Genomic DNA, 70,938 nt, shown 5'->3' with positions numbered 1-70,938 from the left:
GTTTCGTCCATTACCCGGGGATCGGCCTCGAACGAATAGCGGCAGATAAACTAGCAACCGATAAGCTTGTGCGGGCGCGCTTTTCCATGCCGATGAAATCAGATCGGAAATCTTTTCGACCGGCCGGCCGATTCACCGTAAAACGACCCCCAGGACAATTTTCACGGCACTAAAGCGACCGGGTGCGCTTCCTTTAGCCGGCTGGCGGTTCAAATGAGCAGCTAAAGAGGAACTTTCGGTTGGAGTTGCTTCACCGGCTGACCGACTGCTGACCGGGGTGGAAGATGAGTAAGAGTGAGTAAGGTAAACTTTCGCCACGAAACGATGACCCACGCACTGGAGCACGGCCTTTTTTGGTTGATGAAAAGTAAAACCGTGAAGGAACGGGGAGAAGGATCTCGGCAGTGGAATGGGAATTAAATTTAGGCCGTGTTGTCGTCCTTCGGCATCTTGAATGCTGTTGTCGATGATGATGCTGTCGAGCGAACATCAAGAAGTAGATTTGTCAAGCATATCGCTTCCACTCCGGAAGCCACTTTGGGCGAGCGTTTTTGAAAGCGTCCGAGGGAGGGAAAACTTTTCCACGCGCACCACCACTGACCGGGTGGTTCTCGAGGTCGTGGCCACGATGAAGGAGTTTCTCGTTCGATTGAGCGATTGCCAACATTTCGACCACTCGACGCGGTGGTAGCTCGTTTTCCCGCAAACTAACGGGCAACAAAAAAAGGGAATGAGCAAATTTCCTCCCGAATTGACGGAGGCGGTCGGGTTTCCCGGGCCATTCGCGCGTCGATCGTGGCCAACCGAAGCAACCCCGGGTCGTTAGCCGTTTTAATTGACTCGTTATGAAACTTTTCGCCCGAAGGACGCAGGCTGGGAAATTTCTTCTCCAGCGTGCGCTCGTTTCGGCTTTCTATTCTCGAATGGAAGCGACCCCCTCGGGTGAAGGAATCGCACATAATATCGTTCGATTCCTGCCGCTCCCGTTTCGAGTGTTTTAATGGGACTCATAAATGGGATTTTATGCCTCCGAGCCCCAACCGCGGGGCGGCAGGATTTTTCAACTCTTCTTCCGGGAAATCGAACCAGTGGCAAAAGAAAAACAGCCCCACAGGGACACTGGCATGCGGCCGTACTCGATGGGTGGTCAGACGGGAAAGTGAGAAATGGAATAAGTAGAAGCAAAAAAAAGTAACAGACTCCGACATTTTAAAAAGCCTTCAAGCAGCCCGCTCGCTTTCCCGGCAATTACAACCGATCGTCCGCGATCGGTGTGAAAATGTTGCCTCCCATTCTCGGTTCTTGCGTTGGGATTTTCCCCCATTCTCCCGGAAATCCCCGAGCCCCTGACACGCCATTCGACGGCGCCCCGAAACCAGTGGGGGCATTATTCGTGCCATAAATACACAAATTACTTCAATGATGAGAGTGTTGGCTTTCTTTCGCCATCTTTCGTACGCCGGGCGACAGGCGATGGGAAAATTTCCCCGTGAGAGCTACTTACTGCCTTGCGGGACGATGAGATGGCGCAGCTGGGAGGCACGCGTCCTTCGCCAAGAAAAGCGAGACCCAAAAAAAACGCTCCCTCACCGACCGAACACCATCGTAATGCGAATAAGGCTTCGCGTCAAGCGTAGTGAAAGGGATTAGTGTATTTTTTTTGCTTTTCTCTTTTTCGATGAAGACGATAGGAACATTTTCGACATGCCTTCGATGAGTTTCCATGGCTTTTTGTTCGACGGCGCACGCCGCGGTCGAATTTAATGATGAGAATTAAATTCTTCCACGCGCCCGCTGCCAGTGAGCAAATTATTGCAAAACTGCCTCACGCGTATGTACGCCTCATTGGTTTTCATTATGGAGTGGCGGGTGGAAGAGCTTTTTTTATGCTCCAGGGAAGGATTCGATGTTTTGTGCTGCTTTCTACCCTCGTGGGCCATGTTGGGTGCGTGAGTGTTTTAGTTTTATTTCCCCACTCTCAGCTTAGCATATCGAGGGAAAAGCTTGGGTATTTTGTGAACGATTTATATTGACTTTTTTTTTTAATTTCAATCCCCCAATCGCTCCACGAATGGTTCATTTGAATGGCCGAACTCCGAACCGACCAGATTGTGCGCTTGTGGTGATTTTCCCCGGATCCGTAAAGCATCCGTTCGATTCCGGGTGATTGTGTTACTGTTATCGTGCCAACCAATCATAAAAAGGGGCTGCACAATTACTGCAATGGGTTCGGAAACCTCCCATCTCGTTTTAGGGGAGGGTAATTTCCAGCGCTATAAACTGTTGTGTGCTTCTTTTGAAAATGCCATTATCGTGCCGTTTTATTTGCTTCCCGGGAAAACGGGCAGCTGTTTCGTGGAATAAATCAGTTAAAATGTGATTGCAAAACGACACAATTATTATCCTGGCGATCGACGATCGGCAATGCGATTTAAATTCCCCGGCTCGAATTCCACCGTTCGTTCGGGTGGAAAATGTTAGAATTCACTTTTAACCGATGCGGTTTTCCCGCTTGCCCGGCGCAGTTCTATCAATTAACATTACTATCTGTCCCATGTGGCCACGAGCTGCGGGTTGGCCGAGGTAAAATTAGATTGCAATCAACCCGAAGATGCGGCTGATAAATTGCATCCCATTACCAGACAGGCTCCCGAGGCGCGGTCGGTAATGTCCAACTTTGAATCCAATTAACACCCGTCCCCGGACCCGTAATGTTGCCTTCAGAATGCCAGAAGAGCGTTTCTTCGAAGGGAATTTTCCAACTCCGCGTACTTAAGGGACCGCATCGGTCTAGCTGCATCCGTTCAGGCACACTCATTAGCATAAGAATCTATTATTTACATTATTCTTCAGGCTGCAGGATGGCGGGTTGATGAAGCTGTCGCGACCTCACGCCGACGCTCGGGTTCACCGTTTCCGTTTCGCGCTTGATGAAACGGCTTTCGCCCGTTCGCTTTTACGGTCGTTTTAATGAGCCGGACCCAGCTGGCCGTCAGGAGGGGCTACACGTTCGCGTACACTCGAGAACATTCGCTTACGCACACCGCTCAAACTCAGGCAACTTCTTGGAACACGCTTTGCCTATGGCCCTTTTTTCCCGTCTCACGAAGTAGGCGCACTTTCCATGGTAACGGAGGCAAAATTTTTGTGACACACACACGCGCTCGTACACACATACACACACACTCGCACACGAAAGAAGAAGAACACGCCCGTTCCACACAACTCACTGCGTCAATGCGGCAACCGAGGTCACAGGAGGTACGCCGTACTTCGGAAAATCTTACAATTACAACGGCACGCGCGGCCCCACGGGTGCTTCGCTTCCGTCCGCCGGAACGTGCGCTGGGATGAATTTAAATTTTGGGGCTCCGGTTCCGCCTCGACGGGTACGCGCTTTTCCCAGACCCCGAACCACTCGGTTCCCTTTTTTTTGAGCGGCAAGCTTTTCCGGAGCCGCTGACAGCCGGGCCGGAAGCCTGAAGTGGGCCTCCGGTGGATGGCACCTTCCAAAAGGCAGCTTCTTTCCGGGGAAAAGCGGCAAAAAATCACTTTCGCTCAAAAACCTCCGCACTGGAGCACTCTCGCACACGCACGCACCACACGCTCTGGGGCGTCCTGTCAGAAGGGACCGTTTTCCCTCACGATACACGTTTTTTGACGTTGCTTCACTGCCGCACCGTTTCAAGGCCTGCTTTGAGAGGCGAAGGATCGAAATTTGACCCTCCACGAGCCGTAACCGGTGTACATGAATCAGCTGTTAATCCTAGCAGGGGTTGTGGCACACACTATCGTATCACCCGTGCCGTTAATCGTACCGATTAGGATTTCCATCCAACGCTCCAAGCGCTCGTCGGTGAAACGGTTTATCGCGCGATTGTCGATTGAAGCGAATCGCCCAGCGAAAAGCGGTGGTGAAAAATCACGACGCACCCGGGCGGTTACTTTCTCACGAACACGCGCACACGCACGCAACGCCGGTTCCGTCGATCCGGTTCCGTTGCCCAGCGAGATGAAACTGACCTCCCGTCGGTTGCCGGAGTCTGCAGAGACGACGGATACTTAGGATGGTTATCATCGTCCTGGTTTTCCCACCCTGGGCTAGTGGCCACGAGCTCTGGTGGGTGGGGATGCGTCAGGCCGAACGCACGAAAGCGCCGGATGAATGGCTTTTGTTTCTTGGTTCCGCGGTGATGCTGGCCGAAGCTCAGCCGGGTTCATTCCGGCGAAAGTCGTGCGTTCACGCGGGTGAACAACTTCTCTTATCAGTTGGGGGACGTGTTTCGACTCGGAGCTCGGCTGTAAGAACAACAGTAACGATTGGATCTATGGGTGATGGGTGTTTTCGGGGGTGTTGCAACAAATTAAATACAACTTCAATAAATATAATAAAGTAAATGAACAACATTTGATGATAGGCTAATGATACAAGTAATTTTTATTGAAAAGGATGTACATGAAACGTCACAACTTATAACTTATCAATATAGCTTTTAAATGGTTTAACTAATATCTAAATTTACGTAAAATTAGAAAAATTGTCATCATTTTTTCTTTTATTTATAAAAGCATCCCAGCATGCTTTTAAATCTCTTACATGTAGCTCTGTTCATATAGTACATTTGGGCTATTTTTATTTCGTTTGGGCGATTCTCCTACATACCTATATTTTTGCTCTATTACTACTTCTCGAAAAGTATTCCTAACGAAGCGTCTCATCGAGCTGCTGGTGCCCCCAACAAACCCCCAGCAATCTGTTCCTTGGTGCTTTTCCAAACGCATTTCCCATTTCCCATGTCGACCGTCAGCACCAGCACCCATTTTCCCATTTGCAGCTGGTGCTTTCCGTCGAGGGTGTTGGATGAAATCGCTCCATACACGCCGAAGTCCACCCGATCGGTGCTAGCTGGCGCGTTCGTACTCCCGACGGCTGCGTACTGCGTGCGCGACAGTGGCCCGATGGCCCAGTAAACTAGTAAACCGAAGTCGACCATTCGGTCTCTGGAATGAACGCCCTCACTAGGACAAACGGTAACCCGCGGGCTTTCCGGATGAACGTACCGGGCAAAAAGGATGCCCGCTTGGTGGCTTCGGTTCCGGTGAGAAGCCCTCTTCGATCCCGCACCCAGGAACATCCCCTCAACAGCGCATTCCTTTGCGCCATGTGGTGCACCTGACCCCGGACACGGCGTTTCCGGTTGGCACCGAAAAGCGGATGCTCGTTCGCCCGTGAATTGTTGGCCTTGAGCGCATCGCGACAGGTCGGCCGTTTCTCCTGGCCGCAGGAAAAGCAGGAGGAAAAGTATGGGAAGCACAGGAACGATGCAGTGGTAACGCGAGTGCATCACCGGCTGACCGTGACACGGGGCCGGTTTCGTCCGGTGGCTTGCTATGGTTATATTTTGTTGCGCATTTGAAATCCATACCGTGGTTGGTGGCGTTTGGAATTTAATTCAAAACGGTCGTTGATGGAAATTTAATTACCGCGTTGGTTTAAATAATCGTTACTGTCTGTTGCAATTGGCAAGTGTTTAGATGCGTTGGAACGCATTAGATTGACAAATTTGGAGCCAATTTTACCCCTGGGATGCATTACAAAAGAGATTAATCATTGGGGAACCACCTTAGTCCTCTTATGGACCTATGGAAAGTAGCACAAACCAACAACAATGTTTAGTTCGTTGTAAAACGATGATAAGAAAACACCATTCCTTCATAAACCATTCAAGATTGACAGCGTCTGGGATGCTTGGTTTACAGGAGAGAAAAAAAATGCATCCACCATTTGTAACACACCCACACGTCTCGCAAGAGAAGCATAGCGCGAGCGCCAGACAGTCGGGACTTCATCGTAAAATACTTTACCACCGACCGGGAGCAAGAAACGCCATAATGAACTGCCTTATCCCACGAGAGCCACTCGCCCGAAGGCGCTCCCTTGATGCACCTGATGCATGACACGTCAGCCAAATTTAATCTTCACTCCCACCACCGGAGGATAACGAAAGTGAAATATAGTTTGAGCGCGAAAGAAAAAAAAGCCCCAGCACAAGTGATAACGGAATCACTTTGCGCGCTCGGGAAACGGGTGTGGAAAAGTTTTGCCACTTTTTTTTGCGGCCCCTTTTTCCCATACACAGCTTGTCAGTTCGGAGGCCTTTTTGTTGTCCTTTTTCTTTCGCGCACATAATGACATGCAATTGCATTAGGGTTGGGGTCTCGCGGAAAAAAAAAACGTCTCCACACATAGTTCCCGGGAATCGTGACTAACATGGTAATGCATCATTACGGGTGCTAATCTGATTCCGGTTCGGGGGCCGCCAGTGAGCGACGAGATTATTTTTGCGGTTAACGACGGCACACCAGCGGTACGTGGTGCTCCTCGAGTTCCCGAGGGGGCAGTTGTTGAAGAGGTAATTAAAAATTCAACGACAACCCGCACCGAACACTGCTGCTGCTGCCCTCCAGCTCATGTCTACGGATGTTGTCGACGGATTGCCGACGTTGAACGGACGTGCCCCGAAGACACGACAGGTGAATCTGTACACCCCCCATTACTGAGGTGGCCCGAATGAGGGGGAATTAAAACAGATCCCAAAAAAACACACAATTACCAGCGAAAGGATCTACGGCAGGATTCGAAACCGCCTCCCATCCACGGTGTGCTGTAGTTAATTCTTCAATTTAATTATCCTCCCACGGTTGGGCGCGACGTGGCAGACACTGGGTCGTTTTATCGCGGTGATATACGCCAATACGTGCGTGAAAAATCCATCATCAAAAACCGTCGTATCGCGTCAAGCGAGCAATGAGTGCACGCGTAAGATCCAATTTTATTGTTAATTCCCTGCATCGAGAATATCACGTTTTCCGCGAAAACGCTGATGGAAAATCGCTCCCACCTTCCATGATTCTTTTGCCTTTGCCGAGAACCGCCGGCCGGGACCGGCAATCGAAAGCATAAAACACGCAACTGATTAACGATCCGTTACGGATGGCTTACGGGGAAAATGAATTCGAACCGTCCGATTTGGGGGCCATTTGTGGGCGAGCAGTGGGAGTGCATTAAAAATTAATATCCCATCCCGACGTTTCGTCCGGCGGTTCGTCCTGATCCTTGGGGTATTCGTCGAAGTTGGACAGGTCGCTGTCGGACTCGATCGGGCGCACGAGTGGGGCTGGCATCGTGCGTTCTTTCAGCCGCTGCCACTCGAAGTTTCCGAACCAGCTGTAGTTAAGATACAACCAAGAAACGCTATTAGCTACTAACCCTCATTGTACGCCTTCTCGTTCACAGACTTACGGATGATTTTTAATGTCAGCTATGCCGTTCTTGCCGTAACCGAGCCGCTCAGCTGCTGTCTGACGGCAAAGACGTTTGATCAGTACTTGTGCCTTTTTGGGGACGCGTGATGGCAACTCGATGATGTCGATTCCTCGCAGGATAGCATTGTACGTCTTCATGTGGTTCTTTCCGCGGAATGGAGGTTTCCCAACCAGCAGTTCGTGGATCAGCACACCAAGAGCCCAGTAATCGACGGCCCGATCGTGGCCCTTGTTGAGGATGATCTCCGGGGACACGTACTCGGGCGTACCGGCAAATGTCCACGTCTTCTGGTTTGGTCCAATGCGCTTGGCAAACCCGAAATCGACCTGCGAAAGAGGCAGAAGAACCGGTATGAAAACTTCCCGTAAACGTTAGTCTCAGATTCACGATACTTACCAGCTTGATGTAACCGTTCTCGTCCAACATCAAGTTCTCAGGTTTTAGATCCCGGTAAATCATGTTCCGAGTGTGTAGATACGCGAACGCCTCGACGACACACCCTGTGATGAAGCGAGCCGTACGTTCATCGAAAAACTTGCTCTTCTGCAACACTGTCCAGACGTCTCCACCTAGACAAGCCTCCATCAGGAAGTACAGATACTTTTTATCTCGGTACGTCTTGTACAGCCTGCAATGATGGAAGACAGAGGATGCAACATAATGAACAGTAAGTAAGGAATCAAACAAAAGAAATATGTACTCTAGAATAGAATTTTCTTGCTACATTCCAGGGTGCCTGTCAGAACTGTATCACGTTGCAAACACATCTTTATCAAGGAAAAGTAAAATACAACCTCCCGATTTCGCCATGCTAATAACCTAGCTGACAAAGTTGACCAGCATGACCAGGCCAAATCGATGTCCCAGCACGTGACATCAAACGGTTAGGCTCCCATCGGCGAACCATCGAAAGTGATCTGGGGAAAATAACGAATAGGCGCAACAACTGCAAAAAAAGTGCTGCACATTCCCACGACCGACATCGGAGTATCGGTTTCAATCAGCATCAGACTCTTCCCTCCAGAGACCGAACGAGGGATTCGATCGCTTTTCACACACCGCCCGTAATTCAATCCGAACCGTTAACGCGGTCGTTTCCCCCCAAAACCCACTGTGGGGACTCCGTGATCAAAGCAACCAACGAATTCACCTCCTTCTGCCTGAGGTGGGATTGCTATCCGCGAGGGAGATATTCCGGTCCGGCATTCAATTCAAATCGGACACCGACACGCCAAACCAACGGCAACAATCATCGCCCCATCCGATGCCGAAACCGATACAAATGGATTCGGGGTTTTTTTTTCGTTGCGTTTTGTTCGGTTGTTCCGCTCCCATTTTCCTGTGACCGTGGGAACCTAAGCCCGGAAATGCGCCCACCCTAACGACGTCCTTACCGTACGATGAACGGGCTGTTGCAGCTCAGCATGATGTCCTTCTCGCTGTAGGCGTGCTCCTGCTGCTGCTGGCGCACCATTTCGATCTTTTTCAGATACTTCAGTGCGAACGTTTGCTGGCTTTTGTACTGCACCAGTTCCACCCGGCCAAACCCACCGATACCGAGCGTCCCGATGTAGGTCAGATCGTGCAACTGGATATGGTCGTACTCTGTGGATAACAAGCACAGTAGAGAGAGAGAGAGAGAGAGAGAGAGAGAGAGAGTGAGAAAAAGCACGCGTGTAAATCGAGATGTGGATGAGCAGGTGATTGGAAGCGGGTCATCGTGTCGAGTGAAGCGCAACGAGACGTGTTGACGCGTCCCTGCCCTTGGACATGTGCGTTGGCAATCACCTGAGACAATATTTGTCATCGTCGAGCTGCGTGGTATCGTGTCGGAGAGCTGCACCTCGCGTAGGGTTTCCAAGCCCCCAAGGAACTCGTTGAATGCACTGCAAACAGATACGTATAGGTTAGCCAAAGATGCGGGAGAGCTAAACAGGGAAGCAACCCCTATCATGAATCTGCCTCAAAGTTGACGTACATTCGATTTAGAGTGAGACACTCAGTTCCGGGTGGGTTTGCGATGATGCTTGCTAACCGGCGGTCCTCGTGGAGAAGGGCCTGTTCGCCAAAATACGCCCCACGCTGCAACGTCCCGACAAGGCGATCGTTGCCCTTCTTGTCGGTTTTGATCACGTTCACGCTGCCTCCGCGAATGATGTAGAACTTGTCACCTGGATCACCCTGCTGGATGATGGTTGACCCGGTGGCGTAGAATTCCTATCCAGACACAACAAAAGGATCAGCTACGAAACGTCCGAATTGATGGAAAACCCGATCTTACCCGCTTCAACAGATCAGAGATCTTGTGCAGCTTCTCAATCTCGAGGTCCTTCAGCACGGACACGGTACTAAGGAACCGGACGTTCTCCTCGCGCTCCTTCCGGCCACTTTTCATCATAATCTTCTGGAAAACCTTCCGCTCGAGCAACCACACACGTGCCCCACTCGTGACACGGATCGAAGCGAACCGTTTGGCCTTGTAAAGGATGGCCAGCTCACCAAACACCACACCTCGGCCGAACGATTTGATCACCTTGTTGTCGACCACCACCTCGTAGGTGCCCTCTTCCGACACGAAGAAGTGCGCCCCAATGTCACCCTCCTTGATGATGTAGCTGTTGGGTGGGAAGGACATCGAGCTCATGGCCGCCGTTACCGCCTGCAACCGCTCCTCGTCCATCATGTTGTTGAGGAAATCGTTCGCCCCGATCGCCGTCTTGATCAGTCGCTCCGTGTCAGCGCTTTTCGGGTGCGTCGGGATGACGATGTCCTTCGACTCCTTCAGGTCGGTTTTGTCCGACACGACACCCTGTTTGCGTGTCTTTTTCTGCGTCACCGTCCGGCTGTCCAGCTCCTCGATGATCGACCGCTGGGAGGAGATCTTACGCAGGAGCATCTCCTTGTTGAGGGGTTGAGGTGGCATCAACTCTGGGACATCATCCGCGGGTGGATCTTGCTCTTCGGGCGCAGGAACCGGTGGAGGTTCCCTGGCTGGTGGTGGTGCTGTTGGCAGTGGAATTTCCTATAAACAAGAATTTGGTAAGGTACCCTTCCGATAATAAACACAGTCAGCGCACGTCAGCTAACCTTTTCTTCTTCCCGCAGGTTAGCCGTCTGGCGGAGCATCGATTCCTGAAGTGACCGGTTTAAGATCTCGTCCACGAGGCTCTGCTCCAGCTGGCTTCTAGGTGGGGGCAACTTCGGTGGCGTTGGTTCCTCATCCTGCGACGTGTCATCGGTATCATGCTGTCTACTCACGCGAGGTGGCAGATCCGGTGGCAACACCGATGACCGATCGTCCTCGGAACTAGGCGCTTCGGGTACTACATCTTCAATTGGTTTCCGTACCGGGATCACATCGTAATCGGACATCTCTCCGTCATCGCGTAACTGGTGCTCCACGGCAGGTTTACTATCCTCAGCGCGCTGTTCGTTTACCGGGGAGAGATTCTTTTCGGGCGAACCAGCACGCCCCTGGACTTCCGTCGGCTCACTGGGTGGTTTTGGTGGTGCCGACTCCGGCGGTTTGCAGTTGTCCTGCAGCTCCTGTATCTCGCTCTCCAACTGGATGAGTATGGCCCGCTCGCTCTTCGACAGCTGTTTGTATCCCTTCGACTGTAGCGCCAACATGTGGAGGATCTTGTTCTGTAGCAGGTCCTTCAGCATTCGCTCCCGACCCGGCCCCAAGGGTGGCTCCGCAGTGGATGTTTCTCGCGAACTACAGCTGATCTTTACGTCAGCTGAATCACGCGGTTTTGAAGCTTTCCGCTCGATCGTCGGTCCTGGAGCCACGATCGTAGGAATCGGTGCTGGCGGGGTCCACGGTTCTTTCGCTGCTGGCGAACCGGAAGGATCGGGCTCGGGATTAGAACCATGCGCGGGCACAACGCTCGAAATATTGAGCGGCTCATCCAACGATCCCAGCCCCGACTCACGTTCATTTGATTTGACCATTACGGTGGAGGTCACCGGTGGTGGTTGGGTCTTTTCAGGTCCTATATAGCCATTGGAGCGGTTAACCATTGGCGGCACCGATTGTGGGAGCTCTTCGTCGATAAGCCGCCGTGTGACACGTGTACCCTGCAAAGAACCAAACGGATAAAGCCGACGATCGCTACACGCGTATGTCATAAATCTCCGGACAGAGTAAAACTCAACTCCAACGGCGGGAAATGTCACTCTCGAGTGGTTATCATCGCCTGCTTCGACCGGTAAATCAAGCTGTCAAAGACGTTTCAGAGCCTAAAATAGCTCCATTGAAGTGCTCCACAAACAAACTAGCATCCGCGAGCGGACCGGTGATAAGCGATCGGGGCAATCGGACAATCGGGCTTAAATCGGCATAGGAGGAGTCATCGCCTTCAGTCGTCATCGTGCTAAATAGCCCAGATAAAACCCTGAAGTACGTCGCTAGGGGGCCTGAGCTTCGAAACACCTTCGGAAGCGCACAACGATGGAATTACGTGCCGTGGTCTGGGACGGCCGTTTCCTGCTGCAAGGAGCGCACTCTCGAGATAATGCGTTTGCTCCATCAAGAGTCGTTGCTGTGTTAAGGAAAGCATGAACCACTTTGATCCTGCTTCGCATTGCGATGGCACAAACAAACGGAACTACCCTCCGGGGAACGTAGTTAAAAATAGATTTGCGCAACTTCACGTCAATAGTGAGGGGGTGGAAATAAAACACCCACCCGGGGAAGCGCCCATAATGAGTTGATAATGATTGGAGTCCCCGTTGCACACACCACCAAGGCGTCCGCGAAGATTCCGATAAGAAATGACAACCGCACCGTGATAATGCCCTGCTCCGGTTTGTTCGTCGGATGCTTTTTGCGTAATTAAAATTTTGTCAGCAAACTACAAAGAAGCCGAGCCAAAGGGGTTGTAAACGTCACGCGCGTGAGGGATTATTCTGCCTTCGCCGGGCACCGTTTAGAGCCTGGTATGTTAATGCACACCGGATGACTCGGTTCCCGACGTGCTCCAGCTGTGCTCGGTTCGCACACTCAACGAGACCTCATCAAAGCACCAAGGAGTCCCTCATTTGGTCTCATCAAACTTTCATCCACGAACAGCACGACCCAGCTGGCCCCACTAGTGGGCCCCCCTCATTTTCCACTGACCCAGTTCCGGGCGACAGATGGACAAACGCGGGATCACCGACGTGGTGCCACCGTTTCGAAAACACCATTCTCGTCGTTGTCGTGTTGTGGCCCCAAGCAATCCCAGTGCCGCGATAAGGGACCTTCGCATGTCCGGCAGGAACGGGGATGGGGTTAGGAATGCATCGAGGGATGTTTTACTCACCACCACGTCGCCATCGCCGGTCCCCGGGACGGGCAAGTTAAACGAGCCTTGCTTTCGGCCGAAGAGCTTTGCGAAGCACGCCATCACGCCAGGACTTCACGCATCGATGGCACGACGTCCAGCCAACCCACGGTTACGGAATGTGAATACAAACTTTTCACGGCACCAACTGCTGTTTAGGGGTGAGTTTTTCACCGTTGCAACACGTGCAACAAAGCAAGAAAAGAAAACACCACGCACTATCAATTCACTTTCGCTCTTTTTCACCAGACTGCCGCCGTCTTCAGAGGAACATCTTCGAACAGTAACAGCTGCTGGCAGCATCCGAACCACACGATCTCAATCAGATGGATTGTTTTTCCCTCGGAATACACTCGGAAAACAGACGCGTCTTTGAGAGAACGAACGAAGCACAACCCCTTCAAGCACAACACCTACTTGCAGCAGTCAGACGACGTTGGTTCAGCCGGTTCCTCGTCGACAAACCGAATCTAACCGTCGCTCGGATCGAACTGACCGCGACACGGTCGAATGGCACCTGTCGCAGGAGGTTGGGTGGATGGGCCTGTTGAAGCTGCCGGTGTGTAATTATTAGAAACCAATTACAAGCCAGCAACACCACCACGAAGCAACCGATACGGTGATATCGCGTCCCGTGTCTTCGTGTGCACCTTTCGCGGGCAACCGACTTAAAGGGCTCTCCCTTCCCTCACGGACCTGCATAAGATAGCCTTTATCTACGCACGCATTTGCTCCCTTGAGGTGGAAAGATTTCCCAGCGTCTTTGCTGTGTTGGTAGAGCTGTTCGAACGGGTGGATCCGCACTGCCCTTACAATCACTGGTAGCCCTTACAATCGCCGGTGTGAAGGGGCTTGTTTTGCTTTGAATTCCCTTTGTGGAATTCTCGGTTTTAAACTAGTTTAGAATTTGCTAGGCATTATGGATGAACTTATTAGCCAAGGTTTAGGAGCATCGTTTGAAACACAATAAACCGATCGAATGTATTAGATTCATGCTACTAGAAAGTCCCTAATTGCGCTATTTTACAAAACAGAAAGATAATTACGGACGCGGAATGGAATGAAATGTAATTTGCGAAAATAAAAACCAATATACGATGTTTTTGCTATATAATTAGATAAATACTCATGGAAATACGCATAACTCAACAATAATTGTAATCATAAAGATTATTTAAGACGCGGAATAATATATAATTTGCGGAAAATACGAACAACGAACGATCAGTCGTTCTTTCTATAGTGTAATGCCAAATGAATAAACAAATAAAACTCACGTTGAACTACTAATTTATCGCATTCACATGTGTTTTTTTATTTCCTGCATAACCGAAACGATAAAACAGAGCCACAATTATTTACTTTTTTAATTAATCAATTGCAGTTTTTAATTAATAGTTTGTTTTAAAATTAAAATCAACACCGGCATCGCAATACTCGCAAAATAACAAACGCCTGTTTATACCCCAACGTCCAAGATTTAAGCCGGCGCGGCAAAAAGAGAAAACGAGCAAAAATTTCGATTTCGATCGGCGCCCTAAAATGCTCGCTTTTGTAACAGGAGAACATGCTGCGAAGAGGATACCTCCGATCGAGCTGGTACCGATAGCGACATATCACTCTCACCGCCGGCTCGCCCATATGGCTCTCGCCATCCATCGCACCCACTACTTTTCTCGTTCGCTCTCACCGCCGATACCACTGATAACCGATGCTTGCAAATCTCGGGATGATCTCGCTTCCGCATACGCTTGTCATCGGATCATCTTAATCCTCGCTCCGATAGGTCGATCGATCGGAGAACGCTAGTGGTCACCGGCGCAAAAGAGACGGGGCAAATTCTCGACGTCGTACCAGCGGCATAAGCGGCTTAAGCGGTAACCTGCTGAACGCCTGCACTCCTGTTACAAAAACCAACATTTCAGAACGCGAAATACGCATTTTGCGCGAGCAATTTTTTAAGCGCGGCGACACAAAGAGGCGTCAACAAATTCGATCGTATCCAATCAGGCTGACGTGCGTTACGATTTGCTACTAATTAAAACACGCCAAACAATGATGGCCACTGCATTCCGGTGTGTTCAGGGTGCATTAAAAAATACCCGCTCGAACGGGTTGGTGAATGCATTCGAACTAATTGAACATGTAGTCGGGTTGAAAAATGCCGCCTGCAACCTGAGGATGTCTACTCCATGCCGGTAGTTCTACGGGTGCTGTTGACACAGTGTTGCCGCCGTGTTGCCCCCTCGACACCCCCTGTGGTCTGGTTCTTCACCTAACACCGGGTGTTCCCCGTTCTCCGGGCCAGCGACCTTCGTCGCCAGCGTACGGAAAAGAAACGGTTCCATTTTGTGGGTCGGATCGGTACCCCACGAGGCCAGTGGTGCACGGAGAAGGTCTTCCCTTATCGATACACCCTGCGGCGTCGGTGATAACACCCTCGTTATCGAGTGCCTCGCACATTGCACACCCTCGTCCGCTTGTAAACAATCGTTCGGTTTTAAAGAAATTAAATTCTCCACCAGGCCCGCGCGGTGTTTTTTTTTTTCGAGTGTTTTGTCACCACACGCACCAACACCAGTAGTGTATATTGCCAGGGTTTCTCCTTTTTTTTCGGGTTCGTGTTCTAACTTTATTCTCTTGAAATAGACACCCAACGGAAACACCCCCCAAACCAGCTTCAACACAACGATGGCCGAAAAACATCAAGCCTCGATTACGATCTGCGATCGGGTTGCATTCCACAAGCTCGCGCACGTACGCAAAAACATGAAACTTTTAGGGTTAGTTCACTTATACAAGGTTTCTTTTCCGTAACGCCATCCAAAACCGACACAAAATGCGCTTTTCGGACACTTTTTAACGATCGATCGCGTGTTGGTTCGCTGCACTTTGCACCAGAATTGCACGTCGATGCCACTCCACTGTCGACTTATCGATTGTTGGCTCAATTGTGTCGGTAAAGCCGCCAGTTCGAGATCCACCAGCCGCACTTGAGAGTGCACCCGGTCCACTGCTTGCACGAAACACGGTCCTCCGATCGAGTGAGGGTTGGTTGTTGCCTCTGGGAAGGGTGGATTAGCTCGCCTCAGCTCCGGTGGAAGGGCCTCAACCTTCAAGTGCCATTTCGTCGCGGAAAAAAAGAGTTTGCTGCAATAGAGAAAGGCGGGAAGATTAGCGTTAATACGGTCATGGTTGCAGATATGCAGTGTATGTGGTTGTGTGTGCGCGAAAAGTGCAACAAAGATGGGGTTTTCTCGACGGACAGACATTGCACTGGCTTGGGATGGTTAGCACGACACGGCATTGATTGGGGCTGAGAACGAATTAGTTACTTTTTCTGATGAGAAATTTTAAAACGCCAAATAGCACACGTAACTTGCATGGATAAGATGACAAAGTAGATTAACCATAGACAAGCAAAAACAGAGGCAAAAAGGGACAAAAAGTTGACCTTTTGTGCCTAGCAACCGTTTCGAAGGAGAGATGTACCAATTTGTGGTAAATTATCATTTTCAAACGTACACGAACTCAGCCTTCTTTGATGAGTAACTCACCGTTTGCCCATTTCTTTTCCTAACACCTATGAAGTCTTTTTAAACCGATTGCGAAATGTTTACAACCTGCGTTTTAGCTTAATCTTAACGACTTACTCACCTACGCACACAAACAGTGCCAGCTCATTACCGAGGAATGGCGCCAACCTAAAGGTTCAGAGGTCGAGCTGCCATCGACGACGCCACCTAAGCGAACCCGCCTTATCACATGGCCATTAGCGCTAGCTGGTATGTTTGTTTTTTGGTTGTTCATTTATCGTGCACAAAATTTGCTTTATCAACACACTCGATAAAAAATAAAGAAGCTACGCTGGAAAATGAAAATTAAATACAGGCATCACACAACGATTAAGTTGATGCACTGCGGAGAGATGCCTGACGGGCGGTTTGCTTTCAGATAAGGCACTCCCGCCCCGATCGATGACGTCGTCTAATCGGGCTGATTGACCGGACAAAGCTGGACCCTTATCGGTTTAATCATGCGATTTGCTTCACGTGCTTGGCATGTTGGCGAATTTTGAGCGAAAAAAAAACGTTTTAGTGCGGTTTTTTGTCGTTGACTGACGTCTGTTTGAAATCCGTTTCTCCGTTGATCGGACACCAATTTTTACGGCAATCTTGGACGTTTAGGGAATGCCACCTAAAAACGGAAAAGAATCCCAACAAAAAAGAAACATTAATATCTTCTTGTTGAAGCCAACAAGCTCAAGACCATCGCCAGCCTTCCTGGAAATGATCGTAAATATCGAAAACATCAATAAAAGTGGACCCGCTTCGCCGGCAAAGATAGGCGAGCGTCATAAAATTTGAATTGCAGCCCGAACTTTGATCGTAAGTGTGCGCATTATCTTCATCATTCTTCGCCCGGGCGATGTTTTACCGCCCGGTGTGCGCCAACGGAACGGAACTTTTCCAAGGACCGCCAGTACGAACAGCGCTCGAGAGCACTCCTTGCCAGGGATGGGGGGAAAACTCTTCGTATCAATGTCGGGCTATTTTCATCACGACGTCGTATCGTTAGCGAGCGAAATAAATAGAAGAAAAAAAGCCAGAACAAGCCAACTTCCAACTGCACTCGCGCACACAACCGTTCCCGTCCGTTTGGCATCCTCAAGAGGACAATCAAGAGGAGTCGTGGCCGGAAACGCTACCTGGTGGCGTCGCTTTTCGATCCACCCCTTGGCTCTTGGCTTGGCCGCAGCACGGGAAACCATAACGATCTGTTTTATTTGCCATCGTTGTTGTTTTTCTTCGCAGAATCGGCCGATTTTTGTTCGCATCGGTTTCTCCTCCTCTTCCAGCGGCCGCATCCTTGCTGTTGGAGGATCGTAAATCAGGATGCAATTTATAAAAGATGACCCAACACGATACGGTCTCGGTTCGCGTTGCATTCTTCATCGGCGAGTGCGTTTCGCCGTTTTCCGCGCACTAGCAAGGACTTTCTTGTTGGCTTCATTTATGCGTAAATATGCGCCTTCACTTCGGAACATATTTATTGCACTCGCAGGCGGGAAGAAGGACATCGATGGCATGGAATGGAAGCAGGGGAATTACGATTGCGCATCAACCCGCCATTATGCCGTGAGGCGCGCGCAATCATAACCGTAATCATAATAATGGCGGCAGAAGCACAATAGCCCGCGCATCGGTTTCCCATCGTTTGGGGCTTGGCAAAAACGCAGCACGGTTTTGTTACGATCGGGAAAAGGATAAGGCAGCACCGGGCAAAGGATGAGTACATCCTTCTAAAGTACTCTTTTGTGTGGTTGCATCCGAAAAGGATGTAGGGGGAAAAATCTCCACTGCTGTTACATTTTAATGACTACAAGTGTACGTACGCTACTGTTCCGAAACATACTGCCATAGGAGATAGAATCGCTCCCTAACAAACATCGCTCTTTTCTCTTCTTTGCTGTGATTGTTTTTTTTTTTATGGAAATGCTTCATACGTAATTTAGCAGCCGTACTGCATACGCTATTACTGCAACAGCGGATAGAGAGAGTTTTCCCCCCCCCAAAACCAGGAAGTGGGAAAAGTTCATAGCTTCCGGTGGAATAATTGCTTTATGAAGCACATTTCGCCAGCGCCGGAACTATCATCCACCGAAAAGCGAGTGACAATGCAATTTTAATGGCCCTTTTCCCGCTGGCGAGCACCCGTCGAATGTGGCCGTCGTTTTTGAGGCTAAAATTTACAGCGACAAGCAGGAGAAGTAACAAATTACTAGCCAATACTTACCTTTGATCCTTTCGTCCATTCAAAGCTCAAGCAGGCTGACTCTCAAGATGCGTTGTGAAGCTCAATCGGTTGGATTTTCCCGGTTTACTGGCCCGGGTCCTTAGTGCTGCAAAATACGCTCACCAAAATCGGCTGCCGAGTAGAGTCTGTCCGCAGGATCGCTCCTGACACACGTCCGCACCATAACGCGCCTCCATGTGCCATTCACACGCCGCATAAATTCCTCGTTCCGCAGGATGTTCGGGGTGGGTTTTCCGCCGGTTGCACTATTACCGGCACCCTCAAGGATCGCTGCATGATTATCGGCCGCATATTTTACGCCTCCCGCGCCCTCCGTCAACGCGGGTGTACGCTTTTGACGCGTGCCGTACCTAAAAGCCCCCGAAGTGGGATTTTTCGCGCGGAAAACCAAGCCGAGTTTGGGCGTTTTTCCAACGGGTGGAAATATCTGCAACGGTGCGACGGACGGCGTGTCTGGCGCGAAAAAGGCGACGCACCGTGGTGGGTTCATGCGGAGCATGGAAATGGTGTCATTACCATGCATAAATATGATTACGAAACGCAACGGAAACCGCGACTGGCCGGGGTGAAAATCGTTTGGGCACGACGGCAAGCGAAACAAACGCGCGCGAAAAAGGAGACATCGAGCCGCAGTAAATGTGGCCATTCGGTAGGCCCGGAAGCCCACGATAACGATCCGCGTCGATGATCAAATGGGCCGGAATTCGGTGCAAAGTCCTCTCTATTTTCTTTGAATACCATCGACCGCTTTATTCCCTCCTTGAGATTAGGATGTTTTTCTGTAAAATCCTCTATGAGCTCTCTCAACCGTGAGCGAGTCTCATTTCAATACGCGCACACGCACGCGAACTAGATGAAATAATAATAACGTAATCCATAAAGGATGCTAACTTCATGAAGCACACGGGAACCGCCCTAACCGGATATCCGATTGCGGAAGATAAAAATGTGCCGGTACCGGTACCGGCAAGGCTGCAACTGCTTCCGCCGTTGCTGCAATCGCTGCCGACCGGATCATGTATGCTTCATAATTCATACCCACCGCCCACGAGAAGAAGCTGTAATCTGTGCAGGCACCGTGTCTCTATCGCTCCTTTTCAGCTATTCAGCTTCTTTTTGTTTTCGTTCGCTTTCCCTGTGCTCAGAATTTTCCCCCAGTTCAACGAAGGCCTGCACCTCCAGTGGTTGCATCTAACATTCCGAAACCCTGCGCCCATTGGTTGCGCGATTTTCCACGGCGCCGGCACCGAACAAAAAAGCCGGGAGGTCCTCATATGGTTTACCGGGGTGCTTGGATTGAATATTTTATTAAGTGCACCGCGAAGCACAAACGCGACCCAACCGCGCTGGCCAAGAGCGAACTTTTGCGTGCAGTGGATGCTCAAGCGTGTTGGGTGCAAATCACCCTCGACCGAACAGAACCGCGGCTTTTGTCTAGACACTAACGTTCCTAACTCGCTCTTCAATTGATCCGGTCGGAAGGAGCGCTGAGACGCGTAAGAAAATCGGCACGATGCTTTTTGAAGCCGTTTTCCGCTCGGCCGAGATTGCAACACTAGCTTTATCTACTTATTAAAAATTAACCTTCGACTTCTGTAGCCGTAAGTGAGAAGGGTAGCATCGCTGAAAATATATTTGTCTATGTTAATTTGACGCAGCATAATGCAAGAAAAAAAAAGAGTTCGCCAGGACTCTCGCCCCGAGAATGGGGGCACATTAATTATGCGCTCTATCTCCTTGAAGCACCCCGATCCAGGACTCTCCCGTTCATCCATCGTCCTCGGCTATCGCATGCGGCTGGTGGTCCGTCGCTTTCAACATGGCGGCGAATTTGCTTCCCACCGTACCAGCCAGCTTCCGGGGACATCCATCTTCGACGATGCGACCCTGCTCGAGCACCAGCACCCGGTCATAGTCGAACAGCGAGTGAAGGCGATGCTGCATCAACGTGGAACCGAAACCATTGGAACATTAATTGCAATTAAAACCAACAGCGCCACACCGCCACGGCCGCTGCTTACCGCTATCGTGATGACCGTTCGGCCCTTGAACGCTTTCTTGGCTGCTTGAAGGACCAATTTTTCTGTTTCAGAATCGAGCGAAGATGTCGCCTCGTCCAGCACCAAGCAGACTGAACCGCGCAGGATGGCCCGGGCAAGGCAGAACAGCTGCCGCTGTCCACTGCTGAAGTAGTGCTTGTCGTCTGATATCTGGGTGTCTTTATGTATCGAGGAGTAGAGAGAGAAAGAGCGTGCTTTAGTTAACCCGATTTCATGTAAAACAGATTGCATTAATTGCCATTGGCAGGGTGCACGAAGGCAAGCAATCTGAAACCCAGCTCTCGTCTCGGTTCTTCAGCAACACCGCGTCCTTACCCAATCCATCCGGCAACGCCTTCACGACGCTCTTCAGCTGCGCCAGCTCCAAACAGTTCCACATCTCGAGGTCAGAAAAATGGCCCCGTGGGTCGAGATTTTCCCGAACACTACCACCGAACAGCATCACCTCCTGGGGAATGATCGATAGCCGCGAACGCAGCTCGTCCGTATGCAATCCGGCGATATCGACGTCATCGATCAGGATCCGACCTCCGGTGACTTCGAGCGCTCCGAACAGAGCCAACGCCAGCGATGATTTTCCACTGCCCGTACGTCCGCATATACCGAGCTGGGTTGGTCCGAGAAAAACGACCGGAACGAAAGAAAAACAAACGCTTAAACCAATTCGAACACAAAACACGATGAGAAAACAATCGTTCACGTGTCAAAGTTGACACATTGGAGTTGGCGAGCGTGCGGGAAAAATCGCGAATGAAAATGGAAACCTTGGCAACGAATCCTTTGCTGGGGGTCTGCAATTGCTGAGAGCGTGCAAAAAAGGGGAGATTTTAGATGCTCGTTAGCGTTCAACACCCGTGTTTCTCCTAGTCCAGAGGTCCGATTAAGGACGAAAGGAGGCGAAGGCAAAGTAGTTTTTAATTTCAAGATTTGTCACCCCATCCTCGAAGCGAAAGAAAAGCCAAGCGCGTCGGTACGTGAACTAATTCCTGGTCATCAATTTCGCACCCGATTCTTCGGTGTGCTGTTACAAGGACCCCCAGGACATCCTGCAACGAAAGTGCATCTGCATTCAGCGTTTGCAGCTATGCACCTACCCCGAGGTCACCATAGAAAGTCATTTATTTGCTATTTCTGTTTTGCATCGCTTTTGTTGGACGAGGAATCGTTTTCACAACCGTTTCCCCGACACCGGACTACCATCGCCGGTGGCACTCGAGTCCTGTTCGAGTCCTTGTTCGAGTGTCCCCCCGACCAGCTTACCCATCGGGTTCGGTTAGTTTTCCGACCGACCGAGCTGGCAGGACAATTGCAACACGGCTTGGGTGCCGGTACAAAGGGACGCTTAACTATTGCTTCTCTGCTAAATATTCACCTGCCAGCTTGGCAGCGTGCAAGGCAACCACCGTTCAGCACCACCGGTAGTCCATTAGCCCTACGAGTACGGGACTGCAACTTCTGTAGCTTTCCCAGCGGGAGAATGCACTCCGGTTTGACCGGGAAACCATCCTTTCCGCGATACGGAAGCCATCGGAACCGGCTGCCCGCATCCTGCATTGCCCGCGTGCCACGTACCCGGGCAGTGTAAAAGTAGTCATTTAAATAATTAATTGTACAACGTTGTTGATGGTGAGGATGCGCACGAGAGCCAATGCAACGTGCCATTGGAAGGGACGAAAAAGCACGCAAAGGGCTTGCTTGCAACACGCTTGTCTCTTAACGCTCGGTTCACCGGATGTACGACGGCAGGAAGGAAATGCTACCACTAGCCCGTTTTTGCACCATTTGCACTTACCCGCTGGCCTGCCGGGATTGTTAAATTCAAATTTGTGATTATGTTCTCCTTTTGATTTTCGTAGCGCAGCGAAACGGCCTCGTACGCGATGTCGCCCCTCAGCGGCCAGGATATCGGAACGCTCTTATCTGCGGGAAAGAGACGGAAGCAAGAAGCACAAGGATCAGCTGCCTGGGGTAAGCTGAAAGATGAATGACGTTGCACTCTGGGGGAGATCCGACCTCTTTGTAAGGGGATGCTTTTCCTGAGAATGGGAGAACCGGAATTTGTTGCGTTCCTGCGGAAAAGTAGGTTCAACTCCCATCTCCAATCCGTCAATGGAGCCTCATGAAACATGCACGATGTAACGGTTGTGATTGTGAGCACGCTCGGGATCGGGAAATATTGCATCAGATCGAGCATCGATTATGAAACAGAACACTCTGCCTCGTCGAAAGGACGAAAGCTTTCGCACAACCAATCTCCACACAATACGCTTTTGTTTCCTGTGACTGCGTACTGCGTGCTTATAAATCATGGAACAGTGCGGATCTGCTTGTGAATTAATTCTTCAAAAACATCTGTCTACTCGTACGCTGAGAAAAAGCATGCAACCTAACCCACCATGGGGTTGAACTTACATGACGAAGGTTCCACAACACCAACAGCGCTCGTCCGGCAGAGTAATCGCTTACGACCAACCGACCTCCGTTGACCGGAATCACACTCAATGAAGGATTGTATCCGCTCAACCGCACCACCGTACATTTCCATCTCGGCGAACAGCTTCACGACCCAGTTCAGGTAGATCGGCACCAGCATCGCGTAGTTGATGGCGAGTCCGATCAGTGACGAGCTGGTTGAGTGGGGCCGCAAGCTCGCCGTTATCAGCGCCGTCAGGATGGCGACGAACACGATGATGGCACCGAGATAATCGAGCGCGATGCCCAACCAACGGTTGCTGCAGTTCAGCGCAATCTGCGCCACGTTGTTCGCTTCCATGCGCCGAAACAGCACCTCCATGAAGCGGGCTTCCTGACCGAAGGCACGGATCGTCGTCACACCCTCGATGGTTTCGGAAAAGTGTGCCAGGATCGGTGAGTAGGTGATGCTCTCGATCCGCTGCAGTTCCCTGATGGAGGGAGGATAAATAAAACAGCAAAAAAGGAACGCGTGAGCTTTCTTTAACGAGCACGAGCACGGGTGATTGTAAAGGATCTAACACCAAACCCCGTTGAAGCCTGGTGCTTTATTCTTCTAAGGTTATGTTTGCAACATGCACGGAAATGTCTCACCCGGCAACACACACCCCATCAAAGTTAATTAAACTTTGCTTGGGGTTTCGCTGGACCACGAGCAACACACACAAAAAAAACCCCAATATCCTGTCGGCTGAACTTCTGACCAGCAGGAGGATCGTTACATTAAACCCGAAGGGAAGAAAATCCGAAGGGTGTAGGGGTGAGGGTCAACGAAAAAAAAAACGTTAAACTTACACAAACTTCAGCTCTTTCGTCTTCCTGGTTCTAGACTGGGTGAAATAACAAAACGCCATAACGAACCCATGTCACCGTCGGACGCAGAAACGCACGCAAAGGGAAGTTTTCCCGGGCCAGGCAGGCAGACAGGCAGGACTCCTAGGGGTTGACTCCACCAACGGTGGAGACCGAGGTAAGGCTGACTTGGCGCAACCATTGAACACGTGTTCCGGTAGGAACCATTTCTCTACCGAACCGACCTGCCATAGATCATGTCTCGTAACATGTGGCGGTGTCCTAACGATACCACTTATGTCTTGTCTGGGGCCGAGGCGATGAAACTGCACATAGGGATAATCCCATTCTCGCTTCAGATATTCTGCTCTCTCAAACACACACACATGTGTGCTTCTACATCGCATCAGCTTTCCATTTCGTTGATGCTGCTGCTGCTGCTGCTGCTGCTGTTGGCGTTGGCGTCCTTACAGACTCATCACCACCGCGCGTCTGGCAGCCGGTAACGAAGGATTAAAGTTTAACTATTTTTCAAGAACGAGCCGAGAATGAGGTCACCACATGTTGGGTGCTTATCTAGCCTGAGCTCATCCCCATGCAAATAAAGGACTCGTTCTCCTCGGTGCATTGATGCGATCCTTGGTTCCAATTCTTATGATTGAGCCAATTCCATCGTGGGCGAAATTTCTGCGGAAATGACTTTGACACCGTCGGGAATAGGAAGTGAGCTCGTACGAGTAATCAAAATCCAAGCACCCAATGCGGGCACATATCCTGCAACCACTTGCAAATTCACCACCAACTTGCAATTTATGCAAACTCAGCGACACCCCAATTCCCTGACTGTCAATTGTACCGGCTTCGGTCCGGCGCTTGTGGCGTAATCAATTGCAACGAAAGTTAAACAAGTTTTGGGGCTATGCTGCGTGTGTGCGAGTGGGTGTGTACGTATCCACCGCGAACTTGCGTCCATAGAGACGTGTGAGAATTCGGCCCCACAAATTATAAATCAACCCAAGACTCCTCCGTCCGTACAGCGAGCATCAAAGAGCTTCCCTCGTGGCTCGAGCTCGCTGCTTAGATATTAGATAACTCCCTGCACCTTTGCATTGCATTATGCGAGTGTGCTGCACAAACTTTATCCCAACAACCAAACCGGGAGAGAGAGAGCAAGTTCATCGCAAAACTTTCCCCACCCGGAAGGCATTTATGCTGTGTGTTTCGTTTCGTTTTCGTTCTTCTGACGCTTCCGGACTTCCCGCGCGTATGTGTGTGTGTGTGAGTGTGACTGTATTGCCGGTATCGGATCCGTGTGGTGAATCCTTTCTCGGTCGAAAGGCACACCGGTGCCTTCGAAGTCGTCCCGACGAGAGCAAAGTGCAACCGTGACAAAGTATAGCGTACCGTAAGTAAATGTTTCACATACGATAAATTGGTTGTCAACGGATGGGAAACTTCATTCTGCTGTAACGCCAGGGCGCAGAAGGCTGCCCGGGGTTGAGACACGTTCCATTCCAAACATGGTCCTTGTTACGGGACGGCATCCCGGTGAGCACTATGATTTAGATGCGGACTGTTCGTGTGTTTAAGTAAAAGTACCCTGTCTGGTTGCGAGGAATTGAAATGTCGCTTTGCTCTTTAAACTCAACAGCAAATAATATTTACAATGTGCATCATATTCTCCATCGAATTGCATAATACTCCAACACATTAAATTATGTGTGTGAATTTTATCAACCGATTCGCTACCAAATGTAGCTGGGCAAAAGATCCTTCCTACGCCTTTCTCACGGATCAGCACGTGGTTTCTCCTTATGAAACAAACCGCTTACGGTACATAGAATACAAGGACATGCGATGCTTACCTGGACGAGGCACGGTAGAATTTTTGCACCAAGTAGTAAATGCCGCAAATTGGCATTGTTAACAGGATGAAATACGGCGTCACGACACTATTTATGAGCACGGCGCAGAGACAGAGCAGGATGAATTGTAGCAGCTTCTGACTTGTTGCAGCGATTTTCTGTGGATGACCAAAAGCAGGTTGTTGGAAAGGAGTGTGAGCGAGGCCAGGAACCGAATTGAGTCCTTTGAAGTCGCCAAGGACGCCACCGGAGCACCCAGAACCGGAGTCCCATGCCGGGCGCTGATTTATGGATCAATTTGCAATCCCTGCCAACTGCAGGACGCCACACGACCACGACGATGTTGCGCCGTGTGTGTATGTGTGTGTTTGTGCTTCCACGATTCGAGGATTCGCTCTCGACGACCTCAGGGTTAGTCTGCTCACCTTATCTACCACGGCAACGTCGACACTGAGCCGATTCATGATCCGCCCCAGGGGCACAGATTGGAAGAAATGGATAGAATTCTGCAGCACCGATGCAATCAGCTCCCGGTGCAATCGTCTCCTGGCGTTGCTACCCGCTCGCTGACCCGCTGGTACCGAAATAGCTGCCAGGACGATGCACACGGCGGATAGGGCGGCGTACACGTGGAAATGGTGCCGGATCTGATCGAGCGGAAAGAAAGAACAATCCATTACCCACCCAGGACACGTTGACCGGAGATTCGACCCCACGAGTGACATTCGCATGCAAATTGGTGGCGAAAATCGGCCCAGGACAAAGCAAACCGGGTATTGGTGCGTGTGTGTGCCAGGACGAATCAATCCGGGAAAACTGCAGGGGTTTGATTTTTACCTCGAGCGGTTCCGGCCGGGCGTCGGTGGATGTGATGGAGGTTTGGTCCGTCCACTCCTGCAGCCAGAAGTCGGTGTACACCTTGAGCGTTTGCTGGGCCAGCGCACTGAGGAAGAACACGGCCACCATCCGTGGACCGCACGATTTCAGATACAGCCAGTACATGCGCGCCGGGATGCGACCGTATTTGCGCTCGTCGTCGTAAATCAGTCGGTTCGACACTTCGCCTTCACCACAGTCTGTGCCAAAGGATAGAAAAACGGGAAAAAGCACAAAGAAAGGATACTCTTGTTTGATGCGCATCAATAAGTAACGGTAGCATGTTTCACGATCGTCGATATTTGAGCGTTCGTACAACGCCTTACAAGCCTGATGTTCTGTCATATCGTTTATTTTCCCGTCGAAAAATCTCGTGCCATAATGCATGGCGAGACAGGACCCTACAGCCTGCAATCCCGTCGCAACATGATGGCAGCATTTTATCGCGCACTTTATTTTACTTGTACTAAATTTCTGGCCCACTAGAAGCGAACGGGAAAAGGAAAACCCGAACGAAACGAAAGAAAAGCTCCCCATTTGCAGCCTCGACGACACTTGGTGACGGTCCAATTTATGATGCAATCGCGTGCGCTGAGCCATCGCTCCCTATCGCTACGGCGACATCGTCTGCGACCCGAAATAACCTCTTTTCTCGGGGAGCAAAAAAAAAATCGCGAAACGCGGAAACCCCTTTTCGGTGGCGTCAGGCGACGACCGTGCAGCATAATGCGCGATTATGCTAAAGCACCGACAAACCGTTGGTGGCGCTGCCGCGAATTTCAAACGCGAACCCGTCAGTTTCTCTCTCTCTCTCTCACTGTCTATCAACAAATCGCATACCACTCGGTGCATGTCGGAATCGGATTATTGAACGGTTACACCCGGCACCATCCACCCGAGCTTCGCACCTTTCCCGGTGGTTCGCCCGTTTCGATCCAAAAACCCGTGCAGCACTATTTTCCCATCCGCGACGACATGGCTAATCCCGCGGAAATCAACTTCAAGATCGTCAAAACCACCGCCGGGCGTCTGTCGCGGGCACCCGCAATGTGCAGTTTAAAACCCGCATCCGGAATGCATAATCGATAAAATCCTGCAGCCAAGTGCTTCCGCTTTTCCGCGGCAGGAAGGATACGTCCATATATGGGAGATTCCGGCTCAAGTGGTGCTTTTACTTTGCCTCGAGTGGATTTTCCCGCGAGCCACGCAAATCTAGCCCCAGCGTGCCAGCAGAGGAGCGAGTGACACGAAAAGAAGTGCCGAATGGAGAGAGAGAGAGAGAGAGAGAGAGAGAGAGAGAGAGAGAGTGCGAAGAAAAAAAGGATAAGCGCATACTTCAGCAGTGCGCTATAAGCCAACGTTGCGGCTGTTCGAGGAGTCGCGCTGAAAGCTGTCAATAGGATAAATTGGATGAAAAATTAGTGCTCGAGTACGGAACGGATTGTGCTTTGGTTGAGCGTGTGCGGTTTGCGAATGGTGATTGCTTTGGGAGTGATTTGCAGATCTAATTTTCTTCTTTTTTTTAAGCAACAAATTAACGTCCTTCAGGCGTTGGTTTTGCAGAAAATCCCACACATGGCTTCCTGTAAGGGCAATTAGTACAAACTCACCTTTACGGCGTTTAACCGTTACGTAGAGAGAATGTTTATCGCATTCATTCAACTTCATTACTTGCTTCTTAATTCAGTCTAATGCTCTCACATTACCACATCACTAGCATTCCAAGTACCCTCGTCGGGTTAAAAATCCCGTATTCCAACCCCAACCAGGACTCACCAACAGACGACTCCTCCGTGTCCTCGCTGTGGCGCGATATCGTCGATAGCAGCCTTTTTATCGATTGATGCCGTTCCTTCGGAATGCTCCTGCAAAACGTGGAAAAGAGAATAGCAACCCCACAAAAGACGCGGTTAGAGCAGGCCGTCCCCGGAAAAGAGAAGCAAGGAAATAATTCCCACAAGTTTAGGTCCTTCAGCCCTTTTGCCCTCTATCCCGACCCATACTAACTTTAGCGAACTGGTCTTGCGTGATGACTTCCGGGACGCATCACCGTACGGTCGCCCGAACTCGGTCGGATTCGAGAAGCGACGACCGCGCAGCGACATCCTTCGCAGGAACTCCGGAATGCGGAATCCAACGGTGCTACGCTTCAAATCCTCGCAACTATTTCTGCCCTCGGTCCGGCCCGGATCCACCGCATCGTCACCATCGTCAGCGAAATCGAGTGTTCTGTGAAAAAGCCAGGGAAAGCGTCAGGGAAAAGCGCCAGGGAAAAGCGCCAGGGAAATGAAAAGAAATCACACACACGCGCGCGCGCGTGTCGATGTTCGCAGGGTCACGAAAGGAATGTCCCCGATTCGATTCGAACGAACGAAAATCCCAAACCCAACCAGATCGCCAGCTAAAGGTGACGCGTACCTGCGCTGTCCCGAGATGGTCGACAAACGGACCGGTACGCCGGAAACCTGCTGACCCGGATGAATCTCACCACCATCGATACCACCGGTGGTCAACAGCGTGGTTGGGAATGAAATGTGACGCACGACGACCGCAGGTTCCCTCCGTTCCGGGCCAGACGCGGTGCTCTCGCTTGCGGTGCCAAGCTGCAGGGAACGCGCCCGGAACACGCTCTGATGTCCGGTTCCGGTTGAAGCATCGATCAGAGCCGGCGATTCGCGTACCATCGCGTGGGGTGAATCCTTTCGCAGGCGGCTGGAAAAGTGTCGCCGGAGCGCGACGTTTGGTTCGTGGCATTCTTCGATCGGAAGTGGAAAATCGTGCGCCGAGAAACGCGCTCCGTACAGCGTGCCACGGTTGGCCATCGTTCGGGGAAGGTAGAACGTGCGCTGGAAGGAGATGGTGAGAAAATAAGTAAGCGACATGTCTTTATTTATGGCATTTATGGAGCGCGCTCTCAGCGGATCATTTTGTTGAGTTATGTGACGCTTTACGAGGAGTTATGGGCTGGTCGTCGATGATGTTGCTGGAAGTTGTTGTCCGGATTGCTTGAAGTTGCCGGAAATGTGTCCCTTAGACGATAGTCCACACTACGCACGACGGTCGTTTCGAGTATCTCACGTGCTACTATCAAGTTGTGCTAAGAATTGGCTATTCTTGCAACGTTAAACACTCCGATGTATGTGAGCAGAAACAGTTCATTTAAAACGACGGATAGTTAGCGAGTTATTCCAATCAATATTAACTTCTTCAATCAAATAGGATGCGATCAAATTCGCTCCCTGCGATAGGATTCCAATATTGTGGTCGACTAGTTCGGTGGTCAAGCTTGACGAACAATTATGAAGTGCTGCCTACCTGCCTCGAACCATCGTGATATCTTTCTCAAACCGGATCCCCTCCAAGTCGGACTTGCGTTTGTGGTTCCCGCAGAAAGCAAGGCGCGCAAAACTTTCCCTTTTTCCCGTCGAGAAATCACGCCCAGCAACTCGGTCGATCCTAAACCGATTTAGTGAACCAAACCGGCCCGCCGTGAAGGTCAGCCCGAAACCCTTGGCTAGCTGGCCAGTTCCGAGGGTAAACTTTCGCCCAAGGAAAAACAACGAACCGAACGGTGGAGGAAAAACTTTACACCGTTCAAAAGTTTCATCCGAACGCGGCCCGCACCCGAAAATGGACACGGCAAGCCAATGCCACCGACGCAACTTATCTGTCGGGCTTCTTTTCGGTAGAGCATATTAATTTGCCATTCCCATCGACGCCGGTCGCGTGTATCGGGCTGAGCGCGTTCCGGATTGCATCCCTACGCGGTTCGGTGTGCCGCTCAATCGGAACGGCGCCCCGGATCGGTGGACCGATCGGTAAAGTTAACTGTGCTGTTAAATGAAATTTCTTTCACCAAACTTTCCGGAAGCAGCGGCTATGAAATCTGCTAAAACTTTCCAATAATCACCAACCAGACTGGAAAAATACAGCCGCGCAGCTGTGTGGTGCAGATAATCATTCGGTTGAGTGGGAAAAAGCCTCTTCGCAAAACAAAACAACAAGGACCTCGAGTGTCTTCCGGCGAGGCCGCCCATCCAAGAATAGCCGTGCGCGAATTGGTGAATGCTGGCGTATTAAATGATCTCCTTGTTGGGATGGTAGATGGGCATTTCTTCCTCTGTTTTTTTTGTTGCACTTTGCTTTCGAAAAACAAAACTTTTTAAAAATAAACCCAAATCCCTATCCAGCCCGGGGGGTGAACACCCCTAAAAACTCACCTCCATGAAATCGTTCTCCTCGGTGACGTGGTTCCGCTGGAAGCCGATCCGGGAGATGTTTTTGAACAGCTTCCACCGTTCGCGAGCCGTCCTTCCCGGGCTGGCACGAGGTCCCCGCGAGGCGTGTCACGTGTCCGACCACGAGAGGGTGCAAAATAAACAACCACCACAGCAGACGAGAGAGAGAGAGAGAGAGAGAGAGAAGGAAAGAGCCCATTAACCGCAAGCCCCGATTGTGCAGTGTTTCCTCGTATTTCCACAAGCTTCGATTGTGCACTTTTCCGACTTTCCCCGGTGGAGAGCTCGTAGGCGGAAAAAGCCTTTCCAATCGTCAACAACTTGCTCCTTCGCCAGCTCACCAGCGTTTGTGCTGTGAAAAGCGAACGGGAAGCGAACCAAAAACCCCAGTTTTGCCGTCACCGCGATTGCCGAATTCCTAGAAAAACGCTCGGAAACGCCACCCCCACAGGAGAAAGGACAAAACTCCCGGGCGGTGGCAGCAATTGCAGCAAATAGCGCCCCCTAATTACCTCGATTGTGCCGCGCTCGACTGCTGCTGCTGTTGCTCCTTCGCGATAATTGCATTCCACTCCCGCAGGATGTGCGGATAATTGTTCTCGATTTCCGTCAGCGAACCTGTTGCACTGACCGTGCCTCCGTGCATCACCACGATCTGCTCAACCGGCGGCGTCCGTTGAGAGGTGAAAGGAGGCGAGAAAAAGAGGAGCCGGAGAAAACCGGAAAGCCATTAAATGTCCTGCCGTGAAGCGGAACGGGCAGCAGGCCCCATCTCGGGCGTCCATCAGACGTCATCGTTGGCGCGTGGAAGTGACTTACATTGTCGGCTCGATGCACCAGCTGTACCTTTTGCGTGACCAGGATGGTGGTTCGTTTTTGGCGTGCCAGCATCCGGTGGATGCCCTGCTCGAAAACGTCCATCGCAACTTCGGTGTCCAGCGCGGAGAGTGGATCGTCCTGCGGGAGGAGAAGAGTCATTGAAACAGGAACAATAGGGCTTATCGGAGGGATTGTTGCGTCGTTAGAATTGGGAAAATTGAGCTCCACCAAAATACGTAGATAAAATTGAGAAACAAATACAAAATAGGCGAGAAATGGCCACACCAAATATTGGAAACTACTAGCAATAAAGCTAAAACACACAGTGCCACACGCAAATGGAGAATGCTGTAAGCTACATCAGTTAGCAGAGCCACGAAGGAGAGCATTGGGCGAAAAACAGAGCTATCGTTTTCACGTGACGTGCCGTCAATGATCAATGTCAAGCCGAGATCTGAATAAAGCAAGCCCCAAACTCGATGGGCAACGCGGGCTTACCAAAATGACCACATTGGCCGACGAGTACAGGGCACGGGCGATGGCTATGCGTTGCCGTTGGCCACCGGACAGCTTCAGGCCACGTTCGCCAATTTCCGTTCCATCGCCGGCAGGCATCAGGTCGAGGTCCGGCTTCAATGCACAGGCTCGCAGGACACGATCGTACCGCTTCGGTCGGAAGCTTTCCCCGAACAGGACGTTCTCCCGGATGGTGGCGTTCTGTAGCCAAGGGTTCTGTGGAACGTACGCAATCGACGAGTACCTGTGGGAAAGCGAGACAAACGCGTGCAGTGTTAAAGGAGCGTCGGGTGATCGAAAACATGGCAACTTGTAGGACTGCTTGCCGTTTGGCTGCTTTCTCTTCATACTGATGGATGACAAAAAATCCTCCTCGGAAACAAATAAACGATACATCATCCCGGTTTCTATAGGACGTTCGCGTACGGCCTACGGCGTGTTGCTTTCGATAGCTTGACTTTGTCCGAATGTCCGTTGCGAGGCTTCACTGCATGCGGCCAATTACGGTATGACGAAGGACCAACCAGCCGTCCAATCAATGCAGAGGTACGTTTAGATATCCACGGGTGTGCAAATGAGAGAATTTTTGCAATCAAACCGAGCAGGACGCGCGAAGGTGTCAATGAGCACTAATAAAGTGACATATCATTTCAGCGCAGGGTATAGGCTGTGTTGCTATGGAAACCGAATCAACATCCGGAACGCCATCCTAGTGGATATCTGACTTTGCGACATGCAAGCGCGGTTTTTCGGACATTCAAGCGCAGCAAGGACCTGCAAATTCTAACATCACTATAACCATAGAAAGCTTTCTAATGAATTTTTACTTAATTTCAACTGATAAACAAACATTTTGTCCTTTTGTTAAAACAAGAATATTTCACCGATATTAAATCGCTTCAGCAAACATCTAACGCTGTGCTACTCTCGTACAGGAACCGTTTATAAATAAACGTTCCAGTTCAGTCGTTAGACCACGACTCAAACACAAAGGGTGTGTGTTAGAGACGATCATTCGAAAGGATAATTCCAACGCAAACGCATCCACCCGAACGATAGCCGCTCTGCGAAGAGCCACAGCTCGTGCAGTTTTCCCGACGAGGCGTTAAACGGCACTAGCGGTTCTAGAAGCAAAAAGAAATCGAATTACGTTCACAAACAATCCTGCCAGCCCTCGGGCCGCGATGGAACGACATGACACTCAACGCTCGGCTACACTGTCCGATCGGAACGATAGCCTTATCCCACCACGAGGAAGAGATTCGATTAACGACCCAGGGATTTGCCATCCTTCGGGGCAGCTTGGTGTGCAACTGCAACGCGAATGCACTGCTCGTTCTGTGCGCAAAAATCGCTGATTGTTTGTACTCGATGAAATGTTTCCTTTTCTGGTGCCGCGCAACCTAGCGGCGGGCAAGTAAGAGGCACCTACGGGTGGTTGGGATTTATAATAAAGCGAGCATTTCTAGTTTGTTCTCGCGGCACCCACGCTGTTTGCTTTGATTTGTACGTGCGTGGGGACTGTATGCAGTGCCACGTGTAGCTTAGGTTATGTTTTATTTCACTTCAAACCGTAAAGCGAACAGAAACGATCAACTTAGGTTATGTTGCTTATCGGCATAGCCGAGAGAAATGATCACGAAATCATTTTATATAAGCTTAAAAAAAGATGTGTTCAAATAAATAAAAATAAATTTTTAATGTTTTTTTGAATTTTAAACTTGTTGCTTTCTGCAAACTACTCTCTGAAATAATTCTCACTTTAATAAATTATTTATAACGAAAGAAATTTGTTGCACGCGTAGCCCGTAATAAAGCCGGTTCAATAAAAAAAAACGATACCCAGCACAAACAAACGCGAAATAAAATCCATTCATCCATCTGTTGATTGGACCCGTGCCATCACGGTTCACTAATGCTCGTTTGATTTCCAAAAGAGCATGTAATAATTTGCTCCCCACTGCGCATCCATTTTCCACCAAACTTACAACTACCTCAGCAGCAGGATGTTGTGCTCCTTTTTTTTGTGTGTGTTTGCAACCATTTCCCTTTTCCGGCATTCGTTGCGAACCGAAAAAGCAACGCTGACGCAATCTGCCTCATGCCAATAACGAAAAAATGCTTCCCCCGTTCACTATCGGTTTAATTTACCGTACAAATAACTTCCACCGAAAATCCAATCCCGATGCATCCATTCCGGCTATCTGCCACACCGGGACGACGATGTGCAAAAGCATCAAACTATTCCGATAAAATAGCATTAATGTCGGCCCCAGGCCAGCCGTTTGGATGTGCCCCAAAATCAGCTTCACCTGCAGCTCCAGTCCAAGGCAACCACGGAGGCGATCCCACATACAATCTCTTCAGTCTGGGAAGCCCCGGACATCTCTTGGTGCGATGCTGGCTACTAGGGAAGGTACGGAGCGTGAAGCGGAGAAAATAAAAACGCAACCAATGGTGGATCTCTCTACACCTCGTTGCAATAAATACCGTAAAACGACCGCCGGCCGGTGTGGCCGCCTTCACGCCACCATCAGGGTATCGGGATCCCTTCGACCCATTATTTATGCTCACCGGACCGCTCCCTTTCCGGGTCCGGGATTGGGATGAATTGATTTCCCGACGAATTTATTGGCTTAACTTTTATTTATACATCCGCTTTAGTTGTCTATCCGGTGGTACGGACATAAAAAAATGAAAATAAACACTCACATTCGCTTTTTTTTTCGATAGTCGAAAAGGTCGAACAAGTGAAGCGGATGGGAAATCTTTTTTTTTTTTCGATCCCTGTAAGGCCCACTATGGCGTGTGTGTGTGTGTGAGTTGGGACTGGGGGAGGCTGTAAAGGATGGAACGTCCAACATTATTCCACTTCACGGTTCAGTCGATTTTTGAATAAAAAGATGGTGGGTGGCAAGGGATGAAGGTAGAATAAATTTACGATTGCGTTTTAGTTGCTTCTCGAGCGTTAATGCCATCAACTTTTATCGAGCGTGACAACTAAAAATTTATGCTGTAAACTACGCTGACAAATCTAGAATTATTGACGAAACCTTCTTGAAGCGACCTTTTAATCGATTTGAAATAAATTTGTTAGTTAAACCCCCACAAAAGCACTCATATTTGGTATTAAAAATTGCTCAATTCCGATGAGTGAACCATTTGTACACAAAAAAAGCATATCGTTTCATTAATCGAATGCTTCCACCCATAAAGACCACCGTAGGCAAAAAGGCATCCTAATTGTTTCCGAGAAATTAAATAACGCTGATTTGCTGTTCGAACGGGTATCGATGCCAAACATTGACATAGATACTTTCCAATACACCATCATTGCGCGAAGGAAACTCGCGCCCGAAATTAAAAATCAAAACTTGATCCCACCCAAAAATGCCAAAGTAAACGAATTTACGTGTTAATTGAATTTTCATTTTCGCGAATTTCACAATACGAACACCACCCGCAGCGATCTATCAAACCCGCGACCGGGTTTTTCGAGCCTACTGAACGGAAAATGGCGACCGAACGGGGAAAGATGGCGAGAGCACGCTGTCTAAAAATATCTCCCCAAAACTTTCCTTCAACGGTTTCGGTTCCTTTGCACAGCGCACGGGGAGCAGTTCTTCTTCCGGCGATGTTCTCTTTTTCATCTCCAGTTTCTGTTTCCCTAGCAACCCTTTCTAACCCTTCCGGGCCGTTGTCGCCACGGTGTATCGGGAAGGATTCGCCTTCATTTTCTCGCTCCCGCATGATACGGGCCCGCGTGGTGGCACAAAAAGCGGGCCCCGATTCCGAGCGGCCGGATAATCCATGTTTACTTCCAAACGAACGAGCATCGAAGCACGGGGACTTCGGCGTGACCGCCCGGTCCCGGTGGGTGCTAATCCGGCCCCTAATCAGCCGATTGTCGTACGGGCGAGTGCGCTTTCGGTGATGTACTTTCATGCTTCCGTGGCGCGTTTGCCATTTCTTTGCATTACTCCCACAACCACGCCAGCAACGCGGAGAACCGCCGCAAAAGATCAGCCGGAAACTGGCACCAAAAAAAAAGGAAGAAGAAAGAGGTAGAACTTACTTATTCCAGATCAGTTCGCCGGAAAGATGATTTATCTCCTTCAGCAGCGCCGCCAGCAGGGACGATTTACCGCTACCGCTGCGTCCCACGATGACGGTGAGTTTAGCTGGGGGTGTTGAAAAAAAAGAAGAAAGAAAAAGGACACCGATCGACCAGGCAGTTGGTTAATTTCGCATTCCATGTTCGACAGCTTCCGGTACCCGGGCTCACCTTTCGGAACGGTCAGCTGCTCGATGTGCAGCGTGTAGCGGGCAGGATCCTGCGCAGCGTCCCCATCTCCCGTCCACCCGAAGCGCGCATCCTTCAGGAACACGGCCGCATGGTCCGGCAGCCCGAAGCGCATCTCTCGCGCCAGGTGCTTCTGCTTCTGGCGACATTTCTCCAACCGAGCGCTCACCGACAGCTTGCTGTTCTTCTTCAGCTTCACTCGAGGGCTTGGGGCCGTCTTTTGGTACTTCGTGGGTCGCTGCCGACCAACAGGGACCCTTTCCGGGGGTGGTTCTATCCGATCGGACCGCACCGAGCGGTCCGAGCTAAGGGATGAATGTTGGCTGCAGCTTTTCCCGCTTGTCCGCTGCTCGGCCGGATCCTTGTCAACGGGTTCACGCTCGGATTGCGGCAAACCGGCGGCGTTATCAGGCAATTTGGTGCATTCCTCGCCATTAGCTACTGCAACGGATGCATCGGATGCAGCGGTGGGTGCAGTTGGGGTATCGGGTTGAGACGCTCCATCCGAGGTGTCGCCCGTTTCGTCCATGTCCAGCGAGGCGTCACTTTTGCTGAGAATTCGTGCTATCGTCCGGATGCCTTCGAGTGAACTGCGTTCGACCTCCGGCTGGCCGAGAAACGCCTCTAGTCGGCTTGTACTTACTACGGCCGCTAGAGTGACTGGGATTGTGATGGGGAAGATGAACAGCGGAACCGTCAGCTGGTTGAAGAGGGCCAACGACGCGAACAGGCGACCAGCCGTCAGCTCGTTTGGGTTGTTATCCAGCGCGAGAAACACGGCTATCGTCACGATGGTGATCAGCACGGATGAGATGTGCGTGAGCAGCACTTGGTGCAACATGGAAGGCAACGTCCACAAAACGAAGAACGGAAGTAATCAATATGCATTTTATCGTACGTATCGAAAATTACTAATTGTTTACTAAATTGCCAAAACAATGCGCACTGACGTCTACAAACGTCACTTCCGCTGGGTGTCAAACTCATGCAGCCTAACCTCACATCTCCCATATTTGACGTTCGATCATTACTTTATTTACTAAAATGATCACTGTATCCTTACGGAGGCTCTAATGAGCGACCTTATCGCAGTAAACATTCAATCATCCTCAAACCTCCGCAAAAGCGCAAAAACTTACAATGAATGTTAAGCGGCGTTGCGAGAAAATCGATTCTTCCCTCTAGCACAATATTTTCCAACCCGTTCACAATTCCATCAAACGAAACGACGTGCAATCGGACCGCCATCATTCAAAGAATTTCATTCTCCTTTTCCACGCCGAGCAAAGTAGCGAGTCGTCTAGTTACTAGTTGTTACTTTGTAACACAAACGGAAAGTCCAGCCTTACAGTCCTTTTTTCTTTCTTTCTTTCTCTGCCACGCTCAAAAGATCCTTTTACCCTGCAGCAGGGGTGCAACGAAGTAACGTTCGAAAGCGACTGTAAAGTGAAAAAAATATGTACCTCTGCGCATCACCACCGTGATAATTATGTCAATCGCGGGGTGTCGCGTGTTCGTATCCCATCAAGCACGCCTCATTACTATCGCAGGAAAAGGCAACCGACAACGAAAGACACGCTCTCTGTCATTATTGTACGCAACTCGACGCAAAGCTTTAGTGCTGTACCGAGAAATGTAGGGTTTTCATACAAAATCAACTCAGTGCACCGCGTTTGTTATTTCACCACGTATGAGCGATGTATAGAGAAGGATCTCCTAGTCAGTCCCTGGAAAATCTACCTGCGGGAAATCTGAATCCCCAGTTCTACTGGTAGCTTATTTTTTCTTTTTCTTATTGTAATTTCAACCCCCAAAGAAATTCCATCTGCCCCATTCATATCACTGATCGCTGATAAACCACAACCCAGCACCCAACGCCTTCTACTTACTCATTAATGTCCAGTAGATCGAGTCCAGGTCGAGGTGGCGCAGCTCCTGCTGGCGGGCTTGCGAAATTTTCTCTTTGAATACGCCCTCCCATGCGTTGAGTTTAATTAATTTTATCCCCAGCAGCACCTCGTTGATGCGTCGCAACCGCTCGTCGGTGCATTCCTGGTGGGTGGTGAGATTTTCCGGGTGGCGTTAGGGGTGGACACACCCCCACCCCGAAACAGAATAGGGACAAAAATCAGAACCAGGCTGCACAGAAATCGGACCACAAACGGGGCCCGTGCGCAGCAACCATGCCGTTAATGCTGATTTCAGCAGATTCCCGCACACCGGTACCGGATTCATTTAGGAACAGGATGAGGAGGGTGGGGAGAAGCAAGAAAGGGCAAATGGTGGGAATGAAATGGGCACGAGGGTTTGTTTTAAGCTGATAACCCCGTGCATGAGCATCCGGCCGTTCGGTCTTGCTTCCAGCTAGACGCAAAGGTGGAAAAATCGTTAAATCAAGATAAAGAATCCCATGGAAGGATCCTAGCGCCGGTTCAGACTGTGAAGATGTGAAAGGAATTTAATTCAACGGAAAGTCTGCCTCCACCGGTGGGCTTGAAAGCACGAGATTGAAAAGGTACGATCTTTGAGTCTGCTGCGTTCTTTTTTTTTTATGAGCTTTTCGAGCCTAAACATTACGTTAATGGAGCCTCGAGCTATTCATGGCTCTATTTGTACGGCTCATCCGACGCTCGGGCGACATTAATGAAGCCACCCACAGCAAACAGAGTCATCGGAGACCACAACCGACGGAACTGCCCGAAGAAACAATCCCAGAACAGTTGCAGCATTTGTTCTCGCACGAATTCAACAGCAAAAGCAACAAGCAGCTTGAACTTTGCACGCTTGGGACAGGAACGAGGGACCAAAAAAAGGGAGCGATCGAATTCGTCGCCGGCAATTAATTATTACGGCCCACGCCTTGCGCCCCCACATACGTACCGAGGCTTGTTTTGCGTTGGCCGCCATCAGCTTGCCGATCAGTATCTGTAGCGGTGTCATCGTGACGATGCAAACGACCGATCCAATTACCGTGCTAATCCCCAGCTGCCGATAGAGCAGGTACATCACGACGCCGATCTGAAAATGTAATTACGAAATAGCGGTAAAGCGGTGTGCGAGAGAAGTGAGTACGGTGATTGGAGGCTACCCCGCAGTAATGAAGTAAATAAGTAGAATAAATCATAGAACGCGAGGAAGTGGTAAGTGCTTCAGAATCCCATAGCCCGCAAAACAACAGCGGCAGCAAAAAAAAAAGTCTCCAACTACCCTCGACAGACGAGTGTTATCGTGCCTGCAGGGTAATGAATTGAAAATTGTTTCTACTCATTAACGTCCTCAAATGAATGGGAAGCTAGGGGAAGTTCCGGGTCGCTAGTGCGCTTCCTGGTAGGGTCCTTCGCGGCAAAGACCGCTTCCTCGAGTGGGAGCGTACTCATTCCGTGGGCTAAACAGGCTTACAGTAACTGCACTATCATCGTCATCATCATCAGGGACGACGACGACGACGACGACGACGATGTCGTTGACGGCAAGAAATCGTCCTTCAACTCAAAAAAGCAGGTGGCGAAGGACTAGCACGAAATATATATATTGTAAGCCCCACTTGCCAATGGCCATCCACGAGACCACGGCGTTACTTGTGAGCAAGAGAGAGAGAGAGAGAAAAACGATACACGAGCAAAAAAACAGGATACCTTTCCCAAGGGAGCTCCCACATCCCGAGCACAGGATGGTTAGGAAAGCTCTGCAACCATAACCGTGGGATGAAGTGCTTAAGTGGTACCGTTCACCAGGCGATGGAGCCACGTCGGGAAATTAGCCGAACCCATCGCACTCGGGCACGGTTGCCGACGTCTTTTGCAAGTAAGATGACTTTCTCCGTCGTTCTTCTTGGCGCTCGTTTTTTTTTTCTTTCACTTCCTCGTTGCGAAGAGTTTCACCGACACTTCACCTTTACTGCAATTTAAAACCCCGGAACAAAACGCGCGTTCTGCGCTACCGTCGGTTGCAAAGCTGCGATGAAACCGACCAAAGAAACCTCGTAATGTCAGCGAGTAATTTGTAATTTAAAATTATCTCACTCCCCGTTGACCCAGTTTTGTAGCGCCATGTTTTTTTTTTTGGGCTTTTTGTCGCCTACTTTGATGGTAATGAACGAGCGCGGTAAAGGAAGGCGACAAAAAAAAGGTATAACAATGACGCCACAGTGACATTAACTCCCACAGACGAGCAGGCGCTCCTAATTACTTAAATAGAGTCGAACCTCCGCTAAGCGAAATGCGCCACACGGTGCCGCATATTCATTCGTTTCGACTTCTACCACCATCGGAATTGATCTTTCCAACTTTTCCATCCGTCGCCCGGTGTCATTTGTGTCGAATTTAAGAACCATTTCCACAAGGCCAGCGTAAATGGGGCGAGATTTTTCTTCACTGCAATGAAGACATTTCCGTTGCTTCGATCGTTTGGAAGCGACCGTTTTTTTCCCCCTCTTACTTCTTGTTCATTTTCTTCATGCTCGTGACACCATCGTCACCTTCAATGGGCCGATAAAAGGCTAACATCCACCACCATCACCTCCGCAAACATTAGCTACAGATGCCGCCCCTGGCCAGTGACATTCGGCATTATTTACACAACAATCAAGCGGGCTCCGTTTTCCACCACTACGACCCGCGTGAACAGGTACCAGGATCACAGGTTTCGCCGGATTGCCTCGTTTCACCCCGGCCAAAATGTTAATGGGTGGCATAAACGCCATTACGGCCATAACGGCCGCCCGGGCAGCGCTGGTAGTAAAACATTCATTGGAAAACTTCCAAATCTTCTAACTGAACGAAACGGGTCCGTGGTGAGAGACGGTGACGCAACAATCTTACCACCCCACTCGAGGGTGGCCTTGAAATGTGAAGCGAATGGAAAAGTTCCCAATTTTGCCGATCCTGATAGCGCAAAAGCTAAGCAACGGGGGCTGTGGTTGGCGTTTTTTCCCCAACTATCGCGTCGGTTCGTGACGCACCGTGCCGTGTGTAGTGACAAATTAAACAGAACCCATTTTCCCCACCCACCTGCGGGGAAAACTCGGTGGCACCAGCAATGGAACCAGAAAACTTCGTTGCCGATCCCGATAACCGAAGAAACTTAAGATTATTAACATGCGACCGTGGAGCAACGGGAGATGGTTTTCCCCCGGTGATTGAGGAAAAGTTTTCCCACCCCTTCCGGGCGTATCGAAACAAAAAGCCCGCATCGGATTCCGGCAGTGGGAAGATGAATGCCGTGTTTTTTTTTTCTTCCATGCCCTTTTATCGGGCATTGCGGGTATTATGTATTCACAAATCACCCGATCATGACCGGATATGATGCTTTGAAACTTTCCACCCGTACTAGGGGTGGGTTTTAGGGAAGAATCCATTCGATTCAAAAGGATCCTTTGAGATAAGTTGTTTTTTTATTTGCGATTCAAAGTTGACCCGAGTTAATTGTACGTCGGTTCGAAAATTTATGATCCACTGCATCGAGCCCGGCATGTTAAACAAGCCAAGTTAACGAGCACGATTTAATATACACCTCCTCGAAAAAGGACACCCCAACGCGCTTAACAACCACCTGCTACTACGTTATTGTTTCCAATTAAGCCAATTAAAACGTAACTTCTACTTACGCGTGAAAGGGCTCGGATTTTTTTGCTAGTGTCCATCGTTTAACTGGGGAATGGGACGAAAAAAGAGCAACCCCAAACAGCTAACCATTAGCTGTTGCAGCGCGCCCTATTATCGAGCGAATGCACCAACGGCGCAAAGGTGCAAAAGGGGAGCCCAAAAACAAACACACTCACAGACACTGGGGCACAGATATGACAAAAAAAGAATATTCAATCGGAATAATTGAATATAATCACCGGCGGCTCCAGCGAGCGGCTGATCGATCGCGGTGTTATCGCAACGGAACCACCTGACGGCGACAGTTGCAGGCGTTGCACCGGTGCCAGTTTTAATGAAATTTTATGACAAACTATTCTCGCAACCCTTTAGAAAAAAAGCGTGAGCAATTGAAGGGAAGGTGAAAAAAGAATATCGACGTTTCGGGAAGGAAAAACAATATCCACAACGTGTCACGAAGCTGGCCGATGAAAAAAAGGTCCTGAAAGCGATTGAATCACGAACCGATCGAAAGTGAATTAGCGAGAAGTTATTGCGGAGTCCGGAGCCGAAACGATGGCGGGAGATTATTTATGGTAATTATGCGGAGAAGTTCATTTCGCTCGTTTCAAGCGATCAAGTTTCACATACGAATTATGAGAAAATTATTGGAGATTGTTGTCCCAGTAGACTTCCGGTTCTTATGAAGTCAAGAAGCTCTTTGAAAAATAAACTATGAGTGAGCACTATCTTTTTGAAATATTTGATCTCATTGAAACTCCTATACAAATATAGTGTCACAAATTCAATTGCTCTGTAGCATAAATGGTTGCATACTAGTTTCAAATGGGAATCAATTCAAAAATAATCGTTAGAGTGACACTAGGCATACTTTACGCATTAAGCATCGTTCGATACTAATGATGCAAACGCATAACATCATCGCCTACCACAGGCACCACCGGCATATGCACTAATGGTTTATTTACCACGGCTTTCAGCATTGTTCAGCGTTATGCTTAGCTGCTACCTTCCAAAAAGCGCTACAGATCACTTCAACTCCATGCAACATAGTAATGGCAACGTTTGCATCGTCCGCGGTGCTCCTGATTGCGTCAAAAAGCTAAGGCAGCACCACCGCCGCTGAGTTGCCTACAAAATAAACACCACTCATAAACGTTCCGTGCGATTGAAAGCACCCTCAGCACTTGTTACATTGGGTGAAATTTTTGCCCGCGACCCAGCGCATGGTGGAAAATCTGCAATGCAAACGTGAACCACGCGAAACGCGAGTCCGCTTCGCGAGTCCCACCAGAACGTGACGTTGTGACATCGAACTCACCTTGAGCGGAATGGCCCAAACGTAGTGCACCATTTTCACGAACGACATCACGTTGAACGAATCGTCCGACATCAGATTCGTGATGGTGCCGGCATCATGCACCCCGGCTGGTGCGTTTCGTTCCCGGTTGCTTCCTCGAGGTGGGTCATTTCCGGTGTCATCCACGCTACTGCGGCTTGCCTGTTCCGGTCCGTCCGAAATCAGGCGTTCCCAGGCCGCGCCACTAGCCATCGGAGGTTCGTCCCGTTGACCGGTGGCCGTTCGTTCGGTCGATGTTTCATGTCGGATTGGACCTCCATCGAACTGGGACCCATCTGCCACACGCGTGTTGACATTGTCCTCGACGATGCGTTCCCGTTGGTGCTGATGTGGCCCTCCGTTATCATCGTTCTCGTTGTTGTCACTCTCGTGGCGCGGTTTTCGTCCAACATCCTGTGTGGTGGTACTCCTCGGAGGCGGCTTTTCCCCGGCGTGAAAGCAGCTCGTGCTGAGTAGCAACGTTTTCCGGTACACCAGCCCTTGGAGGGCATTTTTGAGCCGGATTCCTTCCGCGTCCATGAGGTGAGTGCTCGCCTGGGAGAGTGTACCCTGCGCGAGGGAAGCCACCAGCACCAGAACACACACGAACCATCCATTAGCGAGCAGAGCCGGCCAGGTAAGTGCTAGCGGTTCGAGCCCCGAGGTCGCGTGGTGGCCGCTACCATCGTCGCTGTCGACGCCTTCAACGGCAGCTGTCGCCGCAGGTGATTGATTCGATTTGTCAACGCTAGCGTTCCAGGGCGCTGTATCATTGTTCGAAATTAAGGACACGGTTGGCACCGTTGCTGCCATCGCCGAAGCCGCTGCTATGTAATCGACGATATTGGAAATGCAAAGCGGACCGACCAGGGCGCACAGGTCTCCGGTGAGCTTAAGAAGCCCGCCCAGCAGGAACATACGCCAGCCGTTTCGCACGTAGCAACGCCAGAGAGATGCCCGCGTGCTCTTGATGGGGCCAGCAAGCGTGAAAGAAGAAGAGAGAAAAAATGATGCAGAAGAAAGATTAATTGCAGTTGCTTTTAGAATGGAATGACAAAACACACCTTGGGCGGAATTTGTCAAACAGGTGTCGGTAAGAGGCAACGCTTAAATCCTTTGATGGATGGCACCTAAATCAATGCGTGGGTGCAATGGGAGGTTTGACAAAAAAAATGTGTTTGGTTTTGCAAGCTATTAGCTCTAGGGTTTTAAACAACAAAAGTGCACATCATGATTCTTAGTATAACTGTCATTTAAGCCATGTCATAAAAGGGTGCATCTGTTCATTTGCTCATGCTTGACCATACTTCTCCATCAACCATGCGTCTCTATCAACCGTACGACTCCACCAATTATGTAGTTAGCTATAAATGACCAGGCGTCCCCATCAACCACCAGTAGAGCACCACACCAATAAAAATCGCCATTTATACGGCTTTTTCTGTTTCTAAAACCACATAAGGTACAAAACACCATGCGCCTCCATCAACCAGGCACCTACATAAAAAAATCACGTTCAATTAACCTTTCTATTAACCACTAGTGTAGCAATCAAAAAGAATCTGAATATAGCTTTTGCGGTCGCTAGAACCAAAGGCAACACAAAAACACCATGCGACATCATCAACCAGGCGCCTCCATCAAAAACCGCACGTGCAAGCTACAAACTACCATGCGTCTCCATCGGTACAGTAAATTGATTTTTTATGCTGTTTCATGTTTAGATGTGCGTTTTACAATCTTCAGCTTGTCAGCACACGATATTAGGCAACGGATTTATGCGCTTCATGCACATGTTAAGCGGCATTCAATTCAGCTTACCGGCCGAACCATGAAATATGAACATAATATCAAGATGGTAGCCGAACTCATAAGTGAAAAACGTGCCACAAAACCCAAAATACGCATCCTCATGCTGGACAGTTTAAATAATACGACCACATGGGCATCCAGGGAAAAAAACCCCGAGCCAGTGATTTATGTCGCAAGAAAACGGAACGATCGTGCGATAGAGCGAACGCGGAACAATGAGGCAAAAAAAAACGGCCACACCAACCCTCGTCACCGAGCACCCCCTATGCCGAGGTTTTCCGCCTACCGTAAAAGCCGAATGTCACCAAGCGAAAACGTTGGCTGAAAAACCACCGAGCAAATGCGAAAAAATAATTGGACCTCAAGGCAGATAAACGAAGGCCGGTTCCGGCACCGGCAAATGAGCCACCGAATCCCTCGTTTCTCGCCACTACGATTCAACCAGCGTCCCAGTGCACCCAACCCGCAGATAAGAAAGGATTGAACATGTCGGCAGCGGCCGAGCCTGGGTGGGGAGATTGCAGAGGAAGGTCGCAAAAAAGCGCCCTGATTTGCATGACCAAGAAAAAGCTTATCGCGGGACACAGGGTGTCCTCGTCCAATCCGGGCCACGAACAATTCATCCACCGAAAGGCGCACTCCCCTTTTTGTGGCCAACGCAGACGGTCCTAAACCACGTCGTGTCTCCCTCGCTGCCTTACCACGACCAGTGCCCGATTTTTCGGTTAACCCATTGTTGACGAGAACTACAAATCCACCGGCTCAATTCGTACCCACCCCGATGCCGGATGCCGCCGGAATGCTAAAGGATCTCCGAATTTCCCGCCGGCGAAGTGGTGAAGTGAATTAATTATCAGCTCGTGTAATCCTGTTTTCCATCCTCACTTTTTTTTTCTCTCACTATCTCGAGGGAGAGAAAGCTTACTCTACTCTCTCGCTCCAGCTCGCAACTGCAGCCCTTTTCTAAATGAAATGACTGCAGTGGTGACGGGACATTACCCAATGAGCGCTAAAGCGGGGAGAGAGTGAAAAAAAAGCCCCAAACGACCACCCCATCCGTTACATCGAAACGCTTCATACGGTGAATTGTCACCCAGGAATGAAAAGGGTCAAGCCATGTCCGACATTCACGCACAATTAGCATCAGAACCGCCCTTAATAGCACGGATAAGACCTGTTCCGTGTCGGCTGATGCGCACCCGTGCCTTGAGACGGGTTTTGCAGATTTAGTTCGCGGTGGATAAAAAACAAATGTGTTGAAAATTAAATGTGCAGATAAATATCTCGCATCGTTAATGTCGAATAAAGCTCCGCTTGACGTTTCTGCTCAATCCTCATTAGCGAGCTAAATGCACGCTCTTGCAAAATCCACTGCACAACTTGTGATAGGTAAAAGAAACTAGACAGCTAAGCACATTGTAGCATTCTGTAATACAGTCTGTCCACTCATCGGAAGCAAGACATCCTGAAAATCTTCTTCACCATTCCACCAACACCAACGTGTTGTGTTGCTTTTTATTATTCACTTACTACAATTAAACTAACAAAGCACGTACACCCGCCGCACAAAGATAACAACTAAAAGGCGAGGTTCTTAATACCACCGCTTTGGTGCCATTTTTCTTCGCACTCCTCAGCGGCTGTAAAAGTCCGATGCCCGGAAGCAACCGGAAGACAACGGTAAAAGGACACCGGACATAACAGCTCGAAACTATCGAAAACAACAGCGACAGAGCCGCGCGCCAGAGCTAGGCGCCGAGGCGGGGTTTAACGAACTTGCTAACAAAATAGTAAAATACTTTCCTTACGACCCCTCGTAGCATAATTAATCATGCCATTATTTCGCTCTTAAGCGCCACCTTTCCCGCGCGAAACCCTTTCGGGCTGGTAAAACTTGTCGCCGTTTCCGGTGGCTACTTTATACTACTACATTTCTTTGAAAACGCGCGTGGTGAAGAAAGCCAGCAGAACTTCGCCTTTGGTGCAAGGAATTTTCCGGGTCTTTGGGAAATCGGAAGCCTCCATTTCGGGACGAGCGACGGACTCGCACGCACAATACTTGATTTATAACCGTGGGTACTCGCCGACGATGGTCGACCAGCAAGTCCTTTGCTCGCATGCCATGCTAAAGCTTTTAAGAAGTGTCAACTCGCCGGGCTCGTCAATAAAACTTCACTCCATCCACCGAACACGCGGGTGCTCCACGCGGGGATATAGTTCGGACAGCACGCGGAAGGAGGACAACAACGACCAAAAAATAGGGCAAGTCCTTTTCGAACCGAAAACTATTCCTCCAACGCCAAGAAAACCAACCAAAGCTGCGATCCAAAGAGCTTTCTGCGACGCTGTGGACAAACTTACCTTGTAGCTTTGATAAATGAACAGGAACTGATCGTAGTGATAGCGGCTGGTGTCCTTCTCGTGCAGATTGCCCAGATCCTCCAGCTCGAGCGGCTCCCGGTAGCCGCGCCACAGCAGCGGCACGATCCAGTGGAAGGTGACTTTCGACAGGAACGTCGAATGGGGCGTCTTGTAGCCGAGCTGCCGTTCGCTCGACATTATCGTCGAAACGTGCCGGCGGCCGGTGTTTTGCTGGTGAGAGGAAAAATCACGCCACCGGGAGGATGCATGAAAAAAGTAACGAAAAGAAAGATGAACGAAAGAATGAAAATGCGAGCGAAGGAACGTGGCAAGAACAAAAAAAAACGCGGTCCCCTTAGAAATATATCAGCATGTTAAAAAGGAATGTTCGCTCCGGACCGGTTCACAGATCGGAGAAAAATGATCCCAAAATGGTGCCACCGTTGAAAGGGCAAAATAAAGTTATTAAAGTCGAAATCGATAGCATGATTAATAGGATGCCCCTTTTTGCCTGCGATCGATAGGATCAGCGGGCGAGCGATTCGACGGATGGATGGCTTGTTCGGTGTTTCGTTTCGGGTATTTGTGTCATCTTTTTGCTGCCATTTTGTGGCAGAACCTCACGGTGGTGGGGGCCACTTTTTTTGTGGAGAGGTTTGTTTTGATACCGATAAATCCCTCCAACCACAGCCTGAGCCGATTGGCTTGGGATTTTCTATAGCCCCCCCTTTGCTTGAAAACTATCAATCACTAAAGTAGCATTATAAGGGGTTAAATAAGCTAAATCAACTAATCATTTTTTGCCATATTTGCTCCATTTTGGAAAGTGTCTTTTGAACATGTTGTCACCGACTCAAAGCACACAAAAAAGCTCCCACTGTCTTCGATTCTGAGCTACGGAGAATGTACCTAACGAAAACAGAGCACCATCCTTCTTGACCTTCCCATAGACGAAGGTTAGAAAGGCAGTATTTTTTGCCTTCGTCCTAATCGAAAACGATTCCACCCTTGTCGCACACGTCCGCACCGTTCGAATCGGCTCCATTCTCGATACTCGATCAAATCAGCATCGATAATTTATTCATGACGTTTCACCTCGTTAGCACCCGGGGCCCTGAGCCATCCTGGAACCCGGACGAGGGTAAGCGCGCCCATTTCGCATGCGTGAACCCTCCGGCGCTCCGGTGGATTGCGGAGAATCCCGAATCCCTTTCCATGCTTTCCGAGAAAATAACAGATTTCAATGATTAATAAATACGGCATTAATTTTTTCCTCGGCACGTGAGGGAACGATTCTCCGGATGCTTCGGACCGTCGAGGGCACGTCAAAAATGGGGTGTTCCTCGTTGGAAAGACTGGTTGTACGATCCACTCGCACACGAGGGAATTTGATTGTCTCAACGTGACGTCAGAGACAGTAGTTGGAAATCGCACACTGATAAATTATTACCATTTGATACAGTTTTCACAACAAACGGATTGGCTTTTCTGGTGGTAAACAATGACCTGTCAGTTATGACAATTCCAGGAAAAGCGTTTCCATTATGATTTTGAAGGATTTGTTTTCCAATAAAATTTAAAATAACATTCAGTTTCATATGAAAAATGATCCTTTTTCCATGGAAAAACTAAACATTAAAATAAAACCCGACCCAAGGGTATGAAAATTACGTTATAGCAATGTTCGAAGTAACCACAATGTTTCGTGCATGAAGCAGCATCGAAATACGCACAAATCTAGGTGTAAATCCATCTAAAGGTCTTACGTTCTGCAACAAAACCACAACAAAAGCCCATCCGGAATGTAATAATACGCTCTAAAAAATTCCCTTGATCTAGCGCACTGAAACGAGGCTGAGACTACGCCGACATCGTGTCATAACCGAGGGTACGCTCATGAAAAGTCATGACCGGAACCAGCTAACCAGATTATCGATGTCATAAAATGTGCCACCCCCCTCCTTCAAACTTCCCTCCCACGCACCCATCAACACGTCGTTCCCTCAATTACAACCCTCCATGCCGATGAAAATTTCGCATCACGCATTGCCAAACGCATTTGTCAACATTTCAACCGTTTGCGGCGCTTTCCGCGGTTCCGTCACGATTTTTCCACCGCGCACGCTGTGGCGCTTTTTCCCCTTTTATTTCATGCCTTTCACATCTCCACCCACCACCCACTCCCGTCGTGGGTTCGATGAAAAGCATTGATTTATGCGCTTAATATTTCGATATTTCACCCAACCCCCGGCCCGCTTTTTTGGTGTATGTGTGTGCCCAAATTTTTTTATTTTATCAAACCGCCACCACCAACGAACGAGCGGGATAACTCCCCGGCCAGCTCGCAGGTGTCCTTTGCGGGTCGTTGCCTCGGGTTTCGCGTTTCGCGTTCGTTAAATCCCACATTTGCATACGCTCGTGACCGTGAAATGTCAACCGGTCATTGCGGTTTTGTGGTATCGATTTTGCACCAAAAACGCACCACACCACAACGCTTATGTTGCGCGCGGTTTCAGTGTTTATGTTTTAGCCCACTATGGTAAACGAGGCGGAAAAATGGCAGGGTGAGCGCTTTTTGTTTTTACATCTGTCGATCAAAATGTTTCGACGGCCTGCTAGCGGGCATCTTCTGGGGGCATCTCGTTTTCGGTGCATTATTTATGGATGCAAATTTTAGTCCCGACCGACCGCAAGCTCCCGTTACAACCCACCGCTAAAGGGCATTGTTTATTATGAGCACCTTTCGCACCCTACGCAATGGTTAGAAATTGCTCACGCAAAAACAATACCTTCTACAGATCCCCAGAGATAGAAAAAACCCCACCAAATGGCATGTACCCTTCGGATGCACCGCTCTCTGAGCGTCAAAATCTTCCCAAGATGCACACACACACATACACACACCTTCTGCAAGTTCTGGAAAGGTGCAAACTTGCTAACGAACGCAAACTTTCCTTTTCCACTTGACAGGCACGGAAAAGTTCACCGCCACTAGCGGGAAAAGGGGCCGGAAAATCCTTCCCGCTGGACGCCATTCGGGATGCCATAAACAAAAATCGAGCACAAGCGTCGAGAAGAATCCCGGGGTGCACTTTTCGCTCGACTAAGTTTTGTCTTTTTATGTGAGGACGCGAAAAAACCATCATAAACCTTCACCCCTCAAAATGTACGGTAGCTGTTTTGTGCGGTTTCGCGAGCTCTTGCCGAAATAATTATATTAATCAAGAGCGCGAAAGTTTCGGAAAGACTTTTTCCTAAAAGGACGCTTCTGTTTTCATTCACCCCTAAGTCTCTGTTCCCGTGAGAAGGTTGTGTCATTGTAGCCAGAGGCCAGATAAACACACAACATCATTCGGGGTTCTAATGTTCTTTAAGTGTGTGTTTTGCCGACCCATCTCACAATCGAACCTACCACCCGCCATCTGCAGCATTCTCTAACTCCCACTCCCCCATCGAAAGGTATCTCGTAATTCAGTTAATCCTTGCCAAAATTACTACACCAACTAATTGTGCTCCATTATGTAAAACTATCGCCAGGGCGGGTTTTCCACTGCGAAGCCAAGCTTTTTGCCATACCGAAACTTTTCCCCACCCAACCCGGGGCGGGTGTCGCAAAACCCATTCTGGGCCAGGACCACGCTTGCAACTGAATGGTGCAACTTTTTATGTACGCCAATCTAATTATAATTATGAACTAAATTTTCCTTCCACCTTGCGTGGAAACGGCGGGGAAAGCCCTTCGATAACGCGCGGAAATGGGGGCTCCGTGAAATTTAAACTGTCCACCGGGACCGTCCGGGACCGGGGGTCCGTGCCGTGGGGTTGCGACACGAGCACCGGGACTGGGGTTTAGTTTTCCCTGCAAATTCACCCTCCTGCATTTGGGTGGGAAAGCGAGCGACGGTGGGATGTTTTGGCACCCGGTCACCCGGTCGTAAGGGTAGTTTTGGGACCAAAACTTACCTCGCTCGATGGTGAACCTGTCCGAACGAACGTTCCGATTCCGGGACACTGTTTGTGTGGCTGTTTGTGTGCGTTTCGACTTCAAAACTCTACCGCACCAACACGATGGCCACCAGCCAGCGTATCAGTTGCGTCGTTATCCTTCGTCCGGATGGCACGGAGCCGGGAAACGGAATGCCGGCATGGACGGGGGAGGTCTTTATCGGGAAGTGGCGTGCATGGAATGACGGAAAATCGCACGGATTTTCCAGTGACGTCCCCAGCGAGCGAACGTCGTCTGTGTGGCCACGTGCTGTCATGACACGGCGAGCACGCAGATCAACATGCACACGTCAGAAATTTCCACCCAACGGCCGGGAAATGGTATGCAGTTTCGTGTTTACTTTTCCACCACCCAGTCCCAGGATGCAACCTTCATGCACTGAAACCTTCGCGACCCCTGCTGCACTCGGTATGAGCCCACCGTGGATGGAAAGTGTACCATTCTTTTTTCATTCTGCATCACTCTATCCAACCTCCGCAATCGGCGCTCGAGCGTTGTGACCCTTCAAGCCCAACACCACCAAGTGAGTTGGCTGTCAGAACGATATAAATTCCACAAAATTTATGATATTTTCTATACCCCCGTGCGTTCTGGTTGCATTTTCGATGGAATTTTCTTTTTTTTTCATCCTCTCTCTCTATCTGTTCACAGGGAGCAAAAAGCGGATAAAAAACGGGGTCAGATCGCACGATCGCCCTTCCAAAAGGTCACGCTCGCAGCGTGTACAAGGGCCAATGAAAAAATAACATAAACAAATTATGCTAAATGTATGCTAATTGCCCTGCAGCACGGCGATGAACAGTGCAACGCACGGGGTGAGATAAAACTGTGTTTTATTTTTACCTCGCCCACGTGCCGTCGAGCAAAATGTTGTTGTGTAAGCCCTCCGGACTAGGACGCCGAATGCAACTGGACTGGTGGACAATAACCGGCCGATAAATGTTACACCCAACACCACCCCTTTTGGCGGGGACAGTGTTTTGTTGGCGATGTATTAGCCGGCGGTGAGTAAATTATACGCCACCACAATCGCACCGGTTAATTATTTGCCATTAATTGCAGCCGCGCTTGATCCGATTAGCGAGCGCAGCTTGAAAAATGATTCCCATAAGTGCCGTGCGATCCTATTTCGCTAAACCCGATTCGACGAATTGCCTGCGATTCATTAGCAAATACCAACGGCAAGCAGGACGACCAAAACCAAAACCCCAGTGTAGCAGTTTAGACGATAAGCGAACCCACACAAATGTAAGCCGATTACTTTTAACATTTGCGTTAAGCCGCTTAACACTTTCTCTCAACGTATGGGAATCGAACAGCAGCAAACAAAAAAATGTTTAAAAATAATGTGATGTTTTAAAGTTATAAAAAAAACAAACGTGCTTCTCGTTAAAACTAACGCGTGGAAAACGATTAAATGCCAACAGAACCCATACAATCTAACCTTCGTGGAACAACTCACACAAATGGGTAAATCAAACACCTTTACCCATTTGACCCCAGCCAGGATGCGTCCCTTCAATGAGTCGAAATGAATAGTTTTGTGGTTCTTTCCCACACCCCAGAAAAAGCTCCTAACCTCAAAAAACATCACGCGAAGGATGAATGTTTTGTAGCCCATGCCACCCATCCAAATAAAAGGACTTTTAGGTGCTTCCCGTGCCAGATGGAAGCGTCTCTCGATGACAGGACGAACACTACAGCCCAGCAGGACCTCCATTACCTACCTCCGTGTAGAGCGTAAATCCATCGACGGTGGCGAGTATCGTCGTGGCAAGGGCTCCAGCCAGCGCCAGGAAGACTTCCGGCGCGCCAAGGATGCTGCGCCCGGGGGCCACCGCGTCGGCAGTGTCCGTGACATCGTTGATATATTTAAATTTGCACCACCGCCCGATCGACTGGGCTCCTTCGGCCGCAAGCACGGCGTATAATAGTCCTGCAGGGATAATAAATAAAAGCAAAAAATGGGTGACCTCCGGGATGGTGAAGGGGGGTGAGGGACCGCGACACAGCGGTGAGCGAGTGTCAGTGTCCCTCAGAATAGTCATTCGTCGTTGGGTTCGCGTGGCTTTCCAACCAAAGCCCGGCGATGGTCGAGAAAGGCAATCAAAAGCCACCCCATTTTACTCCAAGCAAACAGACGAATGGCGGCAAAAAAAGGGGAGGGGGGAAAGGACCCTGTTCTGGCGGGTGCTAGTTCACACGGTGACACACACACGCATGCCTGGACACCGAAGAGTGTGAAGAGGGGCTCAAAAAGGGGTTAGTGCCAAAAATAAATGGAGAGCAAGAACGAGAGAGAAAAAAAAACCGTCCTACACGCAGGAAAAGCTGGAAAAGAGGTGAGACCTGCACCGGGAGGGCAATATTTCGTCGTATCGGATAGTGCGTAACCGCTCACTCGCACATAAATAGCCGAGCAAGGACACCGAACACCGAAGAAGCCACCAGGACCGCGCCAGGATCGCGCACCAGGGCGTAATAGCATGCGACATGACGCATCGTCAGCCGACACGGTGCTAGAATTTTCACCCGAAATCGCCATCGCCCGGGAAGATAGCCGAGGAAAGGCCCGGGAGGTCCTGGTTGGGGGTACACCCTTTGGGGTGCATAATTTATGGACATGCTTCAGATTGAAAATTTATTTGGCGATGTAAATAACTTATTACTGTAGTCAACGGTGCTACCACGCTTGCTGGCGGTGGTGGAGATAGTGCTGGTGGTGGTGGTGGGTCCACCTCAGCTGTCCCTTCGAACCCCTTACCTCCCCTCTCCTCCTCATCCTCCTCCTCCTCCCCTACCTGGTGCTCTAGTGCTCCGGTGGGAGTTATCGTGGTGTCACTTGTGGGATTTATCCTTTCGGTCGATCGGAGTCCTGGCCGGCTGGGAACACTTTCGAGCTGCGTCCGATACCGACCACGCACACATAATAAAGCCATTCGAGCCGGGTGGCATTGAGCTTGGGGGTGGGTGACGGGTTGCTCTGATCTTGTTTATAAGCGCGCCAATTTATGAGCTAGTCCTATTGTTTCGGTTCTCTCTCTCTCTCTCTCTCTGTCTCTCGCAACGACCTCTCACCGTCCAATAGTGGGACGATGTGCGTAAAACATGCCCTCGGATAGAACCGTGCAAGGAGTCCTCGTTCTCGAGGGCTAATCTCCGCCTAGCACGGTCAAAACGGTTGAGTTAGGTCAGGAATCGCGTGAACGTAATAAGGTGTATCCGAACAGCAGGCTGGATTGGAATCTAATGCAGTGGTAGCGTCGCGACGTGCGATCAAAAAGAAGCACAGCATGCCATGAGCAAAGTGGAGCGACTTTTAAAGAGAGCAAACATTAAATTTAGGGCAAATTTTAGACAAAGTTCGCAGATAAGTTCATTACAATGACATGCTATTTGTGGTCAAATTAAAATGCAATAGAGCCCCTAAAATAATTAGAGATTTTATGAAAACAGGAATCTAATAAAAGTAAATTTAAATCCAGATAACTTTTGTAACAAATGTTTCTAGCTTACTTTGTTTAGAAGGTTAGTAGAGCGTACAGCAAATACTCGACTTCCCAAAGTCAGCGAAAATGACCGTAATCAATTCCACCAAATCCAGCTGTAAGATCAACACATCCACACGGAATATGTTTCAGCCCAACGCAACCAGGCTGCATTTTATGACGTTTTTCATTCACCAGCGCTAAATCGTGAAGCATAGAATATGGCCGTAATAAGCACGCAACTACGGAAAAGCGTTCATGCGCGTGAAGCGAGAAATGCGGAGGTGGCAAACAAAAGCACCGTACTACTAAATTGACTTCCCCAATCCCCCAGAACCAGGCGCTTCCTTCCGAGTACACGCAACCTCACAACTTACCGCATTTATCCCGCCGTTCGATGGCCCGAACCAGACACGCCAGCCCGAGGTGAGCCACCAGTCCAAGGCAAGCGGCTCCAAGCCCAACCGTAACCGAGAGCCAAGCGAACACGTCGGTTTCGGAGTGTACTTCCGGTTGCACTGGACTACCGGTGCAGTCGTTCCGGATCCGCCCCAACCGATCGACGGCCAGCCACTGGTGGCCAATTTCACCGATACCGACGAGCAGCGCCACCAGCAGCACGATTGACCGCAAATTATGCAAAGCCAGCAGATTACGGCGCCTGCGAATGGAAAAGCGAAACGAAGCGGATGAAAAGGGGGCGAAATGCCTGGACAGGTTTGGGGGGAATATTTGCACATTCGCACTGTGTATTATAAAGCTCAACGTCGGGACACCGCACATCGGATGTGGAACGCTTTTCCAAGCTTTTGAACGTGGCTGAATGGGCGAAACTCTCAGCAGCAGATGGCGGTGAGTCACGCGAAGGTACCTCCTGTTGGGGGGAGTAAGTCCTTTCGCAGATTCAATGAGCTCCGTTTAAGGTGATATTGCTTTATGGCGTTGCTGGGCGGGCAGCGTGTAGACGTGCCGGAATGATAAAGGACACGGTTCTTCTTCGACGATCAGTGCAGAATATTTCTAACAAAGGGTCAAGTCTATAAAGTGAGAAGATACTCTACGTTTCTTGGAACCTTGCGATTTATAAAAAAAAAAGGTATTCCTGATTTATATAGCACGAAAATTCACTTACAAACGATTCGTCTATATCCTAGTTTTTAATGATATATTTTTGCAACCCACTAAACGAAGAAAATTGACATTTAGCAGCACAATAATGAACTCAATGTCTAACAGACCTAACCATTATTCTATACATTGCCTATTCAGCGGGAACGATCCTCCTTTATGGCTCATAAAACGCCCCTTGATTGCCTTGAATCTCGTGTGAAACAAATGGCCGACTCCCGGGAAACCTTTGTACTACCGATGGAGTATTTTCTTTTTGTCCGAAACAGAAACACACAAATCTCGAAAAACCGGCGATCAAGCATCCCAAGGGGTTTTCTTCGCCGTCGCCGTCATACGCCCAGCTCTCACCTCCATTTCGTCGATTGTTTACAGCTGCTCAACACCCCAATTGCCCAACTCCCCCAGCAGCTCACCTTGTGTCGAAACTCCGCACCACGTAACCGATGGTCAGTAGGGACGCAACGAGCACCAGCCCACTCAACAGTGCGTTCGTCAGGTTCGCGTGGTAGAGCGCTCGAACAGCTGCCGGCTGCAACCGATCGTGCGATCCGATCATGGCCAGGAACGCTGCCGTTACTGCCGGCAACTTTCCACGATCACAAACCATGTTCGTGTGAGTTTCCCTCTGTGCGGGTGTGTTGGTATATTCTATTTTCTTTTTTTGTTAAAATTTTCTCTATCACTGTCCTTTCACTGGACGCAAAATCACGACTGAATGGGTTGATTTTCATCCCCACACTACGCACTTTGGCATGGTTTGCTCAACTACGTGGCTGATCGTTGGACTCCCTTCCATTGAACACGATGGACGAACTTCTGACTGACTGTCCAACATGTTCAGCCTCGATTGCGATCGTCAGCACTGTGGTAAACACTTTCCTGTGATGCGTTGTGAAGTACAACGCGCACTTATGCTGGCCTACGTTTCAAACACAACGTGAAACACTCTTCCCAACATCAGCACTAATAACTCGTGACACCTGCGAAGACGGGCTAGATCAACTGTTAAACGATCGCTCAACGATCGCTCGAAGGATACTACGATTTCCGACTGAGCACACGCGAGATCTTGCACAGCACGCTACACGATCGAGACTGCGGACGAACAACTCGAAGCAGCTGGATAGGTCCACGAAAACAGCCGCCGTGGAATCGCTTCACGCATGCCCACCATTCCGACGAACCGGTCACGTTCCGATCGTTGGGAGGAAAAATTAATCAGCAAAATCTGGCGTCTGGTGTGGTAAATGGTACGCAAGATGTTCACTCCTACTCTCTCGCGATCAGTAACTAAAGATCCGTACGTGCCTTTTCAACTCACGGGTCGCTCACGAACGTTACTTGTTTGATTTAGTGTATTTAGTGAAGATTAGCACGCGATTAGTTCTCAATATTCCATAAGCTTGGCTGCTACTAAAAACGATCTACTCCAATCATAAGCATCACCCTGTGGAGAGGATGTTCTCACTGCAAAACAATCCAACCGATCTATTTAGCCGCGTGTTGCATTTCACACCCACCGTGACACGTGGAGAGCTATATTTGCACCCCCATTCTACTCACTTCGTGAATCATCCACCTCGTACACGGAAGGGTAAAAAATAAAATCACAAAATGCCAAAGCACTCCAGTCCAAAATAAGCCCACCTCACACGCAGTGTTTGTTTACGTGGAGTTAATCTGATGGTTGGTCGAGAAAATTGACAGCCATTAGTAGGCGCATTGGCTGACGGTTGTCTGTTACTAACGTTTGAGAGTGTTTTTCTTTTTCCTTTTTCTTTTCTTCAACAACTCCTTCTCCCGGGAGGATACTGACCGTTTAAAGATGTGTTAAAGCATCGAAACGAAAAACAACAACAAAAAATCCCACCCCGTTCACACTTTACTGACGCATTAATCATAACGCTTTCTAGCCCGCCCGTCAAGCTTCATATTGGTTTTGACTTATTTACAGACCCCCTCATCGCTGCAGGTGGTTCGACGCTGTTTGGTCCCTCGTTTGGTGGCGGGGAATCAGCGAGAGTGAGAGATGATCCCCACCAAATTCCACCGGCATCGGATGCTTCATCTCGCCTCATCCACCGGTAGGATCCTCGGGACCGTTCCCACCCGAGCAGCATTTCCGTGTTGGCCACGGGCAAACGGGTTCGGGCCGGTGTTTACGCATTAACATGAAACGAAACCAAATATGTGTGCTATTTGCACGGTACGGCATCTTCTCCAACGCGCGTGGATGTGCGCTGAAATGAGCCCTAACCGTGGTTCGCGAGACAGGCCCCGGTCCCGGCCAAGATCTGATCGGATTCGAGTAATCTCGCCATCGCGCCACGGTGTTGCCGATGACGTTCGGCAGGAAGTATCGAATTGTTTGCATCGCCACATTTAGCGCGCAGTTTGGTGGAAGTAATCACTTTGAAGTGTCGGGTGGAAGGTCTTTTTTTTGGTGCTTTTCGGGTGGTACTATTTGCCTCATCCAAGCGTGTTTTGATGAGTAAATTTAGCGAAATCTCCCCTTTTACGAGCCATCATGGTGTGGTGGAGATGCTTGTAAAATATGGGAGTTTTCTTTTGTTTTAACCCACGTTAATGGTAATTTTCGCTTTATTGTGTCTGCAAATTAGTTCGAGCAGCATGTGCGAGTGGTTCGGAAGCACGGATGCCACAACAAATAACGCACCAGACTCACGCGTAAATCAAAGTTAATGAACTTATCGGCTCGGTAACTCGATCGGGCTCTGGTCGAACTGCAAGGCCATGGTAATTCGACCACACACGTAAGCTCAGCAAATTTCCTAGTTAACGATGCTCTAATGCCGACACGTTGCAGTGCCAAAATTCCGTGCCCGGGAAACTCCCAGCAGTACGATCCATTTTCCGCACGCGTTTTCCACCTTGCACTTGCGCTTTTCACCTTGCCACTCAATAAAGCGACTCGCTTTGCTGGGGCGCCCATTTTGCGTTATCCTGAACCCCCCCCTAAAAACCCCATGCTCGCGATGTGTAAGTCGCTATCGATAAAGGATTGGGCTGGGAAAATTCGACACCACGCAACAACACGGAACGATCTATCTCAATGCGACGCATACGTAGTCCATTGACACCATTGTTCGGGGTGGCATAAAAACAACCCCACCGTGGATCCGGGAGCAGGTGGCGGGGAATTAGATTAACATAAATTTCGCACCCCATCTGTATAGACCACCCCAGGAGGGAATTGAGAGGTGCTTTCGTCCTCCTGCCCCACGGTCGGTGCGATTGCATTTGAAAAGCAATAAAGCTTTCCGCCTAATGGATCACATGTGCATCGTTTTCCGGTTTTGCCGTTCGGTGGTACCTGTTTGAGTGGCCATGTGTGTGTGCGTGTGTGTATTTGATCTTCCGGGTCAGACTATCGGGTTCGATGGTATCGGGATACCCTGCCAAAAAAAAAACAAAGAAAAACAAGCACAAAACAACCGGTGCCATCATCAGCACCAAACAGCGATAACAAACCGGGTCAGAATGCTCCAAACGAACCGGGAAAAGCGACCCGTTGCGAAATCCGCCCGTGTGAGCAGAGATTTTCCAGGCGCGAAACAGGGAAAACCTCGCACACCAGCCCTTGTTTGCCGTGTTGATTAAGTATTTAGTGTGCCATCGGATTGGCAGCTCGTCCTCGAACGCGCCCTGGTCCCTGGTAGTTCTGTCGTACGGCGGGAAAACCCGAGTCGATTGACCATTGATTGAGAAAGGGCCACCCAACCGGAATGCAACTGGTTCTGTTCGACCCAATGGAATCGTGGTTTTGGATCGTGGCCGCTTCGGACGATGGAAATCGTGACGGTTTTCAATCACACCTCTCAATAAACAACGATTGTTGTTCTAAAAATGTACTTGGAGGTAAAAAAACTCTCTCTCTTTCTCTTTCTTTCTCTTTCGAATGAATTATGCAACAACAAAAAAAGCCGAATGCGCGTTCATTCACAGCTCAACAGCAGCTGGTCGGTGCGTACGTTCGCGCGGAATGAGAATGTGCTATTTTTAGGTGCGTTTCACTTCGCTGGAGCACAATACAAGCTCGCTGGCGGCATCGTTCCGGTGTCCGTGTAGGTGTGTGCAATTTTCCGACAACACCGCGCAAAGGAATGCACTCGCAAACGCAATGTGCTCACGTGGTCGAGAACGTGGAGTGGAAGGAAAGCGATCGTCACCCGGTTGCAATTGGTTCCAGCTAAAATAGGTTGTGTTTTTCCATTCTGACCTTGCAGGATGCGTGGAGTAGGGAAAAAATATGAACCACACACACTCACACCCATTATAGGGCGTAAAACGGTAAAGTTCAACGCGCAACAGCTCCATTTTCCAGATGCAATCGGGTCAACCCTCGAAGATACGTCTGCTTCGAAAGGCGGAGTGGTTAAAAATAAACACAGACGACGGCTACGGGGTTGGAAAATGAACACCTTTTGTCTGCGCCAGTGGGCTCGATTTTCCCGAACTCCACAGCTCGGTTGCATTTCCCACCTGTTTCAACACACCAACGATCAGTAAACGCCGGATCTGTTCGGGAAAACGCATGCTGAACTGGAGGTTTGGAATTTTGGAATAGATTTTGCGCTGCAACAAATGCCTCCGCGTGGCGTATCGAGGGTTGATGGGTGGCGCATAGACCCAGGGAAGCCGTGCTGGGAGAAAATACTTGACGCACGGCCAGCAAAAACCTTGCTGTAACACGCAATACACGGTTGGATTGCAGCTGCACTTCGATCTGTGTGCAGCTTGCAGTCGCACAACGGAAATCTAATTAGATTGTTGGCGAAGGATTCCGCACGTACGATTAACCACACTCGGCATCGTACCTCTGTGTGCAGGAAAATACACTAAATGTAACCAAAACATTGACGATACAATGTTTCATTTCAGCTGATTTACACCCATTCAATGCTTCGTCCTATGCATTTCCATGTACATGACACTCATCACTTTCACTCTGCACGTTATCGTGTACCATACGATTAGATCTGTTGCTTAAACACTGCTTCGTTGTCGGTTAAATCACAGCCGTTGGTTGGTTCTGGTAAACCACCCGATTTGCAAATAAAACAATCCACAAGCATAGGCCATTTGTGGTCTGCATTGCACGTACCACTTGCCACGATGCTTCAACGTTTTCACTAACCGATTGGGTCCGCGGTCAACAGGTTGACTGACTGATAGAGATCGGTATAAAATTGGCCAAGTTCTAGTGCCGGTTTGTAGGCAAAATGTGAAAATGCAATTTGTCTAGCTGACGACCGAGCGCCAATCGGGTGTAATTAAATTAGCTTTGTACCTATGCTGGAGGTTTGTTGGCTACATTGTTTTAGGATTGTTGTAAGTAGAGCACAAACTTACAACAGCTGGTCAGTTCTGGTGAGACACGGCGAAGCCAGTCTAATGATGATTAATGTTTGAAAATGAAATGTGTCTTTCTGAGAAACAACAAAATGAAATACGTTTTACCAATGCTTCCTGATATGTTGCATGAAATCTTTTTTTTTTTGTTAAATACATATGCAACAAATATGATTGATTATTTCGATTCACTATGAATTATTCAAAGCAAGTTACAAAAAACACGATTCTATGGAAAAATGCAATTCAATTTATGCAAAATACTCGATTTATTCAAACTGCTCGACTTCGTTCCAGACTCTTATTTTAGCCTTTGCAGCAACCCTAGCAACCTAGCATGCACTGTGACTGTTCCTAAGGGCTGTTTTTCTAAAATCTAATAAAATACATATAAAAAATTCATTTAATATTATTCCTACACAGTGTTTCATGGAATTCATTTCTTTTAAGATGTAACACATATTTTTTCAAATTTATAAAAGTAACTATTTAAAATCAGATCTATATGTCCTTTGAACAGTACACGGTGATTTACACAAGCAGCTGCATCTATTTTGACATTTTCTGATTGTAGGGTTGCAATGTCCCTGTGAAAGGGATTGTTTTGGTTTTTGCCGCGTAAAATAACCTGGAAAGGTAATCGAGCTGAACGTATATACCGTAGCTGTCCGTACCAGCAAGGACATTCGCAAAATACCAACAAGAAGAAACAGTATATTTTTTACAAAACAACTTATAGTCCTTCTATTCGTGTAAGTGAATGAACGCGGCATGGAAATCATAAATCCCGGTCCATCGTCAAACCAAACTAGTGTAGCGCAGAAAATACGCTCACGAGATGCTGCACGTCGCTTCAAATATGGTTCCCCGAAGCTAGTCGATATGATGCGCGAGGTAAAGTTCAACCCCTCTGATTCCCGAGATTAGTTTGATTGAATTTAGTTGTTTACCATTACAGAAATGCCGAATACGCATAAAGGAAGCGCGCAGTGATCAGTTCTTACGGAAACGAAACATCTTGGAGGAAGAGAAAGCATTCCTGGAGACGATTGTTCGTGAGGAACTGTCGGAGCTGGAGCATGACATTGCGCTACAAGATCTGATCTATTCTGAGCTGATTCAAGAAACCGAACAGTGGTTATTCTACGAACAGTCGGAAAACTATCTTATCGATTCGTACGACATCGAAACTGTGTTTTGCCCCATATGCCAACGTAATGTTCTAATGCACGACAATGATTCTCAGGTATTAAGCTGTTCATGCGGTATTAAATTTCGTTTCGATGGATCTATTGAATCGTTCAGTAAGCTTGTATCAGTAACCATCAACCAGCATGCATCTCGTTGCGGTAGCAACTTGCAGTTTTTTACTGAACCGATTGTAGATTCCGAATACGCTCAACTAAATGCATTTTGCCTCTGCTGTGACTACTACCGCGGGTTAACAAGTTAAGAGCTCGGCGATCTCGCAGATGTTACATATTTATGCCATTTTACCAATTGTTATTGTGTGTTCCTTCTCTGGAGAGAGATCATATGTGGAGTTTTGTAAAATAAACGTATTTCATACCTTTGTACCTTAGCTGCAGTGATTGGTTGATTGATTAACACTTAATTAACGATGCTTTAACTACTTTCGAACGTAGAAATATCACTATTTTAAGCAATAAACAGATAAATAACTAGACTACAACTGAAACGCGCCAAAAGTGCGGTGATATCGTAGAAGTTTCTGAAGGGATACGGACTACTCAACTAGATAATATGTACATATGAGCTGTCGCTGAAAATTGTTTGTTATTGCAAATCCAACTTTTACTCGAAAGTATTCCTTCTCACTCATGTACTGTTTACAAACGTAATCAAAAGGAGTAAGTTTGCAGAATCACGAACCGAAATAACCTAATAGTCGATGGAAAACATCTAAGCACTACAATTGATAGAGGATGAAGCTGCGATCGATCACATGCAAGAGAGAAATGGATATATAAACAAAGCATCTTCCGTCTTACTTTGTTTTTGGTATAGTTATAATTTTGCATTCAAATAGAAACTATCGTTACAAAAGCTACAGTTTTCACTCATTTTTTTCAGAAATTTTGTCACCTAATATAAGAGTCTTAATCAATATATAAAACAGTTTTAACCATACCGCGGTATGACAGCTTCAACGTTTAGACGTTCCCTGATGTAACCCATCTGACGTCCACTTTGTCAACGTGTGTGTTTATGTGCACGATTGTTTTGGAAAGGAGCTTGTTGTAGCAAAGAATTTGGTAATTTTTTTTATTTTAAAGTGCATAACGACCTGTTTTTGCTTGGAGGCACACAGAAAACACCCCAAGCAGTGGTATGCCCGTGAAACTGTTCGTGGGAAACCCAAGTGTTGCTCAAAACTTCATGTTGAAATCCTACCACGCAGCGGAAGGATGCAGCAGGAGATGCTCGAGCACCCAGTTGTGGTTCGATTAAGCCGAGCAGCCGTAGGAGCAGCACACGATTTCTGATGCTGCTGGTTCGGTCGTTCGCGATAATAGTTCCCTGATCCGTTTCCTCCGTTACGTTACGTGTGCGTTTCCTTTCATTCACCCGTGCTTCGTTCGATCTTTCGTTTGGTGCGCGGGTCCGCGATCTTCTCCGAGAGTTTGCTAAGGTTATCAATGTCGTCGTCGTAGTCGTCGCCGTCGTCATCATCATCGCTCCCGTCAGTGACCAAAATGGTGCGCTTAACGTGTCGGGAAGAAATCGCGCTACCAAACCATTCGTGCCTCTAGAACGCGCCACAGCGCATCCAGCCCAGCTGGACGGAGTGTAGCGAAAAGTGCATTCCGCAAAATCCGAAAATCTTCCAACACCGTGCCTGTGGTTTTGAGTGAGTAAAAAGAAAGTGGTGAAGCGCGAAACAGCGCGGAACGCAGTCGAATGTTCCACACGCGCTATCTCTGCCCCTGCGTCATCTATGCTGTCGTCATCGGTTAGTGTCGATGACGCTGCGCTCAGAACCAGGCTTACAAATCGCAATCGCTGCCGGTTCCGCCGACATTGGATGGTGTGTACGGATAACCGAAAACCCTCGAAGACGATAACAGTGCCCCCCCACTCCCCTGGCAAACAAACGCCACCCCCGGGAACAGGGTGCAATACTCACCACCAACCGTTGTTATTGTGTGTGAGCGAGCGTATCGTGTGTTGGCGAAAGGAAGATAGTGGCAGCTACTAAGATAGCACACGGCAGATTGTTTGATTTCTCCGCCAAGTGCGAGACGCTTTTTTCCTCATTTCGTGGTGTACCAGCGCCGAGAATCGGTGTGCGTTTGTTTCGTATCCGCGTTTCCGTACGGCCCTTTTCGAGCCTCCACGCGCACGATGGCCGAATGGAGAAAGTCCTTCGGTTACATTACTTGCATTCTGGCGTGTATGTGCACGCGCTAGACCGAACCATCGAACCCCAGTAGGCGATCGAGCGTTGCAGCGTAGTGTGATAGAGAAGAAGCCGGTGTAAAAGGGAAAATCCACAACCATATCGCTCTCTCGCTTTTTCCCACCCTGGAAGGAAGCCCAGCGTAGGGCGACAGCCTGTGCAATAGATCTGTGATAAAGTTCAACATCCTGCAGGACGAGGTCCTTCGTGGTACGACCGTCTGTGTGTGTGTGTGTGCGTGCATTACGTCCAGTTCCTAAATGTCGTGCGTTGTTCACGTGATTCGTGTTTGTTAGGGGAAAATTTGTTGTGATTTTCAATTACGCGCACCGGTCCTTTGCGGTTACGGTTGCCAAGGCCTACTTCGCGAGGGTGGTGTGTGAGTGTGTGGTTTACTTCGTCCCTTCGCGTGTGTAAAACCGCAGCCCTTCATTTAAACGATAGCGTCAAAATGACGCCAGGACCGACGACAAAGCTGGAGCGCTCAATGGTAACCGGTGGCCGATCGGCTACAGGACCAGAAGAGCGCAAACGATGCAGCGAAACCATCCACTCTGGCCAGTTCATGGTGTCACATTTCGAAACTGAGGGTGCCGAAGATGATGACGACGATTTGGGCATGCAGATGGAGGAGGTCAAACCGGCAGATCTAATAGCAGTCGACAACACCGTGATCCTGCCGGTAGCGACAGGTCCTTCGGACGGGTGCTCTACCGCAGGCGCCCTGGTTCCGGTTTCTGCAGGCCGGACCGAACAGAACCAGCTGGCCCGGTACGTGCCCCGACCATTATCCTTCGGTAACCGATCGACGGTTTCCCAGGTCGAGATCGACACGGACCTCTCGACCGTCTTCAACACGCTCAACGTGACGTACACGTAAGTTGGCCACCTACACGTTCCCGATCTGTCTCCCTCTTCTTTGTAACCCAAACGATCCAAACAAGCGCTCGCACCCGCGCTTACGACGCCGGAAAGCAAACGCGACCCAAAGGGCAGGGCATTCTGATAGTCCCGAGCCACGGAAGCAATGGGCCTGAGTCTGAGAGGTGGTTTATCAGCTCCCAAGACAACCCAGCACCAGTCATTCCCATAATGACCCCGGTGTGTTCCCGTGCAAGGCTCTGGGGTGCGCTCAACAGTACCCTCCTGCAATCGAGATACGGTTCTGATCGTGCGCCATTCGCACCCTAAACAAAGGCATCACTTTGCCTCGAGACTGATTAGGCTCGAACCGAACCATCGGTGTTCCTTGGAAGCGCAATGCGCGTGTCGCTGGATGATTAGCTGCCCGGTGGGTTTGTAATTTTCCGCGCAAAATTCTATCATCCCGATGAAATCGATTGGCGCGGTTAATCGCTCCGTGCCGATCGGTGGATGATTTGTTTTCAAAACGTCGTACGCTTCCGAGACAGCGCTAGAGGTCGTGCTGTAGGGCAAACGTGATGCAAACCGGCTCACTCGGAGTGGGTTTAAATGCGCACAACGCTTAGAATACGACGCAGGTGTGACAAAGAAAAGGTTCACCCTTTGGTGCATCCACCAGAAGAAGAGCTATGGAACGCTCAAATCCTCTAACGGCTCTTCCGTGTCTGAACAGGCGGGAATGATAAGCGCCATTGCCTCCTCAGAGGGTAGAGCTCAGATTCACTGCCACCGATTGCCACCCTCGAGTCCACAGGGTCCACCAGCGAGCGGCTGTTTGTGCGTGGGGGCATGAAAACTGCCCACCATCCGCATCCCTGCTGATAACCTTTTCCCATGCCCTGAGTGCATACTATTATTACCAAGCGGTTACCCAAAGAAGACGCCACCACACGCGGTCGCGCCCTTGCGTGCTTGCTCACTGAGAAAGCGGACCATCTATCTTCCGTTGACCGTTGATGGGCCCGTCTCGGGACGGAGTTCATCATACATATTTTTAACGCACCAACACCGACTTTGCGAGAACCACCGGCATCATCATAACCATCCGCATCATGCCCAGCTGGTGCTGAAGATCCGTTTGACCGGCTTGCCGCATAATCATCCAGCCGGTGCGTGCCATTGCATCATCACGTGAACCAGGGAAAAAGGACTCTTATCAATCGGAGCGGTTTTTTTTTTGTGTGTTTGTTATGGTTGTGTTCGCTGGCTGTTTTTGAGTCCGGGTTTGGATCCTCGTGGGCCGTTGCAAGCGCACGAAATCTACAACAGACAAAAGCACACGCTTCATCTTTGTGCAGATTCCTTCCATTATCGAGCCACACCTCTCGCACTGTTGTTTGTTTCTCCCGCGTCGTGTGGTTTATTACGCAATGCACAGTAAATGAACGCCACACTGGCTTCGGCAAACCCTTCCAACCAGATCCGGTTGTTGTTTTCACGTCGCGATCGCGTTCCCGTGGCCACACCTCCAGTGGCATTTGGCGCGCAATGTGCCGTTGTTTCGCGTGGTTGTCGCGCACAGCAAAAACATATGTATATATGGGGAAAAAGAATAAGAAAAAAAAAAGACCAACCCTCGTTGCGCGTATTTTTAGTCGCTTTTGCGCTTAGAGAGGCTCAGGGTTTTTTTTTGTTTTTGCTGTTGCTTCTTGTAGCGCTCGGTGGGATTCTAAACGCGGCGCCAGTGGTGCTGATTAGAGCAACACCAGCCATGCTGGTGTTGATTTGCTGCACACGAAGTTGGACGGCAGCCGTGGATCATATTTTGCTGGCTCATGAGCGCGTCGGTTGGTGTTTTATTTACGCAAAATCTTAGACAACGGCTGGGGCAGATACGATCGAGATACCGCACCATGTGACGAGCGTTTGCCATCGCGAGATCACACCCCCTGTTGGGTGCATTTCATAATTTATTGAAATTTAAATGAAAACCACATTTAAAGAAAAACACAGAAACGATGGCAAATTTTATTGGCACGTTGCTAATGCTTCCCGTTGGCGTGGGAAGGTCAGAAAGCAAGGTGAAGGAGAAGATATATTTTTAGAATCACTCCACGCGCTCCACGATCCCGGAGCAATTCAAAAAAGCCCCCACCTTGTTTCGCAAGCGCAAACATATTTGCTGGTACACCGTGAAAGCAGGGAAGCGCACGGCTGATTTGTATCGATCGCGATCAAGTGTAAAGCAGCGTGATTGATATTTGTAATTTAAACCAACGCTTCTCGATCCGAGGGTTGGGCGAAAAAAAAACAATGCGCAAACAAGGGTGTTTTTGTGGCATTCCTCGCCAGCTGCATGTTTGAGACTAGCAACTGCGTAGATGTCAGCGGGCGCTTGGTGAAGATTTAATTAATTTAAAATGCAATTCCCACCCCAGTGTGTGCGTGTGCGGCAGCAAAATTGTGCTCTCACATTATTCGTTACGGTTTACGTCATTTCTTTTTATCTATTCCGAAATGGGTGCACTGTTACGAATGCCCGAAGTCCTTGAGACTCTTCCGCACTTCTGACTGTGCGTGCCGTTTTACTCGCATCTCGCTTATCGCGAAACGAACCGTGCGTCCCATTGCGCTAATCTGATAGCCCTATCTCCGGCCCGGTTGTCTGCAAGCGATAGACCTCAATCTTATCGAGCGTGAATTTATTGTTTCCGAAGGGTTGCATGGTTGTAAAATATCCAGTTACACGCCCGCAAACTGGAGGGGCCTGGTTTGGAAAACGGGTTTGCTCTTAAAAGCAAACAATCTTCCCATTCCAACCCACACTCGGGACAGTCCACAAACTGAATCAAACTCGCTCGCAAACGTACGATAATTGCATTAAAAACAAGTGCCCACTTCTCGCATCCCGCTGGCGGTGCATTATTACGCATTTAGTCGCGAGCTGCCCCGATCTGGCGACGTTTGCAGTTCCCTTTCCTTTCCCTGCATTCTCTCTCTCTCTCTCTCTTTGGTCACCCGAACCGAAGTCCACTGCACTTGCACTTTGGCGGCGCACGGCGCTTAGATGCAACACATCGCGGTGCTCGTACGGTCGTGTGTGTTGGTGCGCTTGTTTGTGACTATTTTGGCATCGGTTTCCGTATTTTAGCGCACCCCGAAACAATGCATTCGCGGCCCTCCTCTTTAGTGCACCTGCCCACAGTGTGTTGCGCTTTTCCTTTCATTTTTCATCCCTCAAGCGCGGGTGGGTGGGTGTGTGTTTGCGTCCGTGTGAGTGGTTTGTTGTGATAACTCCCATTCCCGCACATGGGTGAGGCACACGCTTACATCGTACCGGACTCGATCACGTCATTCTGCAGCACCCGTGAACGCCACAAATCCATTCATTAGTGGACTCGCTTAAAGATGCACACACTTCTCGATCTCTCTCTCACTCTCACCCTCTTTGGTTTGGGTGTGTGTTTTGAAGGGTGGTTGTATTCGCACTCATTAGTGCGAAGTGCAACTTCATCGTTGGGGGCACGACCATGCAAGCCCCCTGTTTGTGGCCCTGGTGGCTTTAACTGGCACTGGCACGTGTTCGCGCGCAGTCTAACGGTTTCGTCGTGTCCTCACGACCGTGAATGGGGTGTGTTTTCCCAGTCATGCTGCACCGGCCCCAGCTCGCTGATTGGGTACGAGTGAAGTCAACCCAACCACTTATCGAGCACCTCTTGTTCGACGCGCCAGATATGCGCGAATCGTGCGATCACGCGAAAGTTAAATAAACGTGCCTTGTTGCACACCTTTCGAGATGTAATGAGGCGCCTGAGTGCGGTTGTGTGATACTGCGGGAATGCACTTTTATGTCGGATGAAATTGTATTTTTTTATTTAAATTTTAACATCACCTGCATGATAAGGGTTTAACGCATTCAATTGCGGTCTCTTTCGTGAAAAGAGGAACGTAAACCTTCTCCTGGCAACACACTATTATTCGAAATGGCTATTTATTATTCGAAATGGCTGGAATCGTTTTCAAAGCTTTAAGATAAAGTTTCCTTACATCGAACTTGCCCTCGAAGGCACGACATGCCACGCTTCAGAGGCGATGGTCTACCTCTAGGCGTTATTTTTATGCGCAAAACAGCGAAACAGCGCCTGTATTTATCGCCTTATCGACGCCAGGCCAGATTTCGACCGTGCGATAAAGTTTCTTCTCCTGGGGAACGTCAGCTTTAAGTCCACGGGTATGCCTACACGCCGTTCGTTCCAGGAACAGATGACGTGCGACTAATAGGCGCCACGATTCTTCAAGATTTCATCACCGTCTTGGAAGTCTTTCGACGTCATGGCACCGTGGATAGAGATTTCGATTCAGCTCGGTTTGGCCGGGCAATAATTAGTTAAACAAATAGTTTTGTTGTTGTTCACGCTCTCGAACATGCCGATTTGGTTCGATCGTTCCCTCTTTTGGTTGGGAGACCCGAGATGATAAAGCTGTCTTCAGCCTGATGCCTGCCTGGTCATCGCTGGTCTGGTCCCTCGTAATTGTCGCTAATTGAGGTTTGTTTTTTTTTTTGTAACGTTTACGGACACACGCCTCGAAGGGCATGCGGCACCGTGGCTCATTCGTCATCATTGGAAGAAGTGGCAAAAATTGTGTTATCTTGATGAGCGGCAGTATTCGCGTGCGAGCAAAACACGCTTATCTTTTCCTCATGGTGTGGTGAAATAGCTCGAAAAGGGGTTTAAACGAACCCCGCAGAAAACTGTGGAAGGTTATTTTTGTGCATTTTTGTTTTATAAGACTTCCTCGTCGATTAATCCGATTCGACCTGAAGCTTCTATGGCTTCGGTGTCTATCCGCATGAACATTCCACTCCCAACTACTCCCATATCGCGGCAAGTTTACTACAATCGCTCTATCATCTGCTTTTCCCGTTCCAGACAAAAGCTGACGTCGCCCAAATGGAACCCGTTCAAAGGCATCCGTCTGCGGTGGAAGGAGAAGATTCGCCTGAACAATGTTATCTGGCGCTGCTGGCACATGCAATGTAAGTTTTCCCTCATTTTTCTCTCATTGCCTCGAACGTCCCGCTACAATAGCCGTCCCGGAAATAGCCTCGGTGTAGCCCAGAATACCC

The 70,938-nt window shown here is 49.3% G+C and overlaps 4 protein-coding genes across 4 annotated transcripts in view; 2 read left to right on the top strand and 2 right to left on the bottom strand.

Annotated features, from left to right (window-relative positions):
- Positions 1-6,800: 6,800 nt before the first annotated feature.
- On the bottom strand, positions 6,801-12,717 carry LOC128722630 (cGMP-dependent protein kinase 1). The gene is made up of 9 exons (XM_053816306.1): positions 12,634-12,717; positions 10,415-11,407; positions 9,609-10,349; positions 9,306-9,544; positions 9,116-9,213; positions 8,722-8,932; positions 7,724-7,955; positions 7,304-7,653; positions 6,801-7,228 (listed from the first exon to the last, which is right to left on the bottom strand). Exons 1-9 carry the CDS (start codon positions 12,715-12,717, stop codon positions 7,066-7,068), a joined length of 3,111 nt encoding a protein of 1,036 aa, XP_053672281.1. The 3' UTR covers positions 6,801-7,065.
- A 7,440-nt stretch (positions 12,718-20,157) lies between these two features.
- On the bottom strand, positions 20,158-56,788 carry LOC128722729 (ATP-binding cassette sub-family C member Sur). Its single transcript, XM_053816408.1, has 24 exons — positions 56,566-56,788; positions 55,399-55,682; positions 53,261-53,469; positions 47,528-47,758; positions 43,337-44,320; positions 39,293-39,430; positions 38,302-38,464; positions 36,395-37,240; positions 36,185-36,290; positions 32,092-32,353; positions 31,594-31,731; positions 31,287-31,429; positions 30,757-30,856; positions 28,955-29,382; positions 28,538-28,765; positions 28,313-28,401; positions 26,498-26,736; positions 26,086-26,307; positions 25,661-25,818; positions 22,944-23,434; positions 22,324-22,451; positions 20,847-21,138; positions 20,493-20,689; positions 20,158-20,409 (listed from the first exon to the last, which is right to left on the bottom strand). Exons 1-24 carry the CDS (start codon positions 56,757-56,759, stop codon positions 20,239-20,241), a joined length of 6,441 nt encoding a protein of 2,146 aa, XP_053672383.1. The 5' UTR covers positions 56,760-56,788; the 3' UTR covers positions 20,158-20,238.
- A 5,508-nt stretch (positions 56,789-62,296) lies between these two features.
- Positions 62,297-63,009, top strand: LOC128726549 (RIP-like protein). Its single transcript, XM_053820364.1, has 2 exons — positions 62,297-62,419; positions 62,484-63,009. Exons 1-2 carry the CDS (start codon positions 62,297-62,299, stop codon positions 62,976-62,978), a joined length of 618 nt encoding a protein of 205 aa, XP_053676339.1. The 3' UTR covers positions 62,979-63,009.
- A 2,388-nt stretch (positions 63,010-65,397) lies between these two features.
- Positions 65,398-70,938, top strand: part of LOC128727082 (protein bunched, class 2/F/G isoform-like) — a 27,582-nt gene continuing 22,041 nt past the window's right edge. The window contains exons 1-2 of the mRNA XM_053820951.1: positions 65,398-65,822; positions 70,742-70,848. Coding sequence (XP_053676926.1) covers positions 65,398-65,822; positions 70,742-70,848 — 532 coding nt within the window. The remainder of the gene's footprint in view (positions 65,823-70,741; positions 70,849-70,938) is intronic.

The sequence above is a fragment of the Anopheles nili genome, chromosome 3 (assembly GCF_943737925.1).
Source record: "Anopheles nili chromosome 3, idAnoNiliSN_F5_01, whole genome shotgun sequence".
Classification (NCBI taxonomy): Eukaryota; Metazoa; Arthropoda; class Insecta; order Diptera; family Culicidae; genus Anopheles; species Anopheles nili.
Note: the sequence above shows the minus strand (reverse complement) of the source record. Positions and strands in the feature narration are given on the sequence as shown.

What these genes read in the sequence shown, in the direction of transcription:
- LOC128722630 (XM_053816306.1), bottom strand. Translation starts at nt 12,717, where the DNA reads ATGGCGTGCTTCGCAAAGCTCTTCGGCCGAAAGCAAGGCTCGTTTAAC. An exon ending in CCGGCGATGGCGACGTGGTG is followed by an intron (nt 11,408 to 12,633) that starts GTGAGTAAAACA and finishes GGTTCTTTGCAG; the next exon opens with GGTACACGTGTCACACGGCG. An exon ending in ACCTGCGGGAAGAAGAAAAG is followed by an intron (nt 10,350 to 10,414) that starts GTTAGCTGACGT and finishes TCTTGTTTATAG; the next exon opens with GAAATTCCACTGCCAACAGC.
- LOC128722729 (XM_053816408.1), bottom strand. Translation starts at nt 56,759, where the DNA reads ATGGTTTGTGATCGTGGAAAGTTGCCGGCAGTAACGGCAGCGTTCCTG. An exon ending in TCGAGCGCGGCACAATCGAG is followed by an intron (nt 30,857 to 31,286) that starts GTAATTAGGGGG and finishes ACCTCGTGCCAG; the next exon opens with CCCGGGAAGGACGGCTCGCG. An exon ending in TTCTACCGTGCCTCGTCCAG is followed by an intron (nt 23,435 to 25,660) that starts GTAAGCATCGCA and finishes TCCCTCCATCAG; the next exon opens with GGAACTGCAGCGGATCGAGA.
- LOC128726549 (XM_053820364.1), top strand. Translation starts at nt 62,297, where the DNA reads ATGGAAATCATAAATCCCGGTCCATCGTCAAACCAAACTAGTGTAGCG. An exon ending in TAGTCGATATGATGCGCGAG is followed by an intron (nt 62,420 to 62,483) that starts GTAAAGTTCAAC and finishes TTACCATTACAG; the next exon opens with AAATGCCGAATACGCATAAA.